Source organism: Phodopus roborovskii, unplaced genomic scaffold, assembly GCF_943737965.1.
Source record: "Phodopus roborovskii unplaced genomic scaffold, PHOROB, whole genome shotgun sequence".
NCBI lineage: Eukaryota > Metazoa > Chordata > Mammalia > Rodentia > Cricetidae > Phodopus > Phodopus roborovskii.
In genome coordinates this window covers 24,719,995-24,792,083 of record NW_026126541.1, presented here as the reverse complement: position 1 = coordinate 24,792,083, position 72,089 = coordinate 24,719,995, and the positions used below count along the sequence as shown (strand labels likewise).

The 72,089-nt window shown below is 41.3% G+C and overlaps 2 protein-coding genes across 4 annotated transcripts; one reads left to right on the top strand and one right to left on the bottom strand.

The window, feature by feature from the left end:
• Positions 1-13,221: 13,221 nt before the first annotated feature.
• On the top strand, positions 13,222-51,755 carry Stambpl1 (STAM binding protein like 1). 3 transcript variants are annotated; one of them, XM_051199825.1, is made up of 11 exons: positions 13,222-13,485; positions 34,958-35,040; positions 38,080-38,297; positions 40,731-40,806; positions 42,018-42,113; positions 43,968-44,325; positions 45,222-45,346; positions 46,312-46,449; positions 49,091-49,203; positions 50,901-51,000; positions 51,452-51,755. In XM_051199825.1, the coding sequence occupies exons 2-11, from the start codon at positions 35,011-35,013 to the stop codon at positions 51,506-51,508; spliced, it is 1,311 nt and encodes a 436-aa protein (XP_051055782.1). In that variant the 5' UTR covers positions 13,222-13,485; positions 34,958-35,010; the 3' UTR covers positions 51,509-51,755. The 3 variants fall into 3 exon arrangements, with proteins under 3 accessions (XP_051055782.1, XP_051055784.1, XP_051055783.1); XM_051199827.1 differs by lacking the exon at positions 13,222-13,485 and adding an exon at positions 13,575-13,595; XM_051199826.1 differs by lacking the exon at positions 13,222-13,485 and adding an exon at positions 13,640-13,815.
• Positions 51,756-55,877: 4,122 nt separating this feature from the next.
• Acta2 (actin alpha 2, smooth muscle) lies at positions 55,878-68,397 on the bottom strand. Its single transcript, XM_051199642.1, has 9 exons — positions 68,046-68,397; positions 65,196-65,347; positions 64,480-64,608; positions 62,827-62,937; positions 61,095-61,179; positions 60,538-60,699; positions 59,126-59,317; positions 57,605-57,786; positions 55,878-56,163 (listed from the first exon to the last, which is right to left on the bottom strand). The coding sequence occupies exons 1-9, from the start codon at positions 68,380-68,382 to the stop codon at positions 56,020-56,022; spliced, it is 1,494 nt and encodes a 497-aa protein (XP_051055599.1). The 5' UTR covers positions 68,383-68,397; the 3' UTR covers positions 55,878-56,019.
• Positions 68,398-72,089: the final 3,692 nt, after the last annotated feature.

Here is a 72,089-nt window from a genome sequence, read left to right as displayed (position 1 = left end):
GAACATGCTTTCCCCTTTCTTGTTATTGTCTTTTGTCACTTGGTTTTCTTCCTTCCAAGGTAGAGTTTTCTGGTGTATTTTAGGCTGGCTTTGAAGTGGATATCCTCCTGCCACAGCCTGCTTAAAGGAGAAAATACATTTTCTCCTTTATTACTGTTAGTATGCACCTAAAATAGCCAAATTACTATCATGTGCTTTAAAAGTTTAAACCCATTTTCATTAAGTACACCTGGGTTCTCCAGCTCTCTGAGCACCGCCTGGTTCCTCAACAGCCAGGTTCCCACAACACCCTGTGCACTGGGATCATGGATGTGCACACTACTCACTCTTCCTGGCTTGAGCATCGTTATCTCCATCTGGAAAGTAGACTCGTCATAGAATTAAATGAGCTGCTGAGCATGGTGGTTTATGCCTGGCATCCCAGCACCAGAAGGCTAAGACAAGAGTTAGAGGCTAACCTGAACCACATAGTAGAATACTTTGTCTCACAAAAAGTAAAACAAAACATTAAATGAATTAACAACTTAAGGTATCTAATTATGAAATACATAGGAAACTGTCTCCAAAATTAGCTGCCAATAATTCCTCCCATGCCTGTGTCTGTGTGCTATTCTAGGAATAGCTGAGTGATTGACTTTCACACATGTTCCATCCTACAGTAGATTAAGAGGACTGTTGCCTTCTTCTTCACCTTTGTTTGAAATTTACCTGCCAAGTAAAGAGCATTCATTGTTGAGGGACCACCAATTCCCTGACAGAGCTTTCCTCTGAATGCTCAGACTACCAGTGCATATGGATATGACTGTGACATATATTCAGAGTGTCTTCCTATATAGAACATCTCCTAGAAGCAGAGAAAAACCAGTAAGAACAAAAGAACTCTCTGGACTCAGGAACAGGCTAAGCCTGCCTTCATGAAGAAGGAGTGCGTCTTGGTTAGAATAACTGGTTGACTCTGGATGTACCTTGCAACTGCCGAGTCTCTAATCCCTTGGGTTCAGAGCTATATTAGTTGTGCAGTATGTTCAGGATAGTAAACACCAGGTCACATGCTCTTGTTTACGTGACTGTCAATAATGTATTTCCATAGACATACCAGAGAGCCTAGGAAATCATCTTGATTTCCCTTTGACTGTGTCTTACCTCCTTACAATTTCCATCTATCTGTGGTTCAACATCTATTTAGGAGTCTTTTACTTGTAGTCTGTGTAGGGGCTAAATAAATCATTTCTCTCTCTCTCTCTCTCTTTTTGTTTTGTTTGGTCTTGTTTTTCTAGACAGGGTTTCTCTGTGTAGTGTTGGGTGTGCTGAAACTCACTCCATAGACCAGGTTGGTCTTGAACTCAGAGATCTCCACCTGCCTCTGCCTACCCAGTGCTGGGATTAAAGGCATGCACCACCACCATCAAGCATCAATTCTCTAGCACATGCTCCCATAAAACAGTGGGCACAACACTTTGTTAATTCATAAAATAGATATAAAATGAAATAAATAACTATAAATTTAAATATAGATCATAGAACACACACATATACATACATATATATATAACATTCTGCATGCCTTATATTTCTTTGGATATATTTTATGAAAAAATTTCAAAATTAATGCTTCAATATTAAAAATTAAATGTGTAGAATGAAATTTTTTGCATTTTGTGTTTAAGATATCAAATAGAAAATGGTATTAAAATATCATTATTCATATATAGTCTTATTCTATACTTTTGAGAAGATAATAAAACATTGTTTTCTTACTATCCTATGTCCATACATGTCTCAGAAACTGTAAAAAATTAGAAATATGCAAATATGTCTTCTTAGTAAATTTTAACTACCATTACCCAAGAGCTTTTGAACTTGGTTTGAATCTAATCTAATTTTGACCCTTGGTTCATAATTATGACCATTAAAGAGCCATAGCCAGGAGTTTCAGCAGTAAGGGAACATAAGGCCTGGGAACCATCTGGAAGATAATGGAGCTACTTAGCAGACACTAGAACATAGGGAAGCTTGCTATCCTTACAACTAAGCTATCTATACAGGGGAGCTGTGACCCCACACAGTGAATTCCACATATCTTCAGAAGCTGATCCCCTTCAGGGTTCTGCCATTGTACATGGGAGTGTAATTACTTTAGAAAATTACTTAGTAACATACTATTCAAATCGTAGGTATAATCTCAAACCAAAATATTCACACTATGACATCCAGAAAAATTCAAGCAGTGTTATTTGCTTTAGACAAATATTAGAACCAACCAGAATCCTGTCAAATACAGAATGAATAAATAATACTTAAGATATTAATGAATTGAACACTGCAGAACAGTAAGAATTAAAAAATCTATTTTAGCTACAAAAATACAATAAGATATAGAACAAAGAAGACTGATACAAAATGATTTATGCATATAAATATACTTGTACAGATTATCAGTGCTAGCAATCAAATGTAGGGCATTATGTATGTCAGGCTAGTTCTCGACCACCAAGCTGTACCCCTTGTGCTCTGTTTTAAACATACAATTTGAAAGTGGTAAACTAATGGTGTTGGACTTTGAGTCACTAATGGTATTGGACATCGAGCAGTAAATCTGAAGATAATCTTTAGAGACTAAAAGAAGAAATACCTTAGAGGAAACTTCAGGGAATTTCTCAGGAGTTGGAAATACTTTATTTCTTGATCTGGGTTATGATTTCACCAGTACATTTATTTACTGTGGGGTAATTAATTGAATATATAATCTGTATAAATACGCTGTCTTTATATTGCAAATGCCCTTTCATCCCTCCCTGACCCCTTTCCTTTTTAAGGACAGGGATTTAGACTTATAGTCAATTCTCAAGTGTTTTCTAGAAGCCTCTTCCTTGAGTTCTGTTCCCCTACTTTTCCAGTACCACTCACTCTGCATTCTCTCACAGAATTCCCACCCTAGATCTTGCCTCTCCAGGTGGAGATGACTGTTCCCTCTTAAGGTGATGCAAGGGCTTGGTCACATTCAGAGCATGCCTCATCTCAACCCTGAGTCATATGTGGCATTGTGGATCCATACTAGTTGAGAAATGTTTAACAGGAAAAACTGGCATCTGTCTGTCTGCATACCTCTAATTGTCCTGGAGTCTTGGTCTCCCCCAACTCTCTCTCTCTCTCTCTCTCTCTCTCTCCCACTCTCCCTCACTCCTTTCCTTCCTCCTAACCTCCCTCCCTCCACCAGGTAGAAAACAACAGAAGAATAATTACTACCTTAGAATGACTTCCTGGTGGCTCAAACAGCTCTGCTAAGAGCCTGGAATTGAAAGCCTGTTCCTGGGGGGGGGGGGGTATTAGACATCTCTTTGACAGTCCTTAAAAATCCCTACATGTTATCAGTTCTAGAAATATAAAACAATCACTAATGAAATAGACATTCTACCTCTTGTTCTGGCTGCAATCCTGAAAAATGCAAAGTTGAAGACTTTCCCACTCTCAAACTGTCAAAAAATCAAAATTAATAAAATCAGAGCAAAACAATGCAACCACAAAAGAAGAGGGGTTTCAGAATCCTTTCCACTTCCGACATAGGCACCAGAGTAGAGGCTGTGCCCTTTGCCTTTCGCTGTCTATTTCCAGTTTCCAAAAGCAATAGGCAAAAATTAGTCAAAAATTCTGAGAAATGGGAAACGGTTGAGTTTTCTTCATTTCGGTTTGTTTGTTTCACTGGTTCTAGTCTAGTAAATAGCCATCCTTAAAAATGCTGGCAGATGATATAGCACTTGGTGGTCAAAAAGACTATGCCACCCATGAATCTGAGCCCCATCTTGACCACAGTTCTGATGGGAGAGGTTTGTAGACACATCTGGATGTGAGGTGTCTGTGTTACAGGGGTGGAACAGGGCATACACACACTTGCTTTGAAGAGAAGGGCTGCATCTCTCTTCTATGTCTACGTAAAAAAAAAAAAAATAATAATAATCTTAGAACAAGTGCAACAAGTGCCCGGCTTGAAAGAAAGCCAGCAATGAAAATCCCCCATAGACAAATTGTTTCCATAGACAGGGTTCAATTTGGAGGTACTAATTGTAGTGACTCTACTTAATAATGGTGGGTGTGGTGTCTTCCCCAAGCCAGTTCCATAGCACAATCCCAGGTAGGGATATGGAAGCATTATATTTCTGGATGCTTTCTCAGACTCCTCTGGAGGTTGGCAGCTCCATTCTCCATCTCTTTCCATCACAACAATTGACTAATACTCTAAAGAAGTGGCAACTCTTTACTTGAAAATGCCTATTCTAAGCCACTTCCTGTCTTTTGTTTTCCTTGGCTCATTTAACCTCTTAGGTAGGTGTACAGTAGGTCATCTGCCTTCCAACCCATTACAGGCAGGTGTAAGATCTCTGCTGTCTTTATCTTAAGAAACAGGAGTGAGTGCATGACTCTTTCAGAGTCTGGACCTGAAGTAAAATGCCCCCAGGAACAATTTCTGAAGTGTTATATCCAGGACGTCGGGTTTCTAGAACCTTAAGGAGATTCTGTCATAATCTACACCAAGAAACTCAGCTTCCAAATGACATCCTTAAGTTTGACCATGTGTTGACTGCTTACTCTCCACCAGCAATGTCTTGTAGAAATCATTTCTCAATTTTTGTTCATTGCTTTGTACAAGAATGTACATTTATGAGACAGTTATCTCTGTGTTAATATTCCCTCTATATTCTTTGGTGATAAAACTAAAAACGGAAGTGTTATACTTGAGGGATTACCTCTCAAATTAATATTGGTTTAATAGTTAATGTTGGTTTTCATCTCTAAAAATGTTTCACAATGTCTTTATGGTGAAGTTCTTTTTCATAATTTTCCAAGGTGACTTACATATACTGTATCCTTATACCTCCAAGATGAGTTATTTTATCATTCCATTTCTGCGGTGCCCATGAATTAAATGTCACACTGCAGTCTCTTTCAACTATTAGAGTAAGGACCCCTGACAGTCATCTTACGGTTTGCTGCTCAATTAAAAGAGAAAGAAGGGAGCTGGAGAGAGAATACTCAGTGGTTTAGAAAACTTGTTGCTTTTGTAGAGACCCTTTGTTCAAGAACCAGAACCCACACGTTAACTCACAACTCCAGGACCAGTGGATCTGATGCTCTTTCTGACCTCTGCAGGCACCAAGTACACATGTGGTATACAAACATGTATTTGAGAAAACCACAAAATAAAATAAATAAATCTTTTTTAAAAACTGACTGAGAGCAGGGTGATGCTCTTAGTTATAGTACTCTTGCTGTTTCTTCATAAACATGCCGTTTGTAAGATCTTATTCTAAGCAAATGAGTAGCACTTGCTTGTTTATTAAAGTTTTATTTTGTATACATGTGTCCGTGTAAGAAAACGTGCAGGTGAGTTCAGTGCAGAGTGTCAAATTACCTGGACTGGAGTTACAGATGGGTTGTGGGCCACCATGTGGGCTCTGGGAATTAAACCTGGGTCCGCTGTAAGAACAGCCACTGCTCTTTAGTACTGAGACATCTCTCCAGCCCCAAATGATATCCTGTCTTAAAAACAAAAACCAAACTTCAAAGGCAAGTAACCCTAAAACTTCTTCCCTCTCCCTCAATGAGTGAGGCGAGTGGAGCCATTTAATAAAGAAATGTTTTGAATGGGTCAGTCAATTTATTTTTTCATTGATACTACTACTCTATAATCTCTTCCTAAGAAGTAGTTTTGTGTTAATAGGATTTCTTAGGCTTTATGAGACTTGGGCTGCTAGAGACTATTTGGCTGAACTGAAACACAAAGCACGATGTCTGTATCCTAAATAACGGTAGTGAAGGCCAGGCCAGTTGTTAATGTGTACTCTCCAACTCCTTGAGAAAAATGTATGGAAGTTTCTACTAGGAAACAGAATGGGTCAAGAAGACAATTGTCATCAAAAGGCATGCCCAAGAGATAGAGCAATGACTCCAGGGATAAAATGCTTTCCATGCAAGCGAAGCTCCCAAGTTTAGATCCCCAGAGCCTGTGCTAAAGCCTAACATGGCATGGGTAACGCCAGCATACCTGTAGTAAGACTAGAAGGGGAGACGAGAGAATTCCTGGAAGCTCCCAGGCCAGCTAGCCGTACACAGCAAAGAACAACAGACCCTGCTTTAAACAAATTGAAAGGTGAGTCCAGACACCCTTCTGACCTCAATCTATATGCTCAAATACATACACATGTATGCACACATGTACACCACACACACACACACACGTACACACACACATACACTACCCACTCAACATATACATACATATACACATATACACCACATGCACACACACAATACACACACACACACACACACACATGAATGGAAGTCCCTGGAAAGAGCTCTACCTTCATCAAGCTGTTACTACAGCTTGAATTTGAGGTTACCTGGATTTGTGTTTTCAGGTCCTAGTCACTCATATTTGTCTCCAGAATAAACTATCCTATATCTCCTCTGAGACAAGAGCTGTACTTTTGCATTGACACACATTCACACACACTTGTACACACACAAAGATATTGTCCAGACAAGTTTAATGATACTTTTAAAGGTCATACATTATTTTATATAGTTTATTACAGTTTCCTACTTAATCAGCACATTAAATGCATTGTATTATTGAATCTTCACACAAACAAAAGAGATACCATTATCACTATTTCTTAACTTTACCTTTTGAGAACTTCACACATATCTAAAATATATTCTGGCCATATTCATCCCTGGATCTTTTCTTATCCTCCCAAGTCCTCATTCCTCTTAAGTCAAATTCCAGGCAGTACCCAGTGGTTTTCAGCCCTAAGCCTTAGAGATGCCTTTTTCTCAATGCCACTTCACCCTGGCTCTCAATTCTTGTTTCCCTTTGGAGGGGAGCATCAGTGTACCATTACTAGACAAAAAAGATGGTGTTGCCCTGAACAATTCATAGTCCTCATTTATTTTCAAGAGCTCAGGAAGGGACTGCAAAGAACGCCATCTAGACTCTGGGGCTGTTTTATGTGTGTGGATGTCCTGCTTATATCTTCAATCCTAGCCTGGAGATTTCTAACAAAAATACCACAAAGCCCTTAAACTTCCTAGCTTCAAGAAGATACACAGTGTCAAAGCAAAAGGTCCAAACCCTCCTCCAGAACAGTAATTCCCCATCACAGCAGACTACCTGGAACTTTGCCTCTCCAAACACTAAACAAAGTCTGAGGTCCTTTGGGGGAATGGCAGGATTATTTCAGAGTTTTGCATAATGGCCTTTACAAAATTACTGGGAACCTGGGGCTGGACTTTTGGAATGTCCGCCTGAGATACAAGGGGACTTCTAGTCCCTAAAATTAGGCCTGAGTTTAGCCCCAGGCCTATCATACCTGTCCTAAAAGACCCTTTCACTCTCTTTGTTGCAGCAAAACAGAGAACTGATACAGCTGCATTGACTAAATGGCTAACCTCCAGGTTTCAGTTTCTTGATGAATAAATATACTATTTGAAGATTAATTGAAATTACATCATAAAGCATGTAGCACTCTATGAAAGGCTGCTAAGGGGAACTTGAGCCTTGACTGCAAAAGCAGCAGTGATGTTTTAGGGATGAACACAGGAGAAACATCAGCTGTCTTGAGAAATTAACTTTATGGTATAGATTTAGGAGAGTGCCTGCCCAGTGTTAGCAGGCAGAACCCAGATAATAGATGAGGTTCTGAAGCAACAGGAGTGGGGTAGACAGAAAAATCGAGGATTGAACCTTAGCAAATATGTTCCTATATCTGGCCATTCAAGGACAAGGTCAAGCTAGGATGACCTGAGAAAAGTGGCAGGGCCTGGGGATATAGTACATTTGGTAGAGTGCTTCCTTAACTTGTATAATCTCTCGGTTTGATCACTAGCAACACAGAAAACTGGGTGTGATGGCACAGGTCCCTAATCCTAGCAAAAAGGAAGTACAAGTACATCCTACCCTGAGATACTTGAGCCCTGTCCTAGCCTGAGATACTTGAGCTCTGTCTTGTGTGTGTGTGTGTGAGAGAGAGAGAGAGAGACAGAGAGAAAGAGAGAGAGAGAGAGAGAGAGAGAGAGAGAGAGAGAGAGAGAGGAGGGAAAGAAGGGAAGGAGGAAAATGAGAGTCAGGGACCGGGGAGATAGATGGAGCAGTAGGTAAGGGCAAGCTGCCCAAGCAGTTCAGATCACTGGTACTCACATAAAAGCCAGGCACGGTTACCATGGTTACACACTTCTGTTATCCACTGTCAAGGTGGAGACAGCTGATACCTCAGAGCTTGTTGGCAAGCCATTCCAGCCAATTGAGCTCTGGTTTCAATGAAAAATCTTGCCTCAAACAATAAGGTGGAGATCAATAGATGATACTAGACATCAACATTGCCCTCCAGGAGCACATACACATACAGGCATACCCACACATATATACACATATAATGAACTCCTTTTTTTCCCACATACAATTCTTGAATATGTAAATCAGACTGCCAGAGGAGTTCTTATTAAAAAGACAACCCAAACACTATTAACATGTTAATATGTCATACCTAAATCCAAGAGGTCAGATAAATATTAGCAGAAGAGATTTTCATTTTCCACCAAGGGCCTGTCTGCGTATTGAAGCACTCCCCAGAATAAAGGGTTCTCTAAGCAAAACACATGCTTTGCAAAGTGTTTCAAAATTGAATAGCTTCCAGTTTAATTACCATACTCTCTTGAGCTATAGTTCTTGCTTTGCTGTGGGAAACCTATCCTTGTGAGACTGACATCCAAGGCAGTTGGTAAATGGTATCAACGAAGAAGGCTGCAGACATTTTCAAGTCTCATCTGGTACGTAGGACATGGAATGTCATGGATATAAAATTGTCTGAGTTTAAAGTAGCAGGAAAAATAAAACCACTCAGACAAAGCTCACACGTGCAAAATGTCAAATGTGCCCACAGTTTCCTGTCTGAAAGGTTCTTCCTGTGTGGAGAGGCTCAGGCTAAACTACCATAGCTATAACTGAAGATGGAAAATAATTCTTTTTAGCATAGATCAGTGGCTTTCAATGTTTTTTGTTTTGTTTTGTTTTTTAATCTCAGAATTTCCTTAGATTTTTATTTTTCTTTGTAATGCCAGGGTGGAGACAAACCCAAGGCCTTACATGAGCTAAGTCAGCAAACTAGCAACTTGCCATTCTCCCAACCCTGTTTTCTACCTCTTTCCCACCCAGCTTGAGAGATGACTGGATTATTCTCTCTCTATCTGCATTCAAGTTGTGTCAACACCACACACAGCTCTAGAGCTCTCTACTGCAAACACGTGAGAGAATGAGAGAGAAAGTGTCAATTAATGCCTTTGTGTGTTCATGAAAATCCTTTCCAGCTTGTTGACTAAAAGGATTTCATGAACTCCCCAGACCCAGTCTAAACAACTGCAGAGGCAGAACTGTAAGAACGAGTGTTTTCTAGAAGGTTCTCACTACTTCCAAGCACACAACATTCTCAAGTCTTCAAGTAGGGTCACTTGGGTGCTTTGGCGCTTGTCTTCGTCCTGTCCTGAGATTTCACATTAAGCATAAGCCAGAGCCAGGAAAATCTAAATCTACAACAAACTACAAGGACTCCTGACTGTCTGGAACTGAGTCACTGAGGAGGTCTGAGCCAAGAGACCACCACTTTATGTACATACCTCAAATTGTTGGAGTAGTACATATAGAGTTTAGCACCCCAACCAGTGCCAATTCAATCCTGCATACTTTGTACTGCCAGTTTCAAGAGATAACATCCCAACTAACAGGGAAATTGGAGACCACTCCAAGTTCTTGGCATCCAGGTTCCCTAACTACAGTGTGGATCTGTGTGTTGTAACCAGAGGCCAGAAGACACCTTTTGGTTTTGAGTGTCAACCTGCTGAGATCCTGTCTGATGTTGTGGGGCAGGAATAATCTGCATCTGGTTGTATTGCACATCCATTGTTTGTCATCAGTTGGGAAATACTGAAATGCAGTGTTGCTCAATGAAGTAGTTTGGAGTGCAGTACCCTGTTTCTATGAGTGCCAGCAGCTAAGCAGATGACAAAGGAGTTACATCCCTTAATTCTTGGCTCTTTGTGGTATAAAGTATGCTTCCTTCCTTTATCCTTCCCTTCATTTCTTTTGTTCCTTTTCCAAGTATTTGTGAGGCACCTCTTATGAACCTAAGTACCACAACAAGCACAATTTCACCAACACCTATCTGCCAATTAAATTTACTTTTTAACTATTAAATTATCCTTCCTAAACAAAAGAAAATCATGAGCTTTGTAGGAAAATTAAAATTATGATTCAGTATAAAGGAGATAATAACTGTCCTAATTATTATCTAGGAGGTAGTTTTAATGAATTCCCCTAGAGTTTTTCTGTATTTTTATACACTTGATATAACATGGATAGCAATTCTATGACCCTGTTTGATTAACATAGAATCATCAGCAGTTTCAATGTCCTTTAAAATCTTCATGGGCATTGTGATTACCACTGTTGGTCATAAATAGTCCAATAGAAAACTCTCGCTCCTCAGCTCAGAGTCCCCCAGCATATAGTCCTTCTTAGCAATGGCACTACAGGGAGAGCAACAAGTACATTTTGCACTTTTTGTAAATATACAGAAAAATTAATTTTCCATCAGTTGTATCAGAATGACACCACCAGATGGGGGAGTGCCTTTAATTATACCCTAGTCAGCAGTACAGAAATGGGTATCTATAAACAAACAACTCTATTGATTAATAATAATTGACTATTAATTATTGATTAATAATAATTGATTAATAATAATTATTATTATTTAAAATTTTATTTTTTTAAATGTATGTGGCCCTAGAAGCTGAATCTAAGGCCTCATGTGTTAAACAACTGCTTCATTTTGACTTTCATTAAAAACTTTTAAATTCAACATTTATTTATTATTTATTTACTCACTTATTGAGTGTGTGTGTTTGTGTGTATGCACGTGGACACGAGAGGACAGTTTCTAGCAGCTGGTCCTTCTATCATGTGGGAGAAATGAGGTCTTCCAGCAGAGCAGCCAGCCTCTCTACCCTCTGAGTCATCTTGTCCCAAACGCTATTTTCTTTTGAGACATGATTTTTTTTTTTTTTTTTTTTTTACTTATTTTTTTCAGTGTTGGCTATGCTGACCCAGAACTCTTAAGTCTAGTCAGTTCTTCCACCTCAGCCTCTGATTATTTGGAACTACAGTTATGCCCCACGCTACACTGCTTTTAGGTGGGACTTTGGAAGCTAGGTGGTAAGTCACCATGGGCAGACACTATTATAAATACATATGTGGGGCTGTAGACTCTGACTACTTTTTCACTATTACAGCCAGAACGCGTTTTGTCTAGTAGACAAGATCAGCCCATGAAGAACACCAGACTCAAATGTCTATGAAATCTTCAGATGTCATTGAATATATCCTAGCCCTGGTACTATGGAAAACTGAAGATTCTAAAGAAGCCTCCTGCTACTCAGCTATAGCAGGTGGACCATCTTAAAACTATTTTTGAGAAACACTACAAATCTGAACTTGGGAGTGCAAGAGATGTTGCTCAAGGCTAGAACTCATCCTTGGCACTCTTGAAGCTCTGGGCTTGATCCCCCTCGTAGTAAATAAAAATAGAATTAAAAATTGTAAACATTTGGGGAACTTTCTGGTTTTGATATTTGGAACAAAACAAAACAACAACAAAAGCCAAACAAAAATCAACAAAATTGCCTCTTAGAAACTAAGGCCGTAGTCTGCCCCTGACAGATGATGTTTATTTTACACCACGGTAGGGTGCCCCCTTAGAAAGGGACAAGGGTGAGCCAAACAGCTCAGGAGGCAGCAGAGTCAGGGCTGCAAGTTTGGTGTCCAAAGGAAAAGCCAACCAAGATAGCCAGCATGCCTTGCTTCACCTATGGTCTTGGAGCTAAGTTCCTACCTTAGCTGGAGAAAAGACCCCAGTCTCATCAGTAGCAGCAATATTCCTAAAATGTTGGCGAGTTGGTGGATCTGCTACCTCAAAGAAGCAGCTTTTGATGTAGTCTTAGGATTTCTATCTCTATGTTAATGCACCATGACCAAAATCAAGGTAGGGAGGAAAGGGTTTATTTCCCTGCAAAGGCAAAGTCCATTCTCCAAGGCAGTTAAAGCAGGAACTCAAACAGCACAGGAATCTGGAGGCAGGAGTTGATGCAGGTCATGGACACGTACTGTTTACTGGCTTGCTTCCTGTGGCTTGTTCAGCCTGATTTCTTATAGAACCCAACAAAGACCATTTTCCCCAGGGGTGGCACTACTCACCACGGGCTTGGTAGCCCTATCTTATAAAACCATTTTCTCAGTTCAGTTTCTCTTTTCTAAGATGGCCCTAGCTTGTGTCAAATTGCCACAAATTCAGCCAGCACAGATGTCAAATCAGAGTGGCTTCTCCCCACTCCTTCATTCCCCTTCTTCCTCCCACACTCTCCAGATTTAAAGTGTCCTCTACTAACTGCTGCTGAGAAAAAAAAAAATCAAATAATTTTCTTGCCTATGTCTTATTCATAGGAAGAGTATAAGATGCAGCTTTTACACACGGGGCTGTAGCAAATATGTCAGACTGTGTATAGTTTGTGTCAGGCACAGGTTGGGGGACCGTATTAAAGACACTGCATATGATAGCTACCGTTTGTATTTTCCTATCTCAAGAAGGTGGGGGGAGAGAGAGTGTTTCCTGGCGGGAGTGCTTAGTCATAGACAGGCAAATCTCAAAATGGGATTCCTACATAAGATGTCAGTGACCCTATATCAGGAGCCATTCCACGGGCAAATCCAGCTGCATCATGGCTCGTGTAGTCTACAGTTTTGGAGTCGCCCATCCATTCCTCTGCTCTCTAGGTGAAGCTGATGGTTCACTGGATGGTTCAAGTGATCCAGCCTTGGGCAGCGAGCGTGCAGGTTGTCTAGGGGGTAAACCAGGGGCAACAACTGTTTCACTCTGGCCCTACGCCACCGGCCCACCGGCCGGGACCCGCCATCCCGGAGGTTTTTCTGCAGCACATGGGAGGCTGTGGCTACGGAGGAGGGGGCGGAGGCAGAGGCGGAGGCGGCGCCCAGGGGCCGGGGCAGGGGAGGTCCGGACCATTGCGGTAACAATCTCTTTCCCTGTGTTGCTGCGGCAGAGAGAGCCGCCACAGATTCGAAGATCACCTGCCCGTGCTTGGGATTGCAAGGGGCTGGGGGCTGTCCCGCCAGCAAGAGCGAGCCCAAGCCACGAAAGGCAACAGAGCTCGTCCGACCACGAGCAGAGAGAACCCAGAGGAGGCACGGCCCCGACCAGCCCGCGAGCGCCTCCCAGCCTGGTGCCACCGTCACCAAGCGCCGGTGCCTTGTGGAGCAGCCGCTGTCGCCCCGGCTGCAGCGGCCACACGGATGCCCAAGCCACGCGGCCCGAGCGGGGGCAGTCGCCGTCCCACGCGAGCTCCGGACACGCCCGATTGCTGGTGAGTGACCGCGCACGTGTGCCCGTTGGCCCCGGAGGTGCGTGGAGGTGACCGCTGGCTTCCTGTCGCCCGGTGGCCCCTGCCCCCAAGCGTCCCTCTCCCGCCCTAGGGTTAGTTTTTAAATGCTGGGGGAAGCGGAGACTGTGGTTCCTGGCCTCTGGGCCTTCCCCGCGGTGACCTGGACCCGGATGCGCGTGCTTTTCTGGTTCAGACGTGGGATGCATCCTTGCTGATGATGTCAGAATCCTGAGAGCCCACCTCACTGGTTTTGCTTGGGGCTTCATTTCAAGTCGGCTGCGCGGGATGTCAAGGAGGGAGGGGCGAGAACTGGTAAAACACCATACTGTGGGAGGGCTTTCTAGATGTTGCGTTGATGCCATTTAGCTTCATGAGACATACTCTCCTATCGGAATAATTTGAGTGTTTTCGCTACAAGCCTCAAAGGAAATGCACAAAAAAGTGCAATGCCATGAAAACATAATTTTCCAGAATTCCCCGAAACAACCCAACCTGCTGGGAGTCTAGAGTCTGAAGTGCTGTGATTAATTGAAGTTTAAAAGAAAATGTCAAAATGAAGCAGCAATTCCAGATTCTTTCTGATTTAGAGGAATTAAAAAAAAAAAAAACAAAAAAAAAAACAACTCTAGGTTCCTGTGAGGGAGAGGGGCTGGGAGCTGGTCTGCCTTCCCCAAAAGAGTGGTCGCATGTAAGCCCCAGAGAGCACGCTGCTTGCTTTCTAGACATCCAGCTACTCACTGAAAATTAAGCGAAGTCTTGAGTTTTTGAAGTGTTTACAGAAATCAGGTTAATTTGAGTTTCTGTCAAGGTCAACCCCGACTATGAGAGCAGACAAATTAACACTTGAATGTTTGACTTCCGGTTTCAATTTTTAAGTAATAGTTATTTCCAGACCCGTTTCAATGGGCAAGTTTTTGTGTTCCTGGTGTTTGCTAAAAGGAACTTTATAAATGTACTCTGTCAGCAGATTCTGCTGGTCCTTTTGTAGATCGACGACTGTAATTATCTGTGTTCATTGTAAACACTTTAATGTCTGAGCTGTAGGGTGATCCGTTAGAGCCATGGTTCTCAACCTTTCTAATGCTGTGACCCTTTAATACAGTTTCTCATGTTGTGGTGACTGCCAACAATAAAGTTATTTCTGTGCTACTTTATAACTGTAATTTTGCTACTGCTATGAAATATAATGCAAATATCTGTGTTTACCACAGGCGACCCCTTGACAGGGTTGCTCCATTCCTCCCACCCCAAGGGTTATGACCCACAGGTTGAGAACCACTATGTTAGCTCCTCTTTAATCAAAGACTGGGACTACTATTAGATTATCCAAGAAAATTAACTGGATGTAAATTATCTGTTCAGTCTGCTCATAACAGCGTTCGGTTCATGGAAATCCACTTTTGAGTACACCTCAACTGGCATGTATGCATTTTACTTTCTTGTTTCTTTTTGTAAAATATGCATCTTTTATCCTATAAAGGCAGATTCTCAGTTCTTTACCCATGTGCAAGGGTAGTGACTTGGAGGGAACAGTGAGGGGCCCCGTGTTCTGTGGGTGTGCTCAACAGCAGAATGCAATCTGTCTGAATCGAGTGTCTCTGTGGTTGATTGAAAAGGGCTGATAAAAAGTAAAAGAACTGTTGATAATAGTTAACACTTTTTAGTGTCTGTTGGTTGAGACCCTTACTTTAAGGTTGCTTTTCAGGCCTTCTTTTACCGTGGTGGTGTATACCTTTAATTCCAACATTCAATAGGCAGAGACCAAACTGTGAGTTTGAGGCCAGCCTGGTCTACAGAATGAGTTCCAGGACAGCTGGGGCTACACAGAAAAACCCTGTCTCAAAAACAAAACAAAACAACAAAAACCCTGATCTTCAAAAATGAATTTTTAAAGAAGTAGGTTTCAGTCATATATGTATGTCATTACACTGTTCTTATTAACTGCTCACACTGTCCTCCTGTTCCCCCATTACCCCCCTCCCTCCAGATAGCTCCCTTTCTACTTCATGGCATGGATAACCCCCTGCCCCCCTCGCCCATCCCCCCCCCCAGTCTTGTTCCTTCCTCTCCTTTCTCTTATATAGACTTTGCCCTTTCAGGTTCCCTTTCTATTTTCATATCCTCCCTCCTCTCTCTCTCTCTCTCTCTCTCTCTCTCTCTCTCTCTCTCTCTCTCTCTCTCTCTGTGTGTGTGTGTGTGTGTGTGTGTGTGTGTGTGTAAACTGCACATGAGAAAATGGAGAAAATGGGCAATTTGTTTTTCTGAGTCTGGCTGGCACACTACTTATGTGAAGGTCAGAGGACAATTTTGGAGGGTTGGTTCTCTTTCGCCATCTGGATCCTGGGGATCCAGTCAGGCTTGGTCCAAGCAACTTTACATACTGAGCCGTCTCTCAAGCCATGCCAGTTAACCTTTTAATCAACCCACTGGGTGTCTGTGTGTTTCTGTTTAATCCAGTATGTTTTTTTTTTCTTGACCTTCTTAAGGATTTATAAGTTATTTCCAAAGAAACTATGAGAAATGACTCATGGTCACCACTGAAAATACCAGAATGGGGTTTCCATCCCTCAGGGCTGATGAGTATCAGCTTTTCAACAAATATTGTCAAATGAGCATCAGGCTCTAGAAGTCTTTGTCTCCCCAAACTAACCTACATTGACTCTTCTGATTTTGATTTTCTTTTTGAACATAACTTGTAGCATGAACAACAAAAACTCAGGAACAGATATTAAAGCTGAACATCAGAGAAGCAAAGCGGCCAGCCACTAGCTCTTACCTCTACCTCAGACCAAAATGGGCAATCCTGTCTCACAAATCCTCAGAATGCAATCTGTCTGCCAAACCTTAGACTCCCTTATATTCTTCTCTAGTGCTAGGATTAAAGGCGTGTCATCCCAAGTGCTGGGATCAAAAGTGTGAACCCTGTTTCTCTTTTAGACAGATTCACGCTCATGTAGTCCCCAGGGTGGCCTTGAACTCACAGAGATCCATCTGCCTCTGTCTCCTGAGTCCTGGGATTAAAGGTGTGTGCCATCACTGCCTGTCCTCTATGGCTAACTAGTGGCTTAGTGTGTGTGTGGGGGGGGTGAAGGGGGCTAACTATTGGCTTAGATCTTAACTAGGTTTGTGGCTGACTAATGGCTTAACTCTGTACTCCTATCTTCAGGCAAACTTTATTAGACCATAAACAAAATATCACCACAATAACTTTATGTGAATCACCAAACACTCCATCAAATCAAAGTCAGTATATTCAGTGAAGACGATTGACTGTATCAGTAGAAGAACCACTGTTCTAAAACAGTGTTCTCAACCTTCCTAATGCTGCAACCCTTTAATGCAGTTCCTTATGTTTTGATATCCCCCAACCATAAAGTTATTTCCTTGCTACTTCATAGCTGCAATTTTGCTATTGTTATGAGTTATAATGTAACTGATATTCAAGATATCTGATATGTGACCCCTGTGAAAAGGTCCTTTGACCTTAAAAGGGGCATGACCCACAGGCTGAGAACCATTGTTCTAACATCATATTGGTACTTGTTGACCTGTTTCTCCCAGCTCCCCATATGTGTGAACTATCCACTGGACTGTGCCGACGGCATATTCAGAAATCCTGAACTGACAATCACAGATTTCCATTCAGGAATAATCTGAGTAGAACTACATCTGGGTGTGACTTTTGTCAGAGATCATTTCCATTTCTAAGCAAATCCACCAGATTGCTAGCAGTGTCCTCCACCTCTTAACCAAGTACAGGGATCGGTTTAACATTTGGTAAGCTGCTTAGTCTTTAGAATCACAGACCGCTTGATTCCCTTTCTAACCAAGTCCATGTTATTTTTGTCTGTTGAAGTGCTTCTTAGAGATATTGATTCAGATGGGTGGTTCCTTCATAATCCTCATGTATGAAAAGCAGTCCCTTCATCCAAACATGTGCAAGTTCTATGATTTTTCTGAGGAAGTCTTCTGAAATGTTAGAAGTCTGTCTTCTTTTTACTGTAGTTCTGACTTTCCATCTCTAGTCATTAACAATTCTCCATGCCATTCAGGATCTAATTCCAGGGTGAAAGTTAGGATGCTACCAGAATTAACCTAGATAGTAATATTGTATCATGTAACAATATTTTTTTTTGTTTTTTTTTTTTTTTGGGGGGGTGGCAGGGTTTCTCTGTGTAGCCCTGGCTGTCTGGAACTCACTCTGTAGATCACTATGGCCTGCCTCTGCCTCCTGAGTGCTGGGATAAAAGGCATGTGCCACAATGCCTGAGAAGGCATGTTTTCATAAGAGACTTCTGGAAACTGCATGGGAGTGGATTAGAAAAAAGAAGAGGAAGTGAGAACCAGACCAAAGATCCCTGGTACACCAAGATAAAGACTGCTTCAGTGGCCAGGCCTTTAATCCCAGCACTACTGAGGCAGAGGCAGAGGCCAGAGGCCAGAGGCCAGAGGCCAGAAGGATCTCCGTGAGTGCAAGGCCAGTGTGATCTACAAAGAAAGCTCTAAGACATACAGGACTACACAGCGAAATCCTGTCTTCAAGAAGAAAAAAAGGCAACTTGAGATGTCAGGATATCTTATTTGAAAAGAGGCGTAAAAATAATCACCGACATGCTATAATCTCGTACAGGCACCACCAGTTGATCCCAGCATTCTTTTCTTCTGAGTCTTGGTATAACTTCAAAATCTTGCAAAATTTGAGAATTACTAAGTTATGGGGTAGTTATTTTGCCACCTACTGTAGCTAGTCTGTCTTGTTGGCTGCCAGCTCCTAAATAATGAGCCTTACTGTTCATTATGAAAGTTTGGCCTTTAGCTTAGGGTTGTTCACATCTAGCTCTTTTAACTCAAATTAACCTGCTTTTGTTAGTCCACGTTCTGCCATGTGGCTTTTAACGCTCCCATTCTGTACATCCAACATGTTCTGTGTCTGTCTTGCTGCCATCTTTCTGCCTCTCTTCTTCCCAGAACTCCCCTCTTCCCCCTGAAGTCCCACCTATTCTCTCCTGCCTAGCTATTGCCAGTCAGCCTTTTATTAAACCAATCACAACAACCTTCACACAGCGTTAAAAAAAAAAAAATCCTGCAACAACTTCCTAGCTGTGTCATTGGGCAAGTTGCTCACCTCTTTGAGGTTTTGTTTCCTCATCTTTCATCTCATAAGAGTTGGATTGAAAGTAATGAATTAGTAGATGTGTAAATAAGTAGGGTCACATACAAATGAAGAGCTATTTTTAATATTCATCACAACTCTTATTTCTAGTAGATACTTCTTTGTATATTTAAAAAAATGAAGTTCGAAGAAGCCAGGTATATTAAGTCATAAGCTAGTAGGTGATATAACTAGGAGTCAAAACCAGATTTTCTGCTATATTTCCCTGCCTTCTATACTGCATATTGCCTGCTAGAGATACTGATGAGTATGATATGTGGGATTTTGTCCTCATGGAGCTTCTCGGCTCCCAAATCAAACATAGACTCATCATCCACAACTTAGAATTGCTACCCAGGTTATTGTACCTTTTAGAGGGCTATTTTTCTTTCATGATTTAGTATTTTCTATATGTTTTTAGGTAAGCTTATTAATATATATATATATATATATATATATATATATATATATATTATGCATGGTTTGTACACATGCTGGCCTTGGGTTTCATATGTTGATTAGAAAACAGCTTTCAGGAGTTGGCTCTCACCTTCCACCTTGCAGGTCTTGGTAATCATAGTGAAGTTGGTAGACACAGTGGCAAATACTTTTACCAACTGAGCTATCTGACTGGTTTTAATTTGTGTTTTTACATTTGCTTGAAAGTAAGTTCTTTTTTACTTTTCTGCCCAATGCAATTGACAAACACAACACATACATCTACCTTTATACTCAGTGACTGTGTCTAAGATAGGGAGGATTCTCCTTCTTAAAAAGTGCAACAGGTTCCGAGTCCAGTATTAGCAATCAGTATTCCAAGGATCTCTGTGCCACCTACCTCTCCTCATGGTCCAGAATCTCAATTAGCTTCCACTCTCCAAGCAGGATGCACTGATGATTGTATTTCTGTTTTTTATTTAGCTTGTGCAGAAGGCTGTGGAGGGCAAAGACAAAGTAAATTGTAGCTGTTCTTTGGCTTATTTAACTAACTACATCTAGTTCTCGGAGACCAGATTTTAATTACTGGTGTAGAGACCCCTGTTTTGGTGAAGAGTAGAAACTGTCAGTTCCTTTAGGTTTTTTCTAGGTGGACCTAGTCTGCCATCACTGATTTATGGATGTTCACATCATTAAAGCCTTGTGAGTTTTGTTCTTGTAAGTAACTTTGAGAACTCTATAACTAGGACCTAGATTTTAGTTTGTGTTAGTGCTGAGATTTAACTCACAGACACACATATTAAGCAAAGACCTCACCACTGAACTATACACTTTCAGTCCCAGTGTTGTGTCTCTCTCAGCACATGAGAGTTTTTCCTGGTCTTGGATAAAGTTTTTCCATAAACCATGAATTATGTTCTTGAAGGTATTTTAAATAACATGTGCATCCTTTGATGTGGATATTTCTTTATTTAACCAAAGTTTCATCCCTTCCTGAAGGAACTCATCAGTTTCTTGAGTTTTAGCTTTATTGCAGGTGACAGAACTTGAGACTTGGTGAATTTGGGGTTCGAGTTTATAACCACTTGCCATAATTAATGCTTTAATGGCATCTCAGTTGAACTTGAGATTTGGCAAAGGCTCCTATGAGAGATAATTTTAAGTGAACCATCACAGATCAGTCACTGATGAGTTGACTTGGTGATTCATTGAGTTCATTTGGAAACAGGATGTCAGGATGACTCATTTTAACCCTTTCTGGCTCCCTGTGTGCTGACTTCCTGCTCTGCATTTGCTTATGCTCAAAAAGAAGCTCTGGTTCAGGTCCCTTTTAGAACACTATCTTAAGCTCAGATGGCTGAACAGTAATCAGCTATGCACCTCTAATTAAAAGCAAAAGGAAAACCACATTTAGTAACAGGATTATGGTTGAATTGCTCTTATCTACTGACCCCATGATTTCATTTTTTTTCTGAACAGGGTACTATTCTGTGTCCTGCAGCTAAAGTTGTAATCCTTAACATCAGTGCTGTGCATTTCTGTGATTAAAACAAAACCTATGGAACTCTTCCTTGTCTATGGGTCCATACTTTGGTCTAATGATGGGTTGACTCTAGCTCTTTTTTCTATCTGTTTTGTTCTCAAATGGTTTTCTTCTAAACTGTCCCATATTTTTTTCCTCTAAAAGTAAAAGAGTGGAGCCAGGAGATGGATTGGGATTGGAAAGGTCTGGAAAGGGCCCTGCATGTGTGGGTGTTTCTATGGTACAGGGAAAATGCACACTGAATTGATGTAAAACTCAAGTATGTAAATAAAACTAAAATTAACTTGGAATCAGGTAGATTTACTAATTAGTAAAATACAAAAATGTTGAAAGAAATAGAACCGTCATGTTCCAAGGACATACATAGTCAATTTTCTTTCATCAAGGATAGTATTGTCAATTATGATGAAATGACTTATAAAAGTCATCCTCGAGTTAGCTCAAAACTGTCTTCCATCCTACCCACATAGTTTCTTTTCTACAGGTTGGGATGGAATCTGGTAGCCTCTGTCTAAAAGTTTTTGCAAGAAATGTGGATGCAAGTGGTTAGTAAGACATAGAGAAACATAACAGTGATGTCTAATTCATATGCAGATGCTTAGTTCTGTTTTCATTTTTGAGCATGTATTCCATCTGCCCTAAATATACATTTATACATAATCACACACCACAATACAATCCTCAGGGCTGCCTTGGAATTGTTAGAATAGAATGGGATGGTACCTTCCATGCCCCTGTGTTATGTCAAGAAGCCCTTAGTGTTAGCAAGCTTTTGTAGAGATAATGTCAAACGTCCTTCTGAGTAGCTAGTGGGGTTAAAGGAAGGCTACAGAAGGCATAGTAAGCAGTGCAAAACAGTCTAATAATGCATAGGAGAGGAAGGGGTCAGAACAAGAGGGCCTTCAAGAGCTCGCCAAGGTGCTTAAACCTTCTCTGGTACACACGGGTGTACAATTTTGAATGGAGGATGAACTAAATGTAATGCATGAGCCACATATTACACCACCTAGAAACAGGAATCAGTTGAGCAAAACACGGGCTTGTCACCAATAAGGCAGATGGGAACATGGATAAGGACTTGGGGCACTGAATTTAGTAGGGCCATCTTTGAAAATTTTGCAGCAGGGTCCTCTATGTCTGTGTTCCAAAATGTTCTACAGCTGGAAAATTTCTCTTTCTGGCAATTGGATGTCATGATGTGTAACACTGACATCATCCTGCTTAATAATCTATTTGATCACAGAGAAACTGACTATCCAAGAAATCAAGTCTCAAGCACTCAAAAGCTTACAGGCTTATATAGTTTGTCAGCTTGGCATAGTTTGTCAGCAATAAATTGATGTATACATGTAGCAAATAACACAGCAAATAAATGGAAAGTATCCTGTGATGCCATCCTTGAAGGAGCATTTAAGGAAAATGCAGCTGGGTACCAGATGTTTTAATTCCCAGTGTCCATACAAGTTAAATACTTAAGCATCCACACTCCAAGCATGGTGTCTTGCCCTGAGTGCTCTCCATCACTTGCTATTTTCCCTGATGCTCTAACTTGGACAGTATCATAATTCTGTATGCAAACATTTAAATCTTTAACAGCCTCATCTGTCATATTCTTTTAAATGATTCTCTTTTGATGGCTATTTTTATTTCAAACTTTTAATACTTTTAAAACATGTAGTGTGTGTGTGTGTGTGTGTGTGTGTGTGTGTGTGTGTGTGTGTGTTTATTTAGTCAAGGAATCTAAAGAACAGTTTTCAAATTCTTGGTCAACAGAAACATGTGTTCTTCAGAGTTATCACTATTGGATCTGGTCAGTTATGTGAATTTTATCAGTTCAGCAAATGAAGTTTAAATTATTTTGGTTTGTTTCTGTGGTGTCAAAAACCCAACACCTGTACCTGGAGCATTCTGGCTAAACACTGAACTACTGTCCTATAGCCCTGGGCTGAAATTCAGTATTTTTTAAAAAAATTACTAGTCATCTTAAACACATTTTTTTCCCACATCATATGTAGCTCTTTCTGTTTGCCTACAAAGTTGTTCATATTATTTGGTCATTTTTATTGAAATCTGTCTCTTTACTATTGATCTTCAAATTTTCATCTGATATAGTGACAATGGGTATTATAGAGGCCACAACTGATGCAAGTATTATTTTACTCTGTTAATATATCACTTGTTGACTTTCAAAAAATACTGTTTAAACACTTTAAAAATACTTCATTTCAGCACAATGTGAAGCCAGACAAAAGTCCCAGCATGGAGCAGCATTGGTGGGCATGATGTCCCAGCACTAACTGAACAGCTATTGGCATGTGACAACTGCTGGCAGAGGGAGAGTCAGCTTTCTTTGACGATGCAACCCCCTAGTAGGTCAACTGCACTCCAGGGCAGGCCCCACCCCCAAGAGTAGTAAGAAAATAACACAAACTGGACTTAGTGGGAGTTGGGTTTGTGATTTAGTTGGGTGGGTGAAGGTGGAGAAGGAGGCTATGGGATGACTTTAAGAGCTGAATATGAACATTGTGTGGAATTTTCAGACTTAATACAAATATTTAAAATATTTCATCCAAAAATATTTGCAGTTGTATCCAACATTTCTTTATATTGCTTACCATGAATCTATAAATATCAGCAGACACAGAAGTAATAATACTGTTATCTAATCTTATTCTTATTTCAGATTTTACCAAAGTCCTTCTTCTAATGGAGGAATCAGTCCAAGATCACACACTACACTTAGTTGTCTTATCGCCTCGTCTTTAATCTTTAATCTTCAATCTTTCTGGGTTTCATAGTTTTTATGTCTTTTATGAGCATTTTCGTTGTTATTGTTGTTGTTTGTTTGCTTTGTTTGTAGACATTCCCTTGTTCTGGCCTATTTGATGCTTATTCAGTCCTAAGTAATCAGAAGTGTGAGTTAGTTTGCTGGTGTCTTAGTGTTTCTATTGCTGTGAAGAGACACCATGACCCCAGCAACTCTCATAAAGGAAAACATTTACTGGAAGTGGTGGCTTACAGTTTCAGAGATTTAGTTCATTATCCTCATGGTGGGACATGGTGGTATGCAGGTAGATGTGGTGCTAGTTACATATTGATCAGAAGAGGACAGGAAGTACTCCTCTGCTGTCGTCCTATAGTCAAATTAATTCGACAGCCTTCTGTGGCTTTTCTCTACTGCACTGTAGAGCTCATCTACTTCAAAACCAAACAAATGGGACTGCTCACAGGAGCACAAAGAACAGTGCAGAATCCTGTGGCTGCAGAACCTTGGGGAAGCAGTGAACTGATGCGTCAGGATACCTGGCTTTTGTTTTGTTTTCTGCTTTTGAATAGTAATGTCAGACTAAAATGGTTTGTTGGAAAACTCTCCTTAGGAAATTTATAACTGGTCCTATCTATCTCAGAGCCTCAGTCATCTTGGCAAGCAAGCAAACAAACAAACAAACAAACAACAACAAAACCAATGATGTCATTTAAAAATGGGTTGACTGAACTAAGTATGTTTGAATAGTATTTGTAAAAAAGTAGTTTGGAATAAAGGGAAACATTACAATAATAGTGCAAGTTAGTGACTTACTTGAAATGAATACTTTTAAATTTTTTTTTTGATCTACCAACAAGAAAGCAAAATTATCATCCTGAATTTATGATTACAAAAATTTGTTTAAATCTAAGTATCTTCCTGACACCTTAAATTTATTTACCAAACATTTTATATTGCATGTTAATTATCATATTTAAAAGTCTCAGAATCACCATATATCCAAGAGGACAATGTTGCTCTCCTGCTAGTAAGTCTATTTATAAGTTTATGAAATGTTTTTTGAAGACCATAAAATGTAGAATTTATCTTCAAGGCTAGTGAACACCTTGAATTGAACTATGACCTGGTAAAAAGAATTGTACATTTAGATTTCTTCATTTACATGTATCAGGTGGCCAGACACAGACACTGAATCATTCTGCCTAAGAAAAACAGTGTAAATGAATGTCCATCTTATGTTTTGGGCATGGAGATTATGAATCATATGTTTGTGCCCCCTTTCAGTCAATTCTGTCATTCTTGCCTGAGTCCCATGGATTTGATCCTCCTGAAGTTATCACTGTTAACTTTCAAAGGCTAATGGATTATTGCTATCACTGCAGGACTATGACAGGACACTGGGCTTCTTGTTTTAATTCCTTCCTCCATCATTGTTCAGTTTTATTGCCTCTTTTAGAAGTTTCTGTTTTCTCATGTATAAAATGGAGAGGGAATGGTATTGTGCTGTATGTTTGTCAAGCATTACTTCACTCTAAGAAGGCTTGGAATTTGAACTCAGGTGTTCTGGATGTGGATTACAGGTCTTACATGTAAGCTTGCATGTTAAGCCCTGAGCAGGCTCTCTTCACTTCAGTGTGAGGCCATGTGCTTGATGCTAGATTCCATTAGGGAAGGAAGGTGTGTCATGAATAACAAAAACCCAGAGATTGATATTGGGGTTCAAGCTGAAGATCAGAGAAGCAAAGTTGCCAGCCACTAGCTCATACCTCTATCTCAGACTGAAAGGGTGATCCTGGTTCCACAAATCCTCAGAGTACAATGTAGACTGCACTGTTCTCCACCAACCCTCAGACTGAAATTCTCTGAGTCCCTGTCTCTTCTCCTCCTGACTCAAGTTATATTCCTCTCTTCCCCCAGCCATATCACTCCTGTCTCCACCTCCCTAGTGCTGGGATTAAAGGTGTGTGGTGCCAAATGCTGAGATCACCCTGGTGTGAGCTGTTTTTCTCTTTTAGACTGTATCAATTTCAAGTATCTCTGTGTGGCCTCCGGAGTCCTGAGATTAAAGATGTACAGTCTGGCTTTTATGGCTAGCTGGTATGGCTGCTGGAATTAAAAGTGTGTATCAGCATTGCCTGGTTCTATGGCTGTGGCTAGCTTTGCATTTTGATCTCCAGTGGCTTTATTAAATCACAAATAATTTATCACCACAGGAAGGTCTATATTAGCCGTACCTACTACCATCATGGGGGCTATCTTGCTATTGTTTGTTATGTTAAAGGAGACAGGTAGCACTTTATTAACGCCCTCTCCACTGGCTCTCACCTTCTCAACCTGTGGGTCACAACCCTGTCAAGGGAGTCAAATATCAGATATTTGCATTACGATTCTCTTTTTCTTTCTTCTTCTCCTTCTCCTTCTCCTCCTCCTTCTCCTTCTCCTTTGTTTGTTTGTTTTTTTGAGACAGGGTTTCTCTGTATTGCTTTGGAGACTCTCCTGGAACTCAGTAGAGCAGGCTGGCCTCCAACTCACAGAGATCCTCCTGCCTCTGCCTCCCATGCTGGGATTAAAGGATTATGATTTTTAACATGAGTAAAATTACAATTATGAAATAACAATAAAATAATTTTATGGTTGGGGGTCACCATAGCACGAGGAACTGCATTAAAGGGTCTCAGCATCAGGAAGGTCGAGGACTATTGCAATAGAGAGAAAGAAAAATAATAGTACACTTTGAGTAAGGAGATTGCAATTCATAGATGTACATTCAGAGTAGTCAGCTCATTCATAGGTGAATGCTTGCTACAAATCTATACTCAGGCTGTATTTTACGAAGATTTCAGTAATATGAAGCAGGTTAAAAGACAGGGGGGATGTTAACACTTTCAGTGAGAAGTTGGAAGTTTTTTTTTTTTTTTCTTTCCAAGATATGGTTTCTTTGTGTAACTGAAACCTGGCTGTTCCGGAACTCATTCTGTTGATCAGGCTGGCCTCAAAATCACAGAGATCCATCTGCCTCTGCCTTCCAAGTCCTGACATCAGCACTTCCCAGCAGAAGGACATGTAACCCCATGACAGGCTAAAGGAGTCAAGTCAGAAGGAAGGAAGTACTGCTTCCAGCAGGTGTTTGTGTGTTACACCAAGGAAGAAGCATCTATGTCAGAATCGTTTCCATGAGAAGTAGTGCAAACTTATCGTCATCACCATCATTAGTTAATGCATTAACTCAGTGTTTAAGGACACCTGCTGCTCTTGCAGAGGCCCTGGCTTTGCCTCCTAGCACCCATATAGTGGTTCCTAACCATCTGTAACTCCAGTTCCAGGTGATATAATGTCCTCCTCTGACCCCCACAGGCACCAGGCGCTCACATGCAGGAAAACACTCATACACATCAAGATAAAATAAAAAATCCATTAAAAAGTGTGGACATTCCTCAAGGGTGATGTTTTTAATGCTCTCTTCTGTATCACCTTCATTCTTGCTGACTGATATACTTCAAACCCCTCTGTGTAGAATGTTTACTTAGGACATACCTGCAGCGATGACACAGAAACCTGATGCGAAGTGAGCATATTAACCTATGTATAGCTGTTAACAGAAAGGGGTGGGATGGGGACAAGAGAAGTTGCTTCTCATGGTCTTGCCTCTTGGTTTGCATATTTCCCCAGAGCTTTATTTTGCTTTCGGGAAGTGTGATCTTCAGTAGCGTTTTTTGGGATCGCTACGTCATAAACAACTTTAAAGAGTTTTAATATCCAGTTATTCATTGGCAGATCCTAGTTGTGCATGCTGTCTTCACCTTGCCCATGTTTGGGTATTGATAAGGTGTCATCTGGGTCATGGCACATTTTGTGGGAGTGTTGTAGATAAATGTTTTACACAATCAAAGTGTTCTGTTCTTAGAATGTCTAACAATGGATAGAGGGACTGTGTCTAACTTATTTCCTCCTAAAGCAGGTCCCTATCTTTAAGAGTACAACAACGGAGGCTCCTGTTGTGCTTCCATGATTGGAGGTGTGGGGGCGGCCCTCCCTCTCCCTTTATCTAAATCAGATTAGGCCACTGCAGCTCGAGGCCTGGGTTACAATAATTTCCTTTATGTATCTCCAGTTAAGTCAATTGCACCCTGCTCTTCCTGGAAAATGAACTCTCACCCAGTGCAAGCCAACAAAGACTGCTGGTTTGGCTGGTGAGAACTGAGACAGGTGGCATGAGCTGGCCTGTCCCCTGTCACCTGACAGTACCTCACCTGCTTATCCAGGTCACTGTGGCACTCAGGGAGAAAAGGACACAACTGGGTAAAGCTGTGCCAAGCTCTTCCCTGAGTGTGAAGTCTCCAGGGAGAATGCTCACTGTCTGGTAGATTCCTTTTTGTATTCTGGAAAATACTGTTTTTATGGGGGAAAGTAGGTCAGAATTCTAAGCTTAAGTCCATCTCCCTGGGGGGTGGGAGCCAAAGTATATTTTTAAGAAAAAAAATTAAGTAAATTGATACTGAAAGAAAACAAAAACAGCAACAACAACACAAAATTGTGCTGAGTATGTAAGTTGGTGATGGAGTACCTGCCCAGCATGTGAGGCCCTAGATTTTGAACATTCCCTGCCTTTCAGAAGGGGGTGGGGTGGGGACATGGCTGAGGGAGGGGAGGGTGGAGAGAAAGGGTTGGGAAGGAAAAAAAAAAAAAAAAAAAAGACTAAAGGAAGCCAGGGAATACCAGCCAGATATTTTCTTCTGTCCATTCTTGTCATTATTTGCTCCATATTTTGAAAGACAGAATCACAGTGCCCTCCAATCTTTTGGGGACAGTTGAGACTTAGAGACATTGAGTCGGGCATTGAGTGACAAGAGGCTGCTTCTGTTGGTTGGGAAGATGGCCAGCTGCTCTGATCACAGAGAAAGTTCGTGGATGTGGTCACTTTTGTCATAGACCCTCTGGGTAGGTGGCTGCTCATTTCACCAGGCTACTGTCTCTCAATCCTCGGGGACAGGGGTTAACTGAACACATGCATTTCTAGGCACTCACGTTCCCAAGCCCTGTGTCAGGATCAGCAAGAAACTGTGGCTCCTTACGCCTCTGTAAAAGGCCAGTTAAAGAGGAAATGATTAGTTTCTAGAGCCTGTGTGAGCAAAGGGGCTGGAGATAAATGCAAGTAGGCAGAAACTCCCAAAGAAACTCCCGCAGGGAGTTTTCCAGGTTACAGACCTCATAGCCCTAACTCAGATGTTATCAAATCTGAAGAATGTGCACTGTACTGGGACCAAGGTGAAGGAACAAGCTGAGATTAAATCAAACATTTCTGATAGATGTTCTCAAACAGCTGTGAGTGTGAGAGCAATGTGGCCAGGGCAGGCCATTCGTGACTGAGGTTGTGAACCTGGGAGGGTACATTGAGGACTAACAAGATGTTAGAACCAAGTTTACCTCCAGGGCTGTTTGCATTGTGTAATTCTATTTTCTTCTTGCATGACATACCATACTTCCGTGTTGTCTCTGACATTCTCCTTCGGTGTATTTCTGATCCTCCAAACTGCTGTGTTTATCTTTAGCACCTGAAATTGTGAACTTGTCTTCCCTGAGTTAGCTGCTGAAGTGTGAGAGGTAGAACAGACACCCTCAAGCCAGCTCTCCCATGGAGTTAATGTTACATGGATTACTTCCTTCTATGAAGTGCCATTTGCTTATCATCTTAGCACTGAAGTTGTTTGCCTTCTTTCCTGTTGGGCAATAAATAAATAAAAATGGCTTTGGTTCCCTCATCAAAACCATTTTGCTTCTCTTTCTCTGATCCCAATTCACAGAGGAAACCACTAAATAATGTAGGTGCCTAAGTACCAGCCTCAGGCTCACTGATGCCAGCATCTCTGATAGCTGGGAATCTGGGACTGGGGAGATGGCTTGGTTGGTAAAGAATTTACCACACAAATGTTAAGACATGTGTTAGTATCCCCGACACACACACTTGAAGGCCAGGTATGGTGATGCATGCTTGCTTGCAATTTCAGCAGTGGGGAGCAGAGACAGGCACGTCACTGACCAGCTCGCTTACTGAATTTGTGAGCTTTGGATTCAGTGAAGGGCCCTATCAAAAATAAGCCAGAGAGCAATAGAGCAAGACAACCCTACACTGGGCCCTATCAAAAATAAGCCAGAGAGCAATAGAGCAAGACAACCCTACACTAACCTCTGATTTCAACATAGACATGCACACCTGCACATGCTCATAAACACGCATGAGTAAGTATAGATGTATACACCACACACACACACACACTTTTTAATATGAAATATTCCTAGTTTTAAATGGATGGTGGTAGCCGAATTATAAGTGTAAGTTACTGTAAACCACCAAATTAACTCTTTTGACAACCAAAGGTAGCATTTGGGACTATATAGCTCACTGTAGATCTAAGGGTTGTATGATAGAGAAGCCTGTAACTTCAGGATTGGTTAACTGCAATGTCTTGACCACCTTTGGGGGTGCTGGGGGAGATAGAGAAAAGGTAGAAGCCAACCAGACAGGCACTGAGGCTAGGGAAAAAAGGGCAAAGATAGGCTTGGGTTTTTTTTTTTTTTTTTTTAATTAGCCTGGGCATAGTTCCTGTGCTGTCCTGAGTTACTCACTGCCTTTGTACGCTGTTGATCCAGCTGCCCACACAACCACTCAAAACAGTCAGCAAGTGAGAAATCTGCATCTCTCTAAGACCTTGATTTTCAACTTCCCTAATGCTGCGACCTTTTAATACAGTTCCTCGTGTTGTGGTGACCCCAACCGTAAAATTATTTTTGTTGCTATTGCATGTAATTTTGCTATGAATCGTAATATAAATATCTGATATGAAGGATGTCGGCTGTGCGACTGGCCCAAAGGGGTTGAGACCCACAGGTTGATAACCACTGCTCCACATTGCATATATGTAAGCAAATTAAGATACCCCTTTTTTTTCTTGTTTTTGCCATGGCTCATCCTTATGGCACACCTTACCTTTATGTGACTTCAGCTGGCAAGAGGGGGAGCGGTAGACAGAGCATGTCATTTACATCCCTCTGAGATGGAAGCTAGATCACCATGGGTAGTAAGGGGAAGAGGACTCATGTTTAAAAAAATAAATAAATAAATAAACAGAAAAAACTATGTTATCACAAATGTTAGGTGAGAACAGACGTGTCGGGGTTAAAAGAGTTATTGTGGGAACATTAGACAGGAAAAACTGAAGAACTTGCAGCTAAGCATCCTGTAACTAAGCTGGCTCTATAAGAGGAAGGGTCAGCAGCATTAGCAAACCAGTTGCCTCCTGCCTCTGCCTTGAGGAGCATGTGCAGGACACTGCTGGCCTTTTCACGTGTTCTTGACACTAATGCAGCCAATTGCAAAAGACTGAATAGTAAGTAAGGACAGTTTCTAGAAGCCTCTATTCAGTTTAGGAAAGAGACTACCTATAACACAGACATGTAGTTAAATACGAAGTAACAAAGAACAATCTCGGCTACATCTTGGTTGCTGTGATAAGAATTAGCTCCATGGTAATACTGTGAGCTGGCCCCATAAATGTGAGAACAAGGAGCACAGACTAATCAACAGTCTGCAACACCTGCAAGGTGTGTGGTAACAGTGCCTGCCAGATCCAACAGCTAGCAGACGGTCAAGGTCAACAGCTGACAAAGCAGAAGTCAGATATAGATTAGTGTGTGTGTGTGTGTGTGGTGTGTTTGTGTGCAGGGGTGATGGGTAACTCATGAACACATGGCCATTTCCTGACTGGACCAGAACACAGATGTCACCCCTAAAACAGCCAAATCTGTACTATTATTCCCAGAGTGCTAACCAATCTGGATAGAAATTACCTGTTTTCATCCAGTTTCTACTATGAATACCAGAATGGCGAAATTAGAAATACAGGGATTCCCACAGGATCATTGCCACGATGCAACGAATGGGCCAAAGGATAGGTCAACCAATCTATGAACTTCTTTCATCTTAATTTGGGGTTGGTTTCTACCATTGAATAATAAGCTAACATGGAAAAGTTCACAGTGATTATTTTAACTGTGTCAAGCTAATTAATTCTGGTATTTAAGATATATGAACTAAATATTTCATAGAAATGGAATCGCATTATGAAGAAAATTTTGTCCATCTGGTTTTGTACACTTACTGTTGTGGTCAGTCACCCACCCTAAACATGTGTTTCTCATTCAGCCCATGTATTGCTTTCTATAGAAATGTGAAATACTGAATAGGTCATGGTCATGGTCAGCCCTCTTTACAGCCATGTTCCAGGCATGTGACCTAGGCACAACTGATGAAATTCTATGTTTCATGCTGTGATATGGAAACTACAGACTTGTAGAAACCCCCTCAGGTAACTGCACATAGTTTCCATGGCGACCCTTCATTGCTGAAATCTCTGGTAGGGGAAGCTATAGAAAACCCTACTAGCTCTGCTACAGAGATAGCAGCAGAGTGACTTCTGTGAGGTTTGGGGTGGTGTTCCGTAAAGGCAGCGTCAGAGCCTAATTTTGCTGGACTTCCTGGAACTACATGATCTCTCCATTATTCAAGAGTGGGGGCTTTGCCTGCAACTAAGAATCTTGCAGGGTTCATTCTCAGATGCAGTGAGTGCAGTTCTTTCCATGGTAGCTTCTGGAAGCTCTTGTATGGAAATGCCAGGCTTCATTCTGTAATGCCTATTCCTGGGCTAAGAGTCATTTCGGATGAGTTCTAGGGCTCTGCATTTTAATCAATCAATCAATCAATCAATCAATTAATTCATTAATAAAAAACAGGGTTTCATAAATGCTAGGATGCCTTGAACTTGATATGTAGCTCAGAATGTCCTCAAACAGAAGTTCTGATTCTCCTGCCACCACCTCTTCAGAAATAATTCTACTTTTACGAAGCCGGGTGACTAACTAGTATTTCTTTGTTCTCATGCACCACCACCACCCCATTCACATTGTCTGGCACTTTTCCTTTTTGATGTTTGCGACAAGATGAAGATCTCACTTAGCCCAGGTTGGCCTTCCGTATTTCTATGTAGCTCTCTTTGTAGCTGAAACTGACTTTGAACTCCTGATCCTCCTGACTCTACTACCCCATTAATGCCGAGGTTACAGACATGTGCAACTACAATAAGCAGGGAGTCTCTTCGGCCCTTAAGCTCTGCTGTTCTCTGAGAACTGAGAAGTGGCCGCCCCAGTGAGAGTTGCCTGCCTTCTGCATCAGCCATGTCATGGTGCCACAGTCATGAGTTCCCATTGTGACTTGTGACTGTAGCTCGCCAGGGCAATTTCTTTCCTGAGCATCTTTGTAACTCAGAGTCCTGCTCAGCATTCACTCCAAGGTTAACTGGAAGCAAGAGGAGATGGGTTAGACCTGAGGGGTGGAGTTATTTCCTTTGATGGCTTTCTATGGGGTTGTGATGAAAAATAACAAAAATAACTTTGGAAGAGTTGATTGGTCTGAATGGAGCTTTCTGAAATCACAGAATGTTACAGCTTAAAAGACTGTCATTTTCCAGAGTTTCCTGAGTGAGAAGAAGATGAATGTCCAAACATGACTGGGTTAGAGGTGGAACATGAGGATGAAGAGCTTAGCTTACATTGATGTACAAAAGAAAGGCTAGCAGTTGTTGAGTTAAGATATGTTCTTCCTGGATAATGAGACTGATGACTACCTTATATGCTATCCTAGAGCTCTCATCCAGTAGCTGATTAGCAGAAGCAGGCACCCACAGCTAAACACTGAGCCATACTCCTGGATTCCAGTTGCAAAGAAGGAGGAGCAAAGGTCAAGACCAGGCCAGAGAAACCCACAGAAACAGCTGACCTGAACAAGTGGGATCTCATGGACTCCAGACTGATAGCAGGGAAACCAGTATAGGACTGACCCCAGACCCCTTGAACATTGGTTTTAGTTAGGAGGACTGGGCAATCTATGGGGCCTCTGGTAGTGGATCAGTATTTATCCCTAGTGTACAAATGGACTTTGGGAGCCCATTCTACATAGAGGGATACTCTCTCAGCCTAGACACGTGGAGGAGGCCTACGCCCTGCTCCAAATGATATTGGGACTTTGAAGACTCCCCACAGAAGGCCTCACCCTCCCTGGGGAGCAGAAAGGGGATGGGATATGGGATTGAGGGGACCAGAGAGGAGGGGAAGGAGAGGGAACTGGGATTGACATGTAAAACAAATTTGTTTCAAATTTAAATTTAAAAGGGGGGAGGGAGGTAATTGCCAGGCGACTTCTAGGTTTCTGTAACCCCATGGCATAAACCAAATGGCAACACTCATAAACTTCCTGGTGTCACTTTGTCCTCAGAGGATTACTCTATTAATATTAAGAAAGTGACATCAGAAAAAAGAAAAAAGATTTGAACTTGGGCATACCCAGGTAACACTGTTGAATTCTAGTTTCCTCAACTGAAAAATAAAGCTTCTGATCATTTTAATGGTTATAGAATATTGGCTGTGGAGTAGGAACTCTTTATAGTTTACCTGCTAACTCATTTAATCCTCGTTGCAGCCATACCATTGGTTCTAAAACTTCTTTATTTTTCAGACACCCCAACACTAGAACTTAACTGTAGTCACAGAGCTGGCTGGTTTTCTATTGCTACCATATTCATTTCCTTGAATTTAATGGCTAACGATAGTCTGTACTCATCTCAGGTTTTTGTGGGACATGTGTCAGAGCCTAACTTACCTAGGTTCTCTGCATGTCATCTTAAGGCCGCGGTCAAGCTGTTGACCTAGTAAGGACAGCCTAGGGATCTATAACTTGGGTGTTGAAGCTCTTGTGGTTTTTTGGTAGAATTTGCTTTCTGGCAGCTGCAGAACTCTTGGCATCTGGGTCTCAAAACAAGCAGAGCACCTGCTTCTTCTGTTCAAAGTCTTACTTTCTTTGATGACAACCTCACGGTAGCCTGGGTTTTAATTAACTTATCACCAGCTGATTACTGGGCTGTGATATATCTGTCATAAACCCACATCTTTGATATATGATGGAACATAATCACAGAAACAACATTAATTTATCATGTTGGATAGGCAGAAGGCCCTCTAGAACAGGTCTTGTCCATTCTCAAGGCAAAGAGACTCCACAAATAGTGGTTCACAAGGACAGGACTCACAGAGCTGTCTTATACCTCTACCAAATGCAACTTTAAGTTCTATTTAAACCCAGGCTCTGCTCCAGTCAGTGACTTGGCATTCTTGCCCATAGAAACTATGTTCTTTTTCCTTTTGAAGGAAGTGAGCCTGCTTTGTATATTGCCTTACATAGCATTCCAAATTAACTAACACACAGCAGCTTCATATACTCTGCACATCAAACATTAATTCCCTGCATCCCTTTGCCTTTGAAGAAGATCAGTTTTGAGAACCCACAACCACCCATGGTTTTGTATTTTCTAGAGGGCTCCATAGTCTCCCTAGGCACTCTGGTTGTATAAGGTTTTCAAAGTGTTCACGTCCTTTTGAACTTGGAACTTGGGGATTGAGACGAGATCTCATCGAGTAACTTCAGCTTTGCTCTGTGTCTTTGAAACAGATGAAGTGATTGGGAAGAAAGAGTGAGCCCCTTGCCTTTGCAGACAGGACAGCATGGAGCAGCCGTTCACTGTGAACTCGCTGGTAAGTCCTGCCAACTGACACTTTTTCTATGGTTGAAAAACTCCAAAAGAAGAACAGAAAGGACCAACTGTGAAAAGAATCACAACCACTTCAAGAAGCATAGCACTTCCTCCTAGCCTTCCGTGTGGCTGTGTCCCTCGAGGAAGTGACTAATAAAGCCATCTTTGCAAGACAAAAATAACGTTTTACTCACAACTCCGTGAAATTTTAATCTGTGCGGCTGAGTTCTAAGCATGTCAGTCATTTCAGAGTGGACATCTCCTTGAGTACTTCAATCTCAGCTTCTTTAGAGATAGAAGTTGTAGGCTTGCTTTGAGTGGTAACAACTAGAAAAGCATTACATGTTCCGCAAGGCCACGATGCTTGTGCGTCTTCCTTACGTGAAACTCTTGCTCTTCTCATTTTCCCTCTGCAGCACTTCAGAATTCACAGCTTTTCCAGCTGAGGCTGGAATGAGGGATGAGCCCCGAAATGTGGTGTGTTGGAGAGGAAGTAACCAGGGCTTTGAGATCGCATGTGCTTGCATGGTGTCCCAGATCAGTCCCTAAATGTGAATATAGGCATACTACACAATCTCTTTGGCCTTCCTTTGTGCTGTGTTCTCAGCCTATCATGGTAACTTGATAAACGGAAGCTGTTACATTTGTCTTCCAGACGAAACTTACTCGCAGCGATAGTGGCCCTGAGGATGACAGCGGTCTGAAGACCCTGTCCACACAAAACACAGACCCTGGACACATAAAGAACCTAAAGAATCATAAGTCCCTGAACTGAAGTGGGTTGTGACAAGAATGCCTTAATCCTGAGCAAGAACCACATTCTCAGGAACGCAGTTATTTGTAAGCTGATTGAGAATGAGCTCCTGCAGAAACCTTTGGATTTTCTGACCCCACAGGGTCATTTCACTGGTGTATAAAAATAGCAAAGTCTCCCTCTCTACCCCTGCAGACAAAGCAGTCATTTTTATAGGTACCACGTGTTCTTCCATGATCTTGTATTGAGATAATTTAAATTATGTTGTACTTGTTAATATAAGATAATGTATTAAGGGATACTTTTTTTTTTTTAATGTGGGAAATTGGTGTCATCATCCAAAAAGTTCACATGCAAATGAGATATTAAAGACCAATGGTATTAGGCAACTTCCCAGTGTATTTTTGATAATCTAATTCTCTCTGTCTTTCTCTCTAGACTGTGGATCAAACCCAGGCCCTGTGTGTGCTAAGTCCACACCCTTTTCACTGATCTCTCTCTCTCTCTCTCTCTCTCTCTCTCTCTCTCTCTGGAAGATTAACTCTGTTTCATGGAATATGCTGAATCCTAGAGAGTAATAGAAATTACTCTAGTAATAGAAATGACCCCAGGCAGTTAGTGAAGGGTAAGAAACAGCTTTATAGAAGTGATTGACTCATTGTGAACTATAAATAATTCTTGTTTAGAAGTTCTCCTTAGACAATGCTCTGATTGTTAAATCTTATTGAGAATGTTTGTTTTTGTCATTGAGACAGTTATCTATTGCTGAGTGATAATACTTCCATTTAGTGACACCGAGTTTTTCAGGGGAGTTTTAATGGAGGGAACATGGATGAGTTGCTGGAGTGCTAGAGAAATCTCATTTGGAAAAGACTAGATACTGATGCTAAAGATGTACAGTTCACAAGGTTCCGTTCCTGTGTTTGCTGTAAGGAAGTCTTCAACAGTTTCTCTGAAATTAGAAAATTATTCAGAAAACTACAAGAACAGTGCCATAAGGTGTAAACCAAAGTAAGAATGTGTGTAATTCTTTTTCTATGATTCCTAATAGTTTATTTGTTAATTGATAGAATATATTTAAATGTTTTACTAATTTTTAGAGAACTCCATTCATTCATATAATGTATTTAATCATATTAACCCCCTGCTCCTCTCCTTACACTTCTCAGAGCTATGATCCACCCACACTCCCTCCAAACTTTATGCCTTCTCGTTTTAATAATCCACAGAGTCCTATTTTACTTTCTGCAAACTCATGGGCATGGGGTGCTAGAGCATGATTAACCTACCAGAGGGCCACACTTTTAAGGAAAACCAAGTCTCCTCTCCAAGAATCCATCAATTGTCAAGAGCTCATCAGCCAGAAGTGGGGGTTCTTGTGTCCCTTCCCCCTCACCTTGGAGTCTTGATTGATTTCGTCTTGTATAGGTCTTGTGTAGTTGACCAGATTTTTCTGAGTTCATGAGTGCATCTTTTGCACCTTCTTGACCACTGATTCTTATATCTTTCTGCCTCCTCTTCCATTATGGTCCCCAAACCTCTAAGGGTCTACAATTATAGATGTCCCATTTGTGGCTGAGCACTCCATAGATACTTACTTATTCTCTTTACTTTGACTAGTTGTGAGTTTCTGCATTAATGGCCGTCCACTGCACAAATAAACATCTTTGATATGGCCTAAGAGTTGCACAAATCTATGGGTATTTAACCAAACAGTGCATGAGAGTTCCCTTTTTCCCTACATCTTTTTCAGTATTTGTTTTATTTTGTGCTCTAAAATTTAGCCATTCTGACTGGAGTATAGTGAAATCTCAAAGTAGTTTTTATCTGTAATTCCCTGATAGCTAAGGATGGTCAGCATTATAAAAATATCTCCTGGCCATCTGTATTTCTTATGGGAACTCTCTTCTCAGTTCCTTAGCATATTGTTTAATTGGGTTGTTTTAGTAATGTTTAGTTTATTGTGTTCTTTCTATATTACCTCTACCAGGTATATAGCTGGTGAATATTTTTCTTTTTAATTCAGTTCTGTGGTCTGCCTCTTAGTTAACAGATTACTTTGCAGCATAGACGCTTTTCAGTTGCATGAAGTACCACCTGTTGATTGTTGATCCTATTTCCTAGGCAAACAGGGTTGTATCAGAAAGTACATTGGTACTATCATTAACTCTTATAGAAGGATTTTCTGAAGTATTCGTAGTGGGTTTGTGGTACAGAAATGACATGAATTAAAGTTCTGTAATTTGAAAAAAAACTATAATCAGATATTTAAATGTTGCATTGCAGAAAAAGTTAGCTGCTATGCCTGATCATACAGATGTCTCTCTAAGTCCGGAGGAGCGGGTCCGTGTTCTAAGCAAGCTTGGTTGTAACATCTCCATTAATGAAGACATCACCCCACGCCGTTACTTCAGGTCCGGAGTAGAAATGGAAAGGATGGCATCTGTGTATTTGGAAGAAGGAAACCTGGAAAATGCCTTTGTTCTTTATAACAAATTTATAACGTAAGTAAGTCTTGTTTTTGAGGGCTTTAGAATGAGAACCTTGAAGCAATATTTATATGATATTTTGACATGAACATTTGGATACCGTTATAGTATTCATATTCAAACCAGTTTAACCATTTTCAAAAACTGAAATATCTATGTTGATATGCATTGAAATAAAAGAGATATTCTCCGTGAACCTCTGGAATGAAAAGAAGGTCAGAGGGCTTGAGACTCTCAACAGCCAGCTTAACCTGTCTCTTTCTTCACAACTGTAGTTTCACATTCATACATTTTCCTCCCATAGGAACATCAACTTTCTGGGAGCAGAGGTCTTATTACTTCATCTAAAGCACAGAGGGTCTTCCATCAATATTTTACAATTTTGACTTGAAGGGTGTTAAGAAAGGGTCTTCTAGGCAGTGAAATTACTAAACTTGTAAGGGAAGTCCAGAAGCACTTATGCTAACTGTGAAGGTTAGGATATATTACTAACAAACGTTTGAGGGGGGATGAACTATCTTCTAATGGGTATTATTGTGTGGTCACTTTTGCTCGATATTTTGGAAGCTCTTTTGTATACTGAATTCTTGCATAAACAAGCACATGCTTTCTCAAAACCAGCTGCAATTCTATGTGAAATGAACCAAATCTCTCCTATGCTCCCCATTTCACAGTTCATTTATTTCTTATTGAAAAATAGTTGTGTATAGTCATGATGTTTTTATTTGCCTACATATTTTTTGTTTCTTTTACTATTAAAACTTAATTCATTCCAAGAAAAAAAAATGAAGGTTTTTTTTTTTTTTTAATTTTTACTACCCTTATTTGTGTATTAGAAGAATAAAGTACACCCTTTTGGTATTTACATATAGCAAGTATTAATCCCAAGTTTGAAGAGGAAGGAATATTTGCTTATAAGAAACAAATGTAACAACAACAGCAGCAACCACCAACCATGGTTCATCCTAGTAAATTCAAGTTTAGAGGTGTATTATAATGAAATATTTATGAAGTGGAAAGGAACTGTACTGTCCAAAACAAGCTTTTTCCTTCAGGATTTCGGACAGTTGAAAAAGAGACAGAAGATGTTGATGGACTGGAGAAAGACTAAAATGTAGCGGATCCAGATGACATTAAATTTTATTGCCTACATATTTTTCAGTGGTTAAATTAAGCTAATTAATTTACTATACATCTCATACTTGCCATTTTTTTCGTAGTGAGAATATTTAAAAATTCATTGCCTTGGGAACTTTCTAGAATATAGTTCATTATTTATAGATACCATGTTGTACACCAGCTCTCTAAACTAACTACAATTTTGCACCTTTAATGTTTTAAAAAAGTGTGTGTACGTGCATAAGATTGCCATATGTACGTGTGCATGTGTATGCATGAACACAAGTGTGTACATGCCACAGCATACATGTGGAGTACAGAAAACAGCCTCATGTGTCAGTACTCCCTTCCACCTCGTTTGGAGTCAGGGTTTCATGTAGCCCAGACTCACTGAAAGATACCAGATACCCAGGAAAGGATGAAGATGAATTCTTGTTCTTCTCCCTCTACTCCTTTGTCTTGAAGACCACAAGTGTACACCACTATGTGTGGTATAGCCTTTGTCTTTTAAAACTCCTTAATGTAAATGAGGTCAATTTTAGTCAGTAGTTCAGTTGGCAGCTTTTATTCTGAAAACATTCAAGTGAAAGAACAAAATATTAAAAAAAACAAAACAACAAAAAAGAACAAAAAAAAAAAAAAAAAAAAAACCTTTTTAATGATTCCACCAAGGATAAAGGCAAAAAAAAAAAAAAAAAAAAAAAAAACCCACGTATTATTTAATTTCCAAGTTAATGAGCTCAAAATCTAGCATGGAAATTTAAAGAATTGGTGACTGCTTCAATCTACCTGGGAAAAATCAATGGTTATCAGGAAGTTGCACAATAATTATGAAACTCAGGGTTGTCTACCACAGTTTATGTCCAAAATGCTGTAAAAGTTTTGGTTTTTGAATTATATTTTCAATAGGTCATAGAATCAGACACACACACACACACAAAGTAAAAAGTTGTTGAGTGTAGATTTTTTTTTTTTTTTTAAGAATGCTCCTTAGAAAGTATCACTAGCCTTTTGCTGTCATGGAATGCTAATGCTATAACGTGGTAAATAAGAATCTGGGAAACAATAGGCTGATGGATGTTTTTTCGGGGAGACAGCACTTATATCAGAAACAGATGACTGCCACAGGTTCCTGTTCCAAGGATGCCTCTAGATGCTCTCTGTCTCCAGCCAGGAAGCAGGAGAGCGAGCTGGGGTCCTGGACCCCAGACCTAGTCCCCCCTGGTCATGCCCACACCTGTCCCCATGCTCCCAATGGGCATGGTCAGTGCAACAGGTGTAGGCGGAGGGATATCTCACTACCCAGTGCCATGTTTTTTCTTTCTCTAGATTGTTTGTAGAAAAGCTTCCCAGCCATCGAGATTATCAGCAATGTGAAGTACCGGAGAAGCAGGATATCATGAAGGTACACTGGGTTATCTTTCACTGTGAGATCAAATGCCCTTAAGGATATGTTATTGATTCATAGCTTCCTTCTTGTCTTGTCCTCAGGAGAGTTTAAGCACAAGAACCCCATTTCTTCAGCCGTGACATTTTGATTTCCTCCTAACAAGCTTAATGGTTATGACTGTGGCTATTCAAGGTGTCTAATTTACATTGGGAAAAAGGAGAAAGGAGAGTGTGCTCCATCAACTTACGATGTAAAGAAAGAATTCTTTACAAGTTCTTCAAAAGATTGACAGAAAGATTGTTCCATGTGTTAACCTGAAGCAGCCATTTCTACTTTAGATTATTGCCCCAGGTTGAAATAACTATGTGAGAATCAGGGGGTGATTTTTGAGGTAGCCATAAGTTTTATCTAGCTGTGTGCATGAAGTCTCAACCCCTGAACCCTATGATGACAATGGTCCCATTAACTTCTATTGCATTGTGACATTGTAACTGCCTTAGTTTATGTATATGCTATGACTTTCACATAGTAATAAAATCACTGAAATATAAGTTTCCTAGGATATATCCCTGTTGCTAAGTGGTGTGTAACCATTTACCTCCTGGAAAGAAATTTTGGTGGGAGGGTTTAGCTCGAGGGAAGAATTTGGATCCTTGTCCTAACTAAACCATTAACTACTTGTACAAACCAATCTCATTAGGCTTTTGCTTCCTTTCCCCCACAAGGGAGGGTACGACTGGACTCTTTCCAGTTCCCTGGGTTTTCTTGTCAATAAGAATTGTGAGGCAGTAGTAGATCTGGGATTAGCCCTGGAATATGAATAGTTATGAAATACTTGGCTGCTTTTTACATCTGACTTGTAGGAATCCATACGCACTATATACCCTTTCATTTCTCCCTTGTAATGCCAATAGTAACTGTTCCCAAAGACAATGTGAAATTCTATTGATACCTGCCTAAACAAAATGCTTATCTAACTAGTGCTCAATCGAGATCTTACAAAGGGAGGAGTGTGTGCACACACGCGCGCGCGCGCGCACACACACACACACTTTTTTTTTTTTATTGCTAAAAGCTGTATTTTGGAGTAGATTTACTTTTCTGAGATTATCTTTGCTTCTTATAACTTGATTTCTAATACACATCCCAGCTGTTTTTATTCTCAACACTCTGAATGAGTGTACTGAAAAACCCCACTAACTGATGTGTACATGTATTTTTGAAAGAAACTGAAGGAGATTGCATTCCCAAGGACAGATGAATTGAAAAAGGACCTGCTGAGGAAATATAACACAGAATACCAAGAGTATTTGCAAAGCAAAGTAAGTTCAATAGGGACGTTTATTTCTTCACTCTTCTTGCTTTTATGAAAATGGCTTTTGAATTTCATTTCTGTATGAGGTTTTGAATTATATACAATTAAATTAAAAATTAAAGATGCAGTGATATGAAACTAATAAAAGATTCAGGTGGATGTCCAGATAAAGCATGTGTGCTAAGGATGTGGTATTTCCATTTCCTGAAACATCTAATAGAGCAATGCATTAGGAAATACATTTCCTACAGTGATTTAAATGGCGCATCTGACCTACTCCTGCCAGTGTAACCTTGAACCAGATGGCTGATCCATTTTTTTTCACCCAGATGAACAGAAGGAAGCTGCAGAAAGTAGAAAAAAAAACAGAGCACAGTTTTTGATGTGGATTTTGTTCTTAAATAGTACAATCAACATTTCATCAAGACAGAACAGCTAACTGTGTGGGGGAAACATGGTCATAGTTCCAACAGATGCCAGTTTCTGGATTGTTGTTACATACTGAAGGGAGACTGGAGGGCAGTGAAAGGGGAGGCTACCCAGTAAATCTATAGGGTCCTCAGATTCCCTGTGCTCAGGTCTTACAAGCTTATTAGAAGTACTGCTTTGCTTCTTTGTAGTTGGGTGACCATTTGCTTTGGAGGTAGCCAGCCAGCTTCAGCAACTCTCACTTCCCTTCATTCTCTGCTAACAGGCCTGGAGCTTCTGGGGCATAGCCCGAAGGCTGGCTGGCGTGAGGTGTTTTAGCTAAAATGTAGAGGGAGTACGGATGGTGCTCCTGGGAGGTCTCCCTGGGAGGAGCATATGAGACAGCTGTGCCATGTTCTACTGTGGCAACACCAGTGGCTTTGCACAGTCACAGCCCACAGTTGTACCCCACGTGCAAATTTCTGCAGAGGTAGAGTGGCAGCAGCCAAGGCTAAGGGGGAGGATTCAGTCTACGTACAAGCCCTGACTTTGGGCAGCACCAGCCTTCCCTGATGCTTATTGGAAATGTAGAATTCATGCCAAATCAGAATTCCTAATGCTTACAAAACCCCGTGTGTGAGTGTGTGTGTGTGTGTGTGTGTGTGTAATATTGTTGAGTCCCCTGTACTCTTCCCATCCTTCAGTAGCTCGCCACTAAGTTTCTATCAACATGAATTGGGGAACTTACTAACTTCTTGGGATCGCTCTATCCTAATAACGCCCAGATATTTTGTTAGGACTGGGTGTTGTGATTCTTAATTTTTAACATGACTGACTTTTGGTTAGAAGAAATAAAAACACTGATAGGAGACATGTGAAACACTTTAGGGAACCACTTCTCTGTGATTCCCTAAGTACACCCAGAAGATGCATTCTACAGGCAAATGCTCAAAGGCCCTTGGGAGCCCCAAGCAAAAGAAATAGAACAGGGGACTTGCTCCATTTGTTGTTTCTATTACAGCATCCACCAGTATAGGAGGCTACTGGGTACCCAGAATGTGGCTAGTGTGTCTGAGAACTGCATTACTGGTTTTATTTCATCTAAATTAGTTTGAATTTAAACAGCAGTGGCTACCAAATTGGGCAGTGCTGTTTAAGGGACGAGATACATTGTTTCAAGACATCAGAGGGGTTAGGAGGACAAGACATTGGTATTATACAGTATTTAGAATGATAGGGAAGTGTAGAACATGATTTCTGTGCTGCATCTCATAAAATATAGTGGCTTTAGAAATTGCTTTCTTTATCAAATTCAGAGTTTTTGCTGTGATGTTTATTTTATTTGTTTTACTATTAATCTCTCTCTCACACACACAAGAATAAAGAATCTAATTTCAGTTTGATGCTTTTTTACTTGGAAACTAACATTTTCTTCTGGCAACCATCTCCTTAGAACAAATATAAAGCTGAGATTCTCAAAAAGTTGGAACATCAGAGACTGATAGAGGCGGAGCGCAAGCGAATAGCTCAAATGCGCCAGCAGCAATTAGAATCCGAACAGTTCCTGTTTTTCGAAGATCAACTCAAGAAACAAGAGTTGGCCCGGGGCCAGATGAGAGGTCAAGACTCCGCAGTGCTGTCTGAGAAGACGGATGGAAGCGGGCTGTCCTGCTTTTCCACCCTCCAGAACAACTCTCTACGGAATGTATTTGCCGATCAGCCTCATAAAAGTGATGGAAGCGATTTTTCCGACCACTCTCCTCCCGTGAACAGGGCCTTAAAGCCAGCGGCCACTCTGAGTGCTGTTCAGAGTAAGTGATGTAGGACAGAGGCACGTCGTCTTTTACTGTATCTGACTTTAAAATCCAACCCACCTAACTTGTCTGATTATAGAGCAGGTCATGTTTTGTTACTGAATAGAGATTGTGGATGAGAAGTCTACACGTTTATTTTCCTACTTTGTATTTTGCTCAAGACACTCTGGGGACTCCAGAAAGAAGATATTGAGAAATTAGTTACTGAGACCTTGGCTCAAAAGTCAGATACTTAAGTGTGGTGTTTAGCATGAGCATGGACCGATGGGGTATCAGGGTATCAGTCTCTTAACAGACAACCTGTGAACCATGTGGGTTTCCAGAGCTGTTAGTGGTGTTAGTTAAGTGCTGTCAGTCATCATTCTAGCAAGTTTCCCAAATCTAGTAGGCAACTCTCTTTGGCAGAGGCACCTGTTGAAGAGTCATAGTAGATAGCCGTTGTGTATGCTACTTTACTGGTAATTGTTTCCAAAAAACATGTTTTGTTTACTGATCTCCCACATTCATTAGACTAGAAGCAGCACATAACAAACCCAATAAGAGATATTCATCCTGTGTCTTATGATATGTGAACTGTGGCCTGTGGGTTCTGTGGCATGTTTGCAATGTGCAGAGAGAAAACACTGGAATGCAACAGTTGCTCCAGAGGGCTATTGTGTAAGAGTGCTGGCTCATTAAAAACTTTCTTATAAGATAATTTTCATGTGAAATACTACCCTCCTTCTAATCAACATTCACTTTCAAGAGATTTGCTCTTTCTTTTTTAATGAACGGTAAAAAATGAAACACCTGCTAATGTTGAAATTTATATTTTAGTTGCTCACCAAAATTCAGTTCTGAAGGACGAGACCCAAGGTTTGTTTTTTATTATGTTTCCCCTTTCTCTGTCTTAGATTTAGTGGTTGAAGGACTGAGGTGTGTGGTTTTATCAAGAGATCTTTGCCATAAATTTCTGCTGCTGGCTGAGTCTAACACAGTGAGAGGAATAGAAACCTGTGGGATCCTCTGTGGCAAATTGGTACGTCTCCTTTCATCTCTCAGCAGGTTGCTCTCGGTAACACTGGCCTCCCTGTGATAAGGAGAGCAGGGTGGGAGCACGTGGGGGGTGGGCTGCAAGTATTATGACAACCTCATATACATGAACTGCCTTAAACTAGTCATTGTTCATGACCTCAGCATTCTAAAAAAGTGAACTCTAAAATTTCAGAAACACCATAAAACGCTGTAAACAGAACATTTAGGAAAATGGTAGATTTCACATCAAGATGCAAGGAATAGCTCAATGGGTAGGGAGGCCCTGAGGCTGGAGAGAGAGTGGTACTACAGAGAGATGGGGAGGCCAGGGGGCCTGGAGATAACATCATCTCACAACCCAGTGACCTAAAATCCCCATCTTTACTTCTAGACCTTTTCCGTCCCACACATACCTTTTCCCCAGGAGAGCGATGTTTTTTCTTTCTTTTTACTTAATTTAGGAGCCATGTTATTTTATTTCTGGAAAACACTGGTGACTCTTAGCAAGGTCCTAATGTTTTCATAATTACATAGAACTAATGAAAAGAAGATAACAACCCCTACAATTTATAGTGACACCTTTTAGTAACACCACACACATTTGCAAATTAGTCCTTGTCCCCCATAGAAACCAGCCTTGCTGTGTGAAGACATTTTCCTTTGTAGGTATAGTATGGCAAGGCATTATTTATTAACTAAACCTCCATCTCTCATTGCTGTCCTTGATGCTAAATCCATTTGTATTTTCTACCATAGAAATGGATTTCAAGCCCCCAAAAGACTGATGCCTGAAACTTTCAATAGAGTCAACTTTTCTGTTTGTTTTTTTTTTGAATTGCTATACTGTTGCATTGAGAGGGGTAGTACAAGTGGTAAGGTCTGCTAGCCAATAACAAAGCATCCCACGCCCCATTCAGGGGTCTCTTCTGTCAGAGACTTGTTACTTGTTCTTGGATAATTGTTTTGTAGACACATAACGAATTCACTATTACCCATGTGATCGTGCCAAAGCAGTCTGCGGGTCCAGACTATTGCGACGTAGAGAATGTAGAAGAATTATTCAGTGTTCAGGATCAACATGGTCTCCTCACACTCGGATGGATTCATGTATGTTTGGCCTTGGGGTTCTGGTTTATTTTTTGTGTGGTGTGTTGTTTTCTTCATACAGAAATTTAGCTGAATGTAAACAGTTTCTTGTTTTTACATTTCCTGGAGTTAATACGTGTTGTGATATTAAAGCAGTTTGTTCATTGCCAGGCTGTGTATAAATTGGTCACATCTGTATTTGAAAGGAGGTAGCCTATACTTTTCTGTTTCATGCAGAATTAAGAAAGGTAGCACTTGACAGTGGACCTTTCTCTGATGGGTTCAGATAACCTAACAGTGATTTAGCCAGGTGTAATAGTTTCCTTTATTGTATGTCTAAATTAGTTTATAATCTTTTTCTGATGATACTTCTTTTAAACAATGTTTGTGTATACCAACAGGAGTCCACACAGTCAGGGCCTGCCCCACAGAGCAGAAGTGTGTACATAAAATGGCTGGGGAGTTGAACAAATGGCTAGGGCCAGAATATTGGATTCTAACATTTCTTGGATCACTGTTGATGTGAAACTGGGCGTATTCATCAAATAGACCCGTTTAAATAATGGGGATGGGATATGTCATTCTGTAAATAGATTTCTCTTATTGGTTACTGAATAAAGCCCTGTTGGCAAATAGGAAGGCAAGATAGACAGGACTAGGAGACAAGGAGGATTCTGGGAGATGTAGTAGGGGAGATTCAAGATTGAGAGAGAAGAGGTCTGGACCCTCTCTGCTGAGACCATGTGGAAACATTTAGATTGTTAGAAATGGATTGATATTTAAGATAGACCTAGCCAATAAGAAACACTAGAAACAGGCTGACCACTTTATATCTAATACAGCGTCTCTGTGTGTTATTTGGGGCTGATGCGGCTGTGGGACTAGGCTGGTGGGAAAACTGCTCATAACATAATGGATTTGTTGGGGCTATAGTGATGGCTCAGTGGTTGAGAACTGGCTGCTACTCCAGAGACACTGAGTTCAATTCCCAGCAACCACATGGTGGCTCTCAACCATCTATATGCCAAAACACTGTGTACATAATAAATTTAACAAATCTTTTTTTAAAAAATGAATTTTCATCATTCTGGATTTTCAAGATTTAAATTGATTTTACTGAATCCAGCTGTTGTGATTAAATGAAAATACACAACTGTTAGTTACATTTCTAAAGCATGGTGAAATCGTGCTGGTTTTTACAGCACACGGTAACAGCAGCCAATCCCAGGGCTAGATCTTCTCTATAAACTTGTCATCAAGAAAAATGTCTGGATGGATCTGGCAGACCTGGAGTTGAATTCTAAATGCCTTTGCTTGTCTGGCTCTTTTGACTTCTAGAAGATACTGTGATGTTCATCTCAGTTATCTCTTTGTTTATTAAATGGGATAGTAACAACAGACCTTAGTGAGAACTCTATGTCTTAATTCATGGAAAGTGATTCCTTTTGAGGCTAGCACTTCATTCCTTTGTAATAAATGGCATTTTCTGCTATTGTCGTCACCATCATCATTTTCCTCTGCAATGGGAGTACCATGCTCCCATGGAAGAAATGTTCTCCTGAACATAAACATGGTTCTTTGAGGCAGAAATGAAAGGCTCTGATGTTTACATGGTGCATCCACTCTGAAATAGAATGATGGGCATAGTAACTTTTCTATGGACAACTTGATTGCTGCCTCCATAGCACAGTGGTTCCGTAGAACACGTCTTCCATGCTGCTATGACATAGACAGCTCTGTTTTACTCAAGGATTCTCTGGCAGAGGCGAGGTGTCAAGCCCTCTTTCTCATTCTTCTATCAAGTCTTTGAGACTACTGGGCGAGTGGCTGTAAGGCAGGGTAAGCATTCAGTGTGTACAGGATTTCATTCATATTATCCTTTGTCTTTGTGTCTTTTCAGTGGCTAAGCTTGATGAGTTTTAAGCACCTACAGCAACTTGGAGACCTCCCTCCCCCTGGTTATAAGGATAAGAGCCATAGACAATGTCATTGATGTGCTATATTTAGTTCTGTTATAATACAAAAGTGTCCAAGACTGCAGGTTTCTGATCTTTGTGGCCATGTTGCTTCATTTTCCTGAGTCTTGAGATCCTTGTATATAGACTGAGATAGATTGTTGCCTCATTAGATTAATGAAGCATCTATTTCATGCCTCTGGCAAGTGAAGCCATCCTCACTCGTTGTCACAAGGAAAGCACATACACTCATAGGAATTTTGTCTCTAAGTCATTGTTATTACAAACAAACAATAGCATGGTAGAAATGGAAGAATTCTATTAGCTCCACCGAATTAATTTTTATTTATGTGTTGCTATTATTATAGTGTATATACACTATATATAGGTATATAATATATAACATATAGTATATCATTATTAGTAGTGTGATGGGTGCAAGTACAGGTGTGTAGGTGCCATGGCATACATGTGAAAGTCAGAGGACCTATTTCAGGGAGTCAATCCTCTCCTCCCATCATGGGTCCCAGAGATCGAATCCAGGTCATTGGGCTTGCTTACCAATACTTTTCCCACTGAGCTGCCTCACCAGCCTTCACCAAAACATGTTTTTCATGTGTGTTTGCTTAGTAAAAATTACAGGAAAAGTTTAAGCAAACTTCCCTAATAGGCTTCCTTAATGAGACTGTTTTCTTTCCCATTTGTAGACACACCCCACGCAAACTGCGTTCCTGTCCAGTGTGGATCTTCACACTCACTGCTCCTATCAGCTTATGTTGCCAGAGGCTATTGCCATTGTGTGTTCCCCAAAACATAAAGAGTAAGTGTGACAAGAGGGCTCCTGAGTCCACCGTGCTATGGTACTTGGATATGAGGCCCTTCGGCAAGGGGTGGGCTGTGGCTAGTTCCTGTGTACCTGTAGCTCTATAATCTGTTGTTGTTTTAAGTCCTTTCAAAGGTAAGCCTGCTAGTTCCCCTTCTGTTAGTGTGATAACGTGTGACAGGGTCACCATACCAGTTGATTTAAAAATTATATATCTACTCTTCTGTGTTTTATGAAAGAAATGTACTAGCCTTCCTCAGTTACCTCCAAAGCTTTCCTAGTTTGGGAATACAAATGTTAACACAAATCATTACCCTCATCTTGGAAAGAATGACCTTTTTCTTGAGCCAGATGTAAGTGGCCATGGCCCATGAACATGGATTCAAGTTGCCCTGAAAACATGTTCTACATTAGGAACTGATGCATTGGATTTTATTGTTTACAGAACAAAGGTAGTTAAAAGTCAAGGCATTTACCAAATACATTGGCAGAAACGGCATGCAGAAAGGTTATAGCAAAGCAGGGGAGAAAGCTGTGCCGTGGGAATCAGATGTTGTCTATTGACATTTGCAGATTTTGGAACAGTAAAATGTCTGTTAAGAATATTTTATAAAACTGTGATCTTCATCACACAAAGGAGGGCGGTGAATAGTTCTGAAGGAAGCTAAACACAGCTCTAGAGAATTTGGCACATAGTATCTACAATAGTCTAACCCTCCACACCGAGAATATCAGTCATCTGACCTTGTATGACAGATCTTTTAACACAGGAATGGCTTTTCTTTTTCTGGAGACTTCAGTTTACAAGTAGTTTTAAGGATCAGAAAGACATTGAAGCCTGCAGGCTGTAGGATACCTGAACACAGTGATCCTGGCTTCTTCATCCTTCATCCTTACATGTCCTGGATTGATGTGAAGGACACTAGATGAGAGTTTCTATGCTGTGTTTATCACAATGTCCAACACTGCCACCTGCCTGATTACTGATGTAAAGAACACTAACATTACAGAAATTGGAACTGTCTGCTGGGGTGGAGAGCATGTGTATGACCTTTCCTATAGGGTCTCGACAGTTCAGCTACCTGTCCATTTTGGGTCTTATGGGTACTTGGAGATCAATGCATCTAATGGTAGTCATGGTGAGGCTAGTTGTAAAAGTCACTTGGAATTCCTGGTTTGTGATTTCTTCCTCCATCTGATTTGAGGAATGTGCCTGTTTATTGTGGAGATATTTTGTTTATGATTTAACAAATAAAGAGCAGAACGGTCAGCCACTAGAGAGTTCTCACCTCTACCACCGAACCCTCAGATTGCATCTCTAGACTGCACTGCTCCTCAGGCTGTAATGAGCTCCTGTCTCCTCCCACCTTATATTCCTCTCTAGTGCTGAGATTAAAGGTGTGGGATCCCAAGTCCTGAGATCGCCTTTGTGTGAGCCCTGTTTCTCTTTTAGACTGGAGCAATTTCATGTAACCCAGGGTGGCATTGAACCAGCAGAGATCCGTTGTCTCTGTCTCCAGAGTGCTGGGATTAAAGGTGTGTCCCACCACTGCTTGGCCTCTATGGCTGTGGCTGGCTTTGCATTCTAATCTTCAGGCAAGCTTTATTTGTTAGATTACAAACAAAATATCACCACAGTTTATGTCTTCCCAGACGGTCTTTAACTTGGTGTTTCTTTCTATTCTCATGCCTAGCACTGGCATTTTCAGGCTCACTAATGCTGGCATGCTTGAAGTTTCCACTTGTAAAAAGAAGGGCTTTCATCCTCACACCAAGGACCCCAGGCTTTTCAGTGTGAGTAGGCATCATGGATGATTATTGTTGTTGTTGTGATGGTGATTATTATTGAGACAGGGTCTTTCTGTGTAACCTTGGAACTCACTATACAGACCAGGCTGCCCTCAAACTCCGAGAGATTCACCTGTCTCCACCTCCTGAGAGCTGTGATTGAAGATATGCACTACAATGCCTGGCTTCATAGCCGGAATTATTTTCACAGATGTTCAGTGTGAATAGACAGCATGGATCACTCTCAGAGATGCTTATGTTGTGTTTGCCCTACCCTAATTCAGCAATATTCATAAAATTGAGAAAAAATAATTAAGGAACTCTCTCTCTCTCTCTCTCTCTCTCTCTCTCTCTCTATATATATATATATATATATATATATATATATATATATATATATTCCCTAAAGAAAACCACGCATTAAACACTATTGTGGAACATTATTTTCCTTTTCTAGATATGTAGCCATGTGCTAGTAAAAGACATAAAAACAATTGTGTTGGATCTGAGGTGACCTGCTCCAAATACAAGACCGCCTGCTCCAGATACCTGCCATGGATATGTGTGACTGCTGAGTTTCTTATGATGTTTCCAGAAGTGACTGATATTTTATATTTATATATTTTAGACCAAAACTTTGATATTTATTGTTCTTGCACATTTTGAAGTTTCTTTTTTGGGTTGCTGTGTCTCAAAGGAGGTCACATGCTGTTCAACCTATACCTATGTACCCAAATAATATCCCCAAAAATAAATTGTGCAGCAAATGGCAATATGTCTATTTGTAAACTTTTATTTAGATTTCTTTTTATATACATCAATGTTTTGCCTGAATTTATATATGAGTACCATGTGCATACCTGATCCCAACAGAGATCAAAAGAGGGCTTTGGATCCTCTGGGACTTAAGCTACAGCCAGCTTGTTGGAAGCTACTATGTGGGTGATAGGAATTGAGCCCAGGGTTCTCTGCAAGACCAACAAGTGTTCTTAACCATAGAACCAACTCTTCTGCCCAATATGTCTGGTTTTTGTTTTGTTTTGAAAACAATCTTTGCACTTCCCAAGCTGACAGGAAGGGGGCTCCCCACATAAGTAACTACATAAGTCTGTGACACCCTTGGTCCCCTCACCTGATGACTGCTGATAGCACTGTCTGCACACAGTTTTAAAGGAAAAAAAAAAATAGTGGTGATGCGTGAAAACCCTATGTGTTATAAATGGCATGGCAGGTCCTTGGAAAGTACTGCCATCTTCCTTACCTGTAGTGTGAATACATCCACTGCATTTTACACAGACAGGTGTTGCTCAAAGGAAGAGGAAAATATGATTTAGGTGCATTATGAGACTGCTAAAGAAGCTTCTCAGTGTTTTACAAAGTATGTTCTTTTTAAAAACAAAAATTCACCCCTGCTTAAATACACAAGGTTCAGAGTACATTAAAGTCAAATAATAGACAAGGCTTGATGACATTTAATAGAAAAGATATGATTTTAGTAGAACTGTATTGCTTGCCAGTTTTAAATACATGTAAAATTGATTTTGTTTTTACCTATCTATTGAGGTTTAGTAAGGAAGGATCAGGATAAACAGATAGGCCGAATAGATGTTTATTCAGGGAGAATTAACTTACAACCTAGACAGATGAACACCAGCAAGTTCCACCGGATGCTCTCATCTCTGCGTCCCACCAGCCAGAGAGCTTTTCTCTTGCTCCTCCTCAGACCTCATTCCACAGGTTACTTCCACCCATGGCTACACCCCCCCAATAGGCGTGGTCAGTGCCACAGAAGGAGACAAAGTGAATATCCCACTACAATTCCCCTTTTAGTCTAAAGAAATGATTTAGGCTTGATACAAAACTATATACAAAACGGTGAATAACAAGTGTGCTCTAAGAAAAGGAAAATCGAGAACAAAATGACTTATCTAGTCCTAGGGTGAAGGCATAACAGAGTTTACAATAGAGTGTACCTAATATATCTAACAAGGAAGAGAGAATAATAGTTGTGATAGTTTAATCTTAAACCTCATCAAGACCTGAGAAAGAAAATAACAATACTAGAGTAGACAGAAAGTGTGGATGGGAAACTTCCAAAAGGTGCAGCAAGGACAGAAACAGCAAGCCACCTGGACAGTCACCCTAGGTCTCACAGCAACGTTGGTACACCCAGTTTTGGCTAAGGCTAAGAGTACCTGACAGACCACAACAGCAGGGAGGTAGAAAGGCTGTCTTACCCTGACTTGGCAAGGTTCAGCAGTCTTCTATATTTGTCTCCTGCAAGCACATAGGACCGACTGCATGTCCAAAACAGTGGTCAAGGTAGGGCAGTTCTTTGCCCAACAGGCCATTAGCCGAAGTGAGGATGAACTCCAGAAGGAGCAACAAGTGTCCAACATATTTTTGGGAAAGTGCACTGTGCTGTCAGAAGCAATAGTGTCTCATGTCAACAGAGTACTAATATTAAAACATTTAAATGCCATGTTCTGCATGTCTATGAAGTGATTGAAGATTAAGCATCTGTGTCTGACTAATCTCATAGGTAAAGGAAACATGAGTGAACATAATCTTTAATACTCAGGAACTTAGCTAAAAAAAAACTGATTGAAACTTCCCTGAGTAAAGCAGGAACAAATACCTAAGCTCTCTCTCTCTCTCTCTCTCTCTATATATATATATATATATATATATATATGAGGTAGAGTAGAAATGTCTAGACAAGAGGTAGAACTGTAATAGGCAGCATAATAAATATCCCTAATTGTATCAATATACAAAATGTCTTGAACATAAGTAAAAGTATACATATATAGAATATGGTAAGAATAATGTGCATGAAACATCTAAATGGAACACAGAGAAAAGTGATTGACAAACTGTTTAAAGTTTCCTGCTTTGCTGAAGAATCTGCCAGACACACTGGCCTATGGGCTGAAGATGGAAGATTACAGAAGAACTTCAAGTGACTGACCAGGCAGTGAGTTGTCTCTGTCATTTCTGGAGTTTATATATTATCCTTCTGTGGTCTTTGAAGGAGTTGAAGACAGATAGTTATGGTTATAGTTTTCCTTAGTTAGGATTAAACATAGTTACATATAAGACTTTAGACTCACAAAGATAGATGATGGAATATTTTCTTAAATCTTACTAAATGTTAATGGACTAAATATTGTTAACAGTTATTTGATAACTGTTGTGTGATATATTTTGCTATGTTAAGGTTAAAACCCTTCTTTTATTTAGACAGAAAAGAGGAGATGATGGGAGATGTCATTCTGTAAATATGTTTCTCATACTGGTTAATGAATAAAGCACTGTTGGCCAATACGAAAGCAAGATAGGCAGGACTAGGGGACAAGGAGGATTCGAGGAAGTAGTAGGGAGGAGTCAGCATGTAGAGACTGGAGGGAACAGAGGTCTGGGCTCACTTTCCGTTAAGATGAGACCGTGTGGAAATACTTAGCTTAATAGAAATGGGTTAATAATTAAACAGAGCTAGCCGATAAGAAACTAGTACCTGGCCAACCTGGCATTATATTTAATATAGAGTCTCTGTGTGTTAATTGGGGCTGGCGTGGCGGTAGAACCAGACCGGCAGAAAAACCTACTTGTAACACCTATCAAGCTACTATTATATGTATAAAGCAATATAGTCACTCAACCAATCAGTGTAGATTTTTCATTTTGGCACTATTATATGTTATTATATGTACTATATACACATCTTACTCACTCTCAAATGCATCCTGCATCATTTAAATGGGGTTTCCCCTGTTGAAGTGACATATATCTTTTTATTTAAATTTGAAACAAGCTTATTTTACATGTCAATCCCAGTTCCTGCATCCTCCCGCCCTCCCCTTTTCCCCCACCAAACTCCATCCCATCTCCTTTCTGCTCCCCAGGGAAGGTTAGGCCTTCCATGGGGAGTCTTCAACATCTGTCATATCATTTGGAGCAGAGCCTAGGCCCTCCCCTATGTGTCTAGGCTGAGAGAGTATCCCTCTATGCGAAATGAGCTCCCAAAGTCCATTCTTATGCTAGGGATAAATACTGATCCACTACCAGACTGCCCAGTCCTCCTAAGTAACACCCACATTCAGGGGTTCTGGGTTGTTGGTCTTATGCTGGTTTCCCAGCTATCAGACTGGAGTCCATGAGCTCCCCCTTGTTCAGGTCAGCTGTTTCTGTGGGTTCCTCAGCCTGGTCTTGACCCCTTTTGCTCATCACTCTTCCCTCTCTGCAACTGGATTCCAGGAGTTCAGCTCAGGGCTTAGCTGTGGGTGTCTGCTTCTGCTTCCATCAGCTACTAGATGCAGGCTCTAGGATGGTATATAATGTAGTCATCAATCTCATTATCTGGGAAGGGCATTTAAGGTAGCCTCTCCACTATTGCTTAGATTGTTAGTTGGAGTATCTTTGTAGATCTCTGGACATTTCCCTCGTACCAGATTTCTCTTTAAACTTATAATGGCTCCCTCTATTATGGTATCTCTTTTCTTGCTCCCCTCTAGTCTCTCCCTGACTCAATCTTCCTGTTCCCTCATGTCCACCTCTCTCCTCTTTTTCCTAATTCCCTCTCCCCTCCCCCACATGCTCAGGGAAAAGCAAGTGGATCTCTTTTGGTTTGAGAACAGCTTGTTCTATAGCAAGTTCCAGGGCAACTAAGAATACATAGGGAGACCTGTGAAATAGCTCAGCCGTTAAAGGCTAATCTCACAACCGAAAATATGAAGTGATTTTTATCCATTGCCTGGGAACTTGTCATTCTAATTGTGTTACATCTTTTCTTGGCCACTAGAGGGCCCCACGCCATATATAAATGAGTCCCTTCTAACTGAAATGATCAACTCAGTGTTGATGATAGCCCAGGGCTAGAAATGAAGGGTAGCACAGGTCTGATTTATTTAAAAAAAAAAAAAAAAAAATACGAGTAGCAAGTCAAAGCTTTGGATAGGAATGATTTAGAAAGGAATTGAAGGCACTGAACCACAGGATATTCCCGGCCATGTGCAGGGAGGGGGCTTAGAAACATTTGCGGTGGACGATGGAGGGACCAGCTTCATCGTATTCCTGTTTGCTGATCCACATCTGCTGGAAGGTAGATAGGGACGCCAGGATGGATCCTCCAATCCACACAGAGTACTTGCGCTCTGGGGGCGCAATGATCTGTCAGGATAAGAAAAGGACAGCATTAGTGCCAAGAGGAAGTGCCTCCTGTTGGTCCTTCCTGGGAAACAAGGGCATTCTTCTCAAGCTGGGGCATAGATTCCCCAGTGAACCCACTGATCTTTCTGTTTATTGTTTTCATGCAACCTATGCCAAATCATCCCTAATTCCTCCATTCCTTTATTGGGTAAACCCAATCTGGCCTTGGATCACATGGGGCCTCTGCATAAAAGCCCTGACAGTGTCTCCAGGAGAGATTTCAGGAGCTGATGCCTAAGAGCTCAGCAGGGCCTACACTTTCCGTAGAAATCCTAATATGGGCAGGGATATTGTAATTGCTCCAGAACTTACCATGCAAGTATTCTTTCAACTGATTAATTTGGCCACTGCTTTCTGAAATCCCAACCAAATGCTTTTTTGTTGTTGGTTTTTTTTTTTTTTTTTTTTTTTTTTAGTAGTTGTGTTAAGTTATTAGTTTAGGGAAAGTGCAGAGAATCAGGCCAGGGTGTGATATGCCACAGCAACTCAAACTGAGCTGAGAAACACCACATTGCACTCTGGTCTTAGTTGCTTGGCTAGCAGTGGATGCACCAGTGAACAGTGTCCTGTAATGCTGGGCACAGGTTTTCCTTCTGTCTGACCTCAAGCTCTGGTTCAGCATTCAATACTTTCTCATTCACTGAGCTCTCACTGTGTCGACCATGTTCTAAGTGTTTTACAGGTAGTAGCTTATTTGATTTCTGTAACAATTTCGAAGGGTAGGTATCCATTGGTTCTCAGGTTACATACAAAACAGCTATAGGCTCAGGGGACTGTTCAGTAATGGTCACAAGTGGCTGTGTCAGTATCAGGTTTAATTTTAAAACTGGTCCCCACAGGAGTTTTGTTTTGAAGCTACACATTTTTACTTCCCATAGTGCGGGTGTTTGGCGATAATTTTAGATTTCCAGAAAGTTACAAAATGGTGCAGGGCCTTCCTACCCTCACTCAGGCCCATTCCGTCAACTTGTCATCTTGGTGTCCCCATTTTAGTGGCTCTCTGTGCTCTCTGACCATACTGGGCCCCCATTTCCATTTAAGAAGTCAAATCAGAGAATTGAGGCTTGTCCAAATCCTGTTGCCTGTTCTCAAACTCCAACTGAGTAGTTTCTTCAGGGAGCTCAGCCATTGGAGGGAGGGGGATTCTAGCTGGTCAGACAGGGATCAACAGAACTCGAGCCCTTCCAGAAGTGGTGGATCCCCTTCCACCACGCAGTCCTCCGGAAAGGCTTCCTCAGATCCTATTTTAAGGGGTATGTGTTTAAGTCAAAATCACTCTCACCTTAGCCTGATTCCCTTTGGGAAACAACAGAGAACTTGTTAGGCTGCCCCACGTTGCTGGTGGCTACTGTAGAACTGTCCCTCCCCCTGCTTTGTGAGTCAGAGGGTCTTAGTATGGTACCTTGATCTTCATAGTGCTGGGTGCCAGAGCTGTGATCTCCTTCTGCATCCGGTCAGCAATGCCTGGGTACATGGTGGTGCCCCCAGAGAGGACGTTGTTAGCGTAGAGGTCCTTCCTGATGTCGATATCACACTTCATGATGCTGTTATAGGTGGTTTCATGGATACCAGCTGACTCCATCCCTGGAAAAGAGACACAGACCATGGTCCTTGGGTGCTGGGAAAAACTTGGGTTGAACATGGACCAATCTTTTCCTGGGTGAGGCTGGCAGGTATCAAGAACTAGAAACAACCATCCAGGAGACCAAAGGGCCTTGCCCTCCTGTGTCTTATCTAATGAGGAGGCTCAGGACAGCACTTCCAGAGAGAGGTTACAACATGCTAACACTGACATCTCAGTAGACATCCTGCTATATATGGCTTGAAAAGGGGGCTAGGCCTTCAGGTGATCCGTGAAAGGGAGGGCCAGAGACACTGATCAGAACACCCCCATCTCTCCCAGGCTGTTATTTTATTTTGCACCTCCAACACCCAAGGTGGAATTATGGGATCATCAGAAGTGTTTCCTGTACTTAAATTTTTTGAGTTTTTTATTCTTTTTTTTTTTTTTTTTTTTTTTTTTATGTCTTGGTTTTGGTTTTGAATTTCGCATTTTTAAAACATAGGTCTCCCTATGTACCCTTAGCTGGCCTGGAACTTGCTATAGAACAAGCTGGTCTCAAACCAATAGAGATCTTCTTGCTTTTGCCTGTCTAGTACTGGGATTAAAGGCATGAACTACTACGCCCAGCTACGGAAGATGCTTTTTATGCAATCTTAGTACAGGTATTTTTGGGAGGAGAGGGGCTGATTTTCTTGTTGAGTCCTGATGCAGACATTTTTGTGATAAGCCTCTAGGTGGCGCCCTCATTCTTCTTAGCGCTGTCATCTTGTTATAGTAGTAGCAACATGACTGACAGAATTGTGGGATGAGGGTGCTACACAACTCTGCTATAAATCTTCCAGCTTTCCTAGCGGGAAGTAACCGAGCCTCAGAGAGGTTAAGTGACATTCTCAAAATCGTGAAAATAGGACAAAGTCTCAAGTTCAGGCCCCCAGCTTCCAAAGAGGACGCCCCTGGGAAGCCCTCTGTGACTCTGTCATGCCAGTATGGGATAGGTGCTCTCTAGTTGTTCTGCCCTGTCCCTGCCCCCGCCCCCCACTCCCACCCAGCATTCCCAAACTCACAGCACTCAGTTCCTCTTCCCCAACCATCCCTGTGCTCCATTACATCCTAAACATAGATAACATGTGTCTTGTACATTATATGTGGAGAACATGCTTGTCTTGACCACGGCTTAAGAGATTTCCTAGGCAGTCAAGTCCTGTCTTGGCTCCCTGGATTCTTCTCATTTTGAAATTGCATGTTCCCTACTGTAGAACTGCCGTTTCTGAAGCCCCGATTCATTTCTGCTGCAAATGGGTACCGGTAGCCAGGGCTGGCTGGGTATAGAACAGGAAGACTCCACTCGCCAGTGCCTACCAATGAAAGATGGCTGGAAGAGGGTCTCGGGGCAGCGGAAGCGTTCATTCCCAATGGTGATCACCTGCCCATCAGGCAGCTCATAGCTCTTCTCCAGGGAAGATGAGGAGGCAGCAGTGGCCATCTCATTTTCAAAGTCCAGAGCTACATAGCACAGCTTCTCCTTGATGTCACGAACAATCTCGCGCTCAGCTGGCAAACACGTACAAACAAGATACACATTAGGGTCTGCACAGGGGCTAAAGGCAACCCGCCCTTTGTCACTCTAATGCTGAACCAGCTCCTCAGAAGTCTCAGAGCTTTCAAACTGCCTCAAAGATCTTTGTTTCCCTGCCCAGGTGTAGTGGCTTGATCTCTGATACATTCCTTGATTTTCAAAATGAAGCAGATGTTAAGCTCAGGCCAGCTCCAGTTTGGTGGTCCATTTGGAGAGAAATATGGAAACGGTGGCTGCCTGCTACTCAGGCTTCTAGGCCTTAAGATTCCAAAGCCCTAATTCCACCCGATTCTTTGGGTGGTGTGGACAAGAATAAATTAATTCAACATCATACTGTTTGTCAGGGTTCAAACAGTATGTCCAGAAGCCTAAAATGTGGACAAGTGTAGATTTGTGAGGATTCGGGCAAATAGGGATATGATCACGGAGGACACACTAGAATTTCTGTGTGTTCCAGCACTGGCCTCTTGTCCAGGGAGTGTGAGTGGCACACACACACACACACACACACACACACACACACACACACACACACCACTGCCTGCTAGGTCTGTATTAAAAATGGCAAGCAATTATTGAGCGCTTACTCTTGGCAGAGCATTCTACAGCCATTGTAGTATTTCATATTCATCGTGGTCACAGGAGGCAGAATCTGTGACTGGGCCCATTTCACAGATAAAAGGACTACAGCTTAACAAGGCTGGTTAGTGTCCAAGTTACATGGCTAAAGGGTAACGAGTTAGAACTCGAGTCCTGTTAGATGTCTCCAAAGGTTGCCAACCACACCTTCCTATCTTTATACTTTCTTTTCTATTAATAAATGCAGAAACTAAAAAATATACAAGTAGCTCTGTGGGTGTAGCTCAGTGGTGGAGTGATCTGCTAGCAAATGCAAGACCCTGGATTTTGTGTCTAACAGCATACTTACAAATGGATGTTCACTCTGACTTGCCTACTATCTATAGCAATGTCAATAGCTGCTCTCAAAGAAACTGTCCTAACTTTACAATCACAAAGCAAGAAAAGCTTCAGGAATTCACATCAGGTTGTCATGCTTGCACTGCAAATGGTTTTACCAGCTGAGCTTTCTCTGTGACTCCATGACCCCTTTTGAGTGACAGCACTCCTTCCACTAAGTAACTGTGAGCAGCATGCTGTCTTCCATCCTCTTCCCTTGACCTCTCCTGGACCTTACCAGTAGTCACGAAGGAATAGCCACGTTCAGTCAGGATCTTCATGAGGTAGTCGGTGAGATCTCGGCCAGCCAAGTCCAGACGCATGATGGCATGGGGCAGGGCATACCCCTCATAGATGGGAACGTTGTGAGTAACACCATCTCCAGAGTCCAGCACAATACCTAGGGGACAATTGCGGAGGCCATAAGTCACAACATCAGCTGGTGTGCAGTGGCTTCTGTTCTAGTATACTGAAGACGGGGAATCAGTAATTCCTAAGCCCCTTATATGAAAGGAAGAAAGAATGCATTTGATGGAAGGGGGTGGGGCATGACATAGTGCTTGGGGGAGATGGGAAGAGGAAGACTGAAACCACTGAAAATGTCTTGGTAAAGAAGTGGGGTCCAGGGCTGACTTTGAAAAAGGCAAGGTTTTTGTTTTTGTTTTATGGTGGGACCGTCTCTGTCGGTTCTAATTTGCTTCATATTTGTCACAACCCCGGAGGCTGTAGCCTTCAAATCTCTCATTTTCTTGTGGATTCGTTTGACTAAGAGTCCCACCTCCCCTGGCTACCTACCAGTTGTGCGTCCAGAGGCATACAGGGACAGCACAGCCTGAATGGCCACATACATGGCAGGTACGTTGAAGGTCTCAAACATAATCTGCAAAGGAATGAGAGGGTTAAGTAGACAATGTGGTCAGTTTGACAAAGAGCACACCCCCTTGCCTGGTGCAGATCCTCCAGACACGTAAGAGCAAAGGAAGGAAGGCCAAGGCAGACCTGATCCCATGAGAAAGAAAAATGCGGGCCACAATAGACAGGCCATCACATGGGTGACCTGTCAGGAGAGGAAAGGAGCCAGCTGCATGAACACAAGACCTGGCAAGGTGAGGAGTGGCTAGCTGCAGGCTCTAGTCTTGGTCCTGAATTGGATGTGATAAGATTCACTATGATGTTTGTTTTTGCCTTATCTCTCACATGTAAAGGGAGCAGGGTTTTGGACTAAGTGGACTCTCAGAGAGAATCTGAGTTATTAACTGTATCAAAGACAAAAAGAAAAGGACAAGATAATATCGGAGGAATATAAAAAAAAAAAAAAGCCCAATGATCAGACTGGCTTGGAATAACCCTGACTGTGTGATCTGTCTCAGGTTCAGTTTAATCTTTTCCATGTTTTTATGCAATTGTAGACCAATGCCAGCCCTGGAATCAGGCCCTCATAGCTAGAGCGGGAGATAATATGATCTTGGGGTATAGGACCTATATCATGGAATAGAAGGCCACATGTCAAAATGCAATCCATTGGTCCATACAGTTCAGGGACTAGATTAAAGCCAGAACCACACTAGGCTCCTCCTGCATCCGGAGATGTTGCCAACTCCCATATTAGCAACACTCTCTAGTGCATAAACCTGAAGGGATGTCTGACATTTGCTAGAAATCAGTTTTCAGTCATTTCTCTGCCTTGACACAATTCACAGGATGGTGATTGTTACTGGAACTATCATTTCTTCCACGGTAGAGTGATTCCCAGAGCAGCTGGTGTGCTCTTCCCAGGAGGAGGATGTATGTATTTGTGATTCTTCAGCAGAAAAGCCATGGGTCAACTCCAGGTTACTGCCACTCCTAACATCATGACTTTAGGAAAATCACTTAGTGTGCCTGAGCCTTAATTTGGTCATGAGAGTCCCTACTTCACCGCACTAGGCATTAGCATGCACTTGAAACACTATGTGCTTGACCAAGGCCTGTTTGGAACTGACATTAGATGCTTGTTCACTGGACAGTCTCTTGCTGTAGGGTCCTACGTATCACACAGACAATGGTGACAGTAATTCCTACTAATCTTTGGATGTTTATTGTGCCACACGCCATGATATTCACATATCATTTCTGCATCAGTCTGCATGTCTGTTCTTGAAAAATAATAGTATTGATACTCCCCCCCCAAAAAAAAAAACAGAAAAACTGGGGCTCTCGGAAATTAAGTAGTTTTCAGTGACAAATTCAGTTCCTACTTATTGTACTGTATTTTGAAATGACTTATTGGAAGTTTCTAATCCCAAGTAAGTCCCTTCCTTAATTAAACCTTTAAATTTCTTTCTTGCCCTTTGAGGCAAAATGGTCTAGTTTTTTTGTGGTAAGGATGTGAATGAGCACTGTCATAATCCATGGCCTTTAGGGTCTCCAATTGGCTGGACTGTTGGTGAACTGCCACTTAGGATCTTCTCTCTGCCATGCTATAGTCTTAACTTTAGTTAACCTTACCCCCAATCCAATAGTGTTGCATTCTGGAGCAAATGTTTACCTGGGTCATTTTCTCCCGGTTGGCCTTGGGGTTCAGTGGTGCCTCCGTCAGCAGGGTGGGGTGCTCTTCAGGGGCCACACGAAGCTCATTATAGAAGGAGTGGTGCCAGATCTAGAGAGCAGGGAAAAGGGAAACCCATTGTGGGACACCTTTCAAGGAAGGATTGTTGTCCAGCAGCATTAGGAATACAAGATTTACCCAGGAGTAAACAAGCATGCCTGACGACAGTTTGCAAGCTAACAAAAGTAAAACCAACTTTAAAGACTCTGTCATGATTTAGGTTTCCTGCTTTTAGTTTTGTGGTTTCCATCCAAGAAAGGGACACTGGCAAGCCCTGCCCCTTGGTGGGTGCAGTGGGGGGGTGAAGGGACGAGGGGGTAGTGAAAGGAAGAAAGGGTAGGGCTGAGCAGTTTGGAAAACCATCTTCATAATTCTTCAGTACATTAAAAATCAGTGGCCAACTATTCCTTAATCCCTTCACCTTATCCCACCAATAGATAACAAGACACACTGCTCTATAAAATGGAAAAAAAAAAAAATTCAGAGTGCTCAAGGACCCCAGTCACCTATTACACACTGTAGTTAAAACAGGTTTTTAAAACCCTATCCTTCCTTCACTCCTTTTCTCCAGAATATGTTCTAAATTTAAATACGAGGAATGCAGGTCCTTTTCCATTCCACTATTCTCTTTCCTGGATCATCCCTGCTACTGTCTCCATGGAGAGACGCCTGAAGGACCCTTTCCCGTTGGTGTTGCTGGCACCTGCATGGTCCAAAATGCCATTGCACCAAGCCCACAATGAGATTAACTGAAGCTACAGATGGGCAGCCCTTGCAGAGAAAGGAAGGTGTACACATAATTAGCAAACATTTAGGAGTATGTCGTGTAGGATTTATTTTTAAATGATACATGTGAGCATGTGTGGGTGAATAGATGTGTTTGGGTGGATAAAAGCTAATAAACAGGCAAATAAAAAAGCAGATGCTGCAGGTTTAGTGTGTTCTGCTGCATTTAAAAAATGTCTCTTTCTTATCTTCCTTTTGTTTTGTTGTTGTTGTTGCTGCTGCTGCTGCTAGTGTTTCAAAAATGCCTAGTAATAATCTCTTTAACCCTTAGATTTAACTCCACTTTCTTCTGGCTCTTTCTGTATTGTCTGGGAGCAAAGGTCTTACTCAATGTGACACAGAAAGAGAATTTTAAAGTATTTGTTTAAAAATTTGTCAGTCATAATCCACTGTGGTTTTGTGAAAATTAAGAAAACTGCTCAGGGAAAATTAACAAAAGTCATTCAGGAATGGGCTGGCTAAGGGTCTTCCCAGAATTCTAGCTCTGGACACTTGGTGCTCCGTGGATTCCTGCACTCAGAGGTAGCCCAATGGTTGTGGAAGAAAATCAATCCCTCGTTAGCAAAGGGCTTCTCTCACCGACAGAACTGCCTCCCACCAAGAAACTTATTTTCAAAAGGACATTTGTCAAGATTTTCTTCAGTGAGTAATAATCCAAGTTAAACAATAACGAATCAACAGTGCAGTTGAGCAACGATAGCTATCCATCTATCTTCTGCAGCTGCCCCACGAGGCAGCCTGTTGTGATTCTCGGGGGCTCTGGAATTCTGTTTCCGAAAGACTCAGCCTACAGAACATTCTCGGTACCTTTTCCATGTCATCCCAGTTGGTGATGATTCCGTGCTCTATCGGGTACTTCAGGGTCAGGATCCCTCTTTTGCTCTGTGCTTCATCGCCCACGTAGCTGTCTTTTTGTCCCATCCCCACCATTACTCCCTAGAACAGTTCAACATACTGTGAGTCAATTCTTTCCTGAAACTGGAGAGTTGGTGATTTCTTTGATAGCTAACATGATATGAAGTTACACTTAGTAATAGTGCTTCCCTTTTCCTAAAACCAAACGCCGTGAGGCTGAGTTTGGTTTTAATTTCTTTCCCAGCATCAGTGATGATGTACATAAGGGCAGCTTAAAATGATTTCTGATGCTGCCGATGCTGCCGAGGACAATGGTCACATAGTGGCTGTATCTAGATAGCATGCATGAGAAAATGACAGATTTTAAGTAATATGTATAACCTGACATCATATATTATACACATTATATGTATAACATATACAAGAAAAATGTAACCTGCCCATGTTTCTTTATGCCTGATATGTGAAATTGACATTTATTCCTGGAATAAATTATCGATTATCACCAGGAGAGAGAGACCTTGCACCACTAGGTTATATCCAAGCCTATTGCAGATAAATTTTTCACAAGGTTATATAAACTCTGGGCAGAAAGCATCTGACAATTGACACAAAGAGATCTAGCTGATGGTCCTGTTCTCTCTGTATTTCACAAGAATTTGGCTTACCTGATGTCTGGGACGTCCCACAATGGATGGGAAAACAGCCCTGGGAGCATCATCACCAGCAAAGCCAGCTTTACAGAGCCCAGAGCCATTGTCACACACCAGGGCAGTGCTGTCCTCTTCTTCACACATAGCTAGAGCAGCTTCACAGGGTTCTACAGAGGCAGGGAGAAAGCAGCCCGAGTTGTACCAGAGATCCAGAGCTCACCATCACCCCCACCCACAGACAGGGCTCTTGGCGCTTTTGTGTTATTTTAGGTGGAGGCTTTCCCCAAGTCTCTACTAACATACTCTTTATCTTGAAACACTTTCACTGGGCTGCAAAGCCTTTGATAAGCTTCAACTCTGACTTCCAGGTTAACAGCACCAGCCCTCAGCACAACGAGTGACCCATCACAGGCTCTTACAACACTCTCAAGCTGGCCAGAGCATGTAGCCAGTGAACAAACAGCACAAATGCCAGCTCCAGAGTAAGAGAACAGATTTCCCCAGGGACACATTCCTCAGCATGTGTTAAAGAGCTACCTAGTTTTATTTGTCTATATCAAAACCAAACTCGCATTTTTTTTTCTAAATGTAACTTAATTATTTTTTTCCAAAAAGGTAGACTTTGAGGAATGGGCAGCATACAACAATTTGAAAATGTTCCAACATTAGCTCATTTTAAATGTTTAAAAGAGAATTCTTTTGGATCTAAAAAGATTTGTATACTTGGGGAGACATTGAACATGAATCAAAACCGTGTGTGGTGATGCACACCTGTAATCCTAGCACTTGAGAGACTGAGGCGAATCTGAGGCCAACAAGAGCTAGTGTAATATAGAAACATGAATTGAAATTTCCCAAGAAGGTGTTTGAAGTTTTGGGAGTTGCAGTATTCCTTCATTAATTAAAGTCACGTTAATCTGAAAATCCAACAGCGTGCTAACTGCTATTCTTTAGGGAAAGTAACATAATATGACCACAGTCAAATGTGATTTTTGTTTGTTTTCATAAAAAGATTACTTATTCTCACCAAGGTATTTACTGGGGTTCTTTTGAAGCAGTAAATAGTGGGTTTTGTAGTTTTTACTATCTTAATTGAGCACCAACTCCTTCAGTTTTAAAAGAAAATTTTAAGTAACCAACATTTAAGCTTGGAATTTTGAAAGCTTGGTAGGCTATTTAAGCTTTGCATATGGATATCATTATGTGACTGTTATCCTTACGCAGAAGTTTTGTTTGTGATCTTGGCTTCCTTCCACACTGCCCTCAGAATTAGAATGTACTTCAATGTGTGGATTCCCCTCGCTATAATGGAAAGCAGGGTTTGTCCATGGTTTGTTCTTTCCTCTCTGTGCTTTTCCCTTTCCTTTTCAGATGCTGAATTGTATTTAGCTTCCTTTCTGGTACATGATGAGGATCAGAAGATAGTTTGTAACTACAAGGAGACAGAGGCAGAGGCGGTGTGGCTATTGGAGGCAGCCAGCACCAAGGGACCAGCAGAGCCTGTGCACACACTAAGCCTGGTTCCCGCACCCAGCATCAGGACTGTAAATGGGATAAGCCACTTAGAATTAGGAAAGTCTCTCAAAACTGGGAAGGATAAACCACATAAACTTTCTATTGGTCAGAGACCAATATGCTTTCATATATGCAGAGGAAAAAGCTGCCTGCTCCCCTCCCCCAATGAAAGAAAAATACTACACAAATTCGGTAAAGATGCATTTATATTTCATCCAAAAATGTACAGAAAACCTGTCTTAATAAACCCTGGAAGGAGCATTGTCACTAGAGAAGAAGTCAGTGTGACCCCAGAGGGACTGCCGCTGTAGTTTACAACTCTTATCTAACCTGAATGAGTGGCTCAGTGAGAAGCTGAGCATTTCCTAATTAGGTAAAACACACTAGTTTTGGCGTCTGCTTTTGGAACTGCACCCGGGTCAGGGAGCTCGGTGCAGCACAGTGGAGTGTATCTCGTGCCAAAAATGAATCGTTAGGGAGGGGTGGGAAGGGGAGCCGGGAAGGACAGTACCATTCCCAGCTTGTGGGACTCAAAACGCAAACCATATTTAGTCATGAATCACAAAACGGGAGCAAAATCTTACTGAGCAAACTGCATTCCCAGCCCAAGCTACCCAGCCCAGAGTTACAGGCAAGGCTTCCTCCACAGAAGACACTTAAGGCAGAGAAATGCAAATCAGTCCTCCCCTGAATGAGATACTTCCTTCCTCCTTTTTTTTACAGAAAGTATAGAAGCTACGCTATGCTGCAAACTCGGGTCTGAACAGTACAGGCACCGGCACACTCACAAGATATACATTTCCAGCATAGGTCACCAGCTGTCAGAGCCAGGGACACCCAGAAGCAATGCATGCATTTAGCCAAAACCAAAGGGCTTGGAAACTGGCCCAGTTCACTCCCGACACTCACTTCCAGGTACCTCAGCTGCACTAAAAATACCGTCGGATGAAAAGCCTCCACACTAAATATGAACCATACACAAATCCAAGTTTCCTATGCCTAGGTAGAAATAAATGCATAATTTACCATATACAGCTAGCCTTCACCGCTATAGTAGGCTGCAGACCAGAGCAGTTGATTTGGTATAAACAGGTTTTACAGGTGACATGTGTGAACAAAATTTCAGTCCATCTCCATCACCTTCTCCACTAAACCAAGCATCATGTTAGCCAATGTGAAGGTAAGATCATGCAAGCTCTAAAGCTACAATCATTTTAATTGTATAAACCTTCATTCAAAAATGCAGAACATGGGAGTCATCCGGAGTCCCACAAACAATGTCTGGTCACACTGTGCAATAAAAGATCCTGTGGAATCTCCCAGTCACACCCGTGGGCTGGTGCCACTTACCCTGACGGTGGCGGGCTGGGCTTCTCCACTCTGGGTGGGTGGTGTCCAGGGAAGCTGAATACTGAAGGGTTATATAGCCCCTTAGTCTGATTCCCTCCCACTTGCTTCCCAAACAAGGAGCAGAGACAGGCTGGAGCTGGCCGTTCACTCTAACACAACCATATAGGGACCTCAGCACAAAACTCTCTAATCTGGGTGGCCAGAGGCCTGGGTCTCTTCCACAGCATTCCTCTGATCTGCTCCTGAGGCAGGAGGCAGTGCAGCTGCTGATGGGGGATAAGCACCCTGAACCCTCAGAACAACTGCTGAAATGCCCAGACACTGGGCTTAGTGTCATGGGGCAGATGCAAGCGTGGCTTGCACATTCCTTAGAAGATGCCAGCTCACTGACAAGCCGGTCTTTGGGACCATTTGCTAAGGAACCGAGATCAGGAAGGGCCTGCCTCTAACTAGCTGGGATTTTGAAGCCATGTTTTTATAGAGGTAGCCTATAACAAAAGATACCGTAGTCACTCCCAAGTATAGAGAGGTGTGATCATTTCACAGTAGTCACACTGTGTTTACACATTGAGCCTGTGTGTAGGATTAAGGAAAATCAGAATTGAAGCATGCAGACAGGATTGGCCAGCTGATGTTGCCCCAAGAGGAACTGAGGGATCAGAGTCACCCTAACTGCTTTACCCCTTAGGTAAATTCCATGTGTTGCTGCTTTGTCACTGGCTTTTAGCTGCATGGTTAGGAACCATCCTTTGGCTGTAGAGATGACCTGCTACCCTGTCACAAAAATGATTTGTAAAAGAATTTTGAAATGTTGCATACTGATCTTCCTCCACACCTGTGAGCCCACTGGACAGAGTAGAGATTAGGTGACTCTGACATTCTTCAAAGACATCAGCTCTTGGGCTTCAATGGACAGTCAATTATTTTACATTTCTGTATCCCCGCACCTCTGCCTGCAAGCCAAAATTCTAATTGCATTCATGATAGAAATATTTTTGATGGATTCCATGAGTGTTTCTGTACTGTTCACATGCTAGGAAAACCCCTAGGGTAAAGGGCATCGACTGTCTTGCTCAAGCTACCAAAGTCTCATGCATTTGATTTATAGTGTCCACATGTATGCACACATATTTGTCTTTGAGAAATTGCACTGTTGATTCTTAGAAGAGTCTGAATAGTTGCTAAATAATGGTGGGATTTCTCTGTGTTGCTTGAGAGACTTCTACCCTGTATTTGGTTTCTATCAGCTAGGAAATACAATTGTTTGACCACTCAAATCTAGAGAATGCATAGTGTGATCCAGAGTGGAGCACTTATGATCAATCCAATGATTTTCATCACATGGTATCACATAAAGCTGATCATATTTCACATTTTCTCTATTTTAGTCCCTGACATGTATGTCTGTGATGATGGCTAGTTTTGTGAGTAAGTGGTGTCTTGATCACTTTATAAGCTTGCTATTCTCTTAAATACCAAAAGAATAGCTTTGATAATCTTATATTATATCTTTGTTTATAATGGTTTTATTTGTCAGTAATTAGAACATTAAGATATAAAAAAGAGAAAATAAAATACAACTCAGGTTTAATTTTTATATTTAAGATTAAATATATATATATACCACAATCTGAAGCAATCAAGGAGGATCTGTATATGAAAATCAGTTTCTAAGCAAGTGATCAATGGTCTCACTGTATAAGTTTGAGGTTTAAATCCAACTCAAGTCTCTTCCTTGAGAGAAAGCTGCACTGGACCAGTGTGTGTATGTATACAAGGGAAGTTCCACTACAGTGCTTAGATAACTCCTGGGGCTGACAGCTATGAATGCAGGATGTTATGGACTGATGATGGAAAGAGTAACATTTGGTCACTTGGTTGCAGTTCAGGGAAACTATAAAATAAATCCAAGCTATAAGCACACACCCAAGAATCATTTCTAGTTGTATTGCTCTACAGACATCACATGGTACCTTGGTAATGTGATTTAGTAATGATTTACTGTATGGTCCTTGAGAACTGGAGAGCATTTTAGTCCTCACTGGGAACCAATCCAGAGCTGACTTAGCACGGTGCTCACTGGCAGTGAGGGAGAATGTCCAGAATCAGCAATGCGGATGCAGTAGCCACTAGAAACATGCAACTATTGACCACTCAAGTATGTAGAATTGACGTTTTTAATTCATTTAATCTTTGCTTTGGTATGCATGTAGGATATGCATGTCCTACATGTGAGTGGGTACATGTGTATGCATATGTATGTCTGCAAAAGTTGGAGGTTGGTAGTGTATATATTCCTTTATCATCACCATATGATCTATGTGACAAAGTCTCTAACTTGAATCCAGAGTTCACCGACTCAGCTTCCTCACTAGCTGGCTTGGTCTATGTATCACATACTCACCAGGATTTTATGTGAATGCTGGGGATTAGAGTTACAGTCCTGATGTTTGTACAGCATGCTTTTTACCCACTGAGGCATCTCTCCTGCCTCTCATTTCATTTAATCTTAATTAAATTTTAGTTTGCATAGACCACTCTATTAGAATTCACAGGTATGGTAACTTTTAAACATGATTACAACTAGACTTCCCAAAGGGCCTTAAAATTTTTCACTGTCCACTACTCGGTTGGCTAAAAGAGATCACTTACCCCAGAGCCTATATTCCAATTCATCACTGAGGATGAGAATTTTCACAATAGCCAAAGTTCCTCTGAGCAAACCCTGTGGTCTGGCTTTACCAGGGTCCACAGGACACCAAGTTAGTGATTTACAAAGCTGGAACCCTCACCCTAATTATCTCCTGACCCTAAATCCTGACCTCAACATTCTTAAACTTTTCATTGAGAATACCATGTCTTTTTTGATTTACAGAATATGAAGAAGAGCATTCCTATCCATCCCATATGGCATCTCCATTGTGGTTGACATCTTTTATCACTTTAGTACATTTGTCACAACTGGTGAACCAATTATAATTAACAAAGGCCATCTTTTATTAGCATTCCTTCAGTTCTTGCCTGTGCTTGTTAGTTTTCTGTCTCCTTGACAGAAGTAAGGGTCATCTGTAAAGAGAGAATCTCAACTGAGAAAATGCCTCCATCAGATTGGTCTGAGGGCAAGCTTGTGGGGCATTTTTTTTAATTAATGACCAATGTGGGAGGAGCCAGCCTACTGTGGCAGTACCACCCCTGTGCTTGTGGTTCTGGGTTGTATAAAAAAAAAAAAAAAAGCAGGCTGAGCAACTCACGGGGAACAAGCCAGTAAGCAGTATTCTTCTGTGGCCTTCAGTTCCTGCCTCCAGGTTCTTGTCTTCAGTTCCTTCTCTAACTTCCCTTCATAATGGGCTGTAAGTTTTAAGCTTTTCTTTCCTTTCAGGTTGCCTTTGGTCATGCTGTTTATCATAGCAATAGAAAACAAATGAAGACGTTACTCATTGCCTCCTTTCTGCTTCAAAAGCCCATGTCATACATCACACTGCATCTCACACATCGCACTGTACTTGGTTCTGTTGTCTGAAGGTCCCTTTGGATGCTATAGTCTAAGAAACTGTTTTAAAGGACCTTGATAGCATTGAGGACTAGTAACATGTTTTGTAAAATACCCCTTGATTGAAATTTGATTTTTTTCTTGATTAGTTTGGGGTTATATTTTAAAAGAAGATCTAGATAAAGCACCCTTGTTACTTCATATCAAGATGACTTGGCACTATCGATGTCAATCTCTTCACCTGAATGGCCTTTGTTAGGCTTCTCTACTGTAGATGTACAATATCACTCTTAACAGTTCTTTATTCATGGGCTCCATTATAAGCAATCACACTTGGTGACAGTGAGTGATGGTCACAGAATCTAGACATAGGTCTCTACAATTTGGGGGACTAATGGTTCAAGAAAAGAAAAAGTCTGGCTGAATTCACAGAAGAATGGTTCATCATCAACAATATCTGAAGGATGTACAGTATATGAAACATGAAAGAAACACTCTGTTCATGCTGTAGGATTTAGAAAAGTATACCACCTCTATGTCACTGACTTCAGAGA

Excerpts from the sequence above, each read along its gene's own strand:
- Acta2 (XM_051199642.1), bottom strand. The coding sequence starts at position 68,382 with ATGACACTAAGCCCAGTGTCTGGGCATTTCAGCAGTTGTTCTGAGGGT. Across the intron at positions 59,318-60,537 it reads CTATTCCTTCGTGACTACTG|CTGAGCGCGAGATTGTTCGT; the intron begins GTAAGGTCCAGG and ends CGTGTTTGCCAG. Across the intron at positions 57,787-59,125 it reads CTTCCAGCCATCTTTCATTG|GGATGGAGTCAGCTGGTATC; the intron begins GTAGGCACTGGC and ends TCTCTTTTCCAG.
- Stambpl1 (XM_051199825.1), top strand. The coding sequence starts at position 35,011 with ATGGAGCAGCCGTTCACTGTGAACTCGCTG. Across the intron at positions 40,807-42,017 it reads AGAAGCAGGATATCATGAAG|AAACTGAAGGAGATTGCATT; the intron begins GTACACTGGGTT and ends TATTTTTGAAAG. Across the intron at positions 46,450-49,090 it reads TCACACTCGGATGGATTCAT|ACACACCCCACGCAAACTGC; the intron begins GTATGTTTGGCC and ends TCCCATTTGTAG.